This window comes from Dromiciops gliroides, chromosome 4, assembly GCF_019393635.1.
Source record: "Dromiciops gliroides isolate mDroGli1 chromosome 4, mDroGli1.pri, whole genome shotgun sequence".
Taxonomy (NCBI): domain Eukaryota; kingdom Metazoa; phylum Chordata; class Mammalia; order Microbiotheria; family Microbiotheriidae; genus Dromiciops; species Dromiciops gliroides.
Genome location: NC_057864.1, coordinates 188980465 through 189041412, shown reverse-complemented (window position 1 = coordinate 189041412; position 60948 = coordinate 188980465). Strand labels below are relative to the sequence as shown.

The window sequence follows — 60948 nt, the reverse complement described above, 5'->3', positions numbered from 1 at the left end:
TGCTCACCTTCCTTATCCATTTGTCCTGCTAGGATTCAGGTAGGTCACTGTCATTCCCCACCCTTTCCACCCCTAGTGAGGCAGAGAGGTGGAATGCCCATCTCATAGCCAGCCCACCTTGCCAATTCCCCTTTTTGTCTTCCAAGTCTCCCCCATCTGACTGCATCAACACCATCTCTTTGTATATCTCTCACCCAGCACAGGGACCACTGTCAGGCAGCAATCTTGTGCCTAACCTCCCTGTGGAACGCTACATTCTCGGCAGGTTCAGTCTGTGACCGAAAGGGAGAATAGAGGAAACCTTTGAGAAGGGCTATGAAGGAAGTCCTTTTGGAAGGTCAAAGACCTGTCAGTTTCTTCCCCACCTCAAAAGGTTTTCTTTTGCTCCCTGTGAATGGCCAATGGCCTCAGATGGGGCCCGACTTGAGCGGTCGTCATTGCCCCCCAAGAAGAGTCGATCCAGTGGCTGTGGCTCAAAGTAGGTCCAGTGTAAATGTCAAGAGTGATTCTTTCCCCATAAGACTTGGGGATTTTCATTCTTCCTGACCCCAGGGGATCAGGGGGTTCAGCAAGGTTATGGAAGAGGCAGGAAGAGAATGGGGAGAGACATCCAGATGTTGGCACCAGCAAAGACTGGGATGTTCCATACATGGTCACATGTATGCAAGTAAATCCCTCGAACATGTACATGGGATCGCATGTACGCAGGACAAGGGGTAGCGGGAACGCGGCCATAGCTGGTGTCCACAGTCCCTCCTCACCTCAAAGCCAAAACATGAAGCCCAGGGGAGAGGGAGAGAGAGAGAGAGAGAGAGAGAGAGAGAGAGAGAGAGAGAGAGAGAGAGAGAGAGAGAGAGAGAGAGAGAGGGAGAGAGGGATTAAGAGAGAGAGAGAGAGAGAGAGAGAGAGGGAGAGAGGGATTAAGAGAGAGAGAGAGAGAGAGAGAGAGAAAGAGAGAGAGTTGTTGTGTGTGAGTGTGTGTGTATATGTATGTGTGTAAGAGAGAGAAAGTAAGTGTGTGTGTGTGTGTGTGTGTGTGTGTGTGTGTGTGTGTGTGTGTGAGAGAGAGAGAGAGAGAGAGAGAGAGAGAGAGAATGAATGGGGAGAAGCAAGGGATTATGTTTAAGAAGGTAGGGGAAGGCACTTCCCTGGCCATAGTCATAATGGGTGTAGAGATAGGGAAAAGAATCCTGGACTCAAAAGTGCCAAGGACCAAGTGGTACCCCCCTGCAGACAGCAGGAGGCATAACTTATGATAAATAGAATGGAAAAGGGTTGGCATTGTGGGAATGGGTAGTGAAGATAGGCACAGATGGAAGCTTAGGAAAATATCAGTAGTATCGATCCCGATCCTGCCAGTTGGTGACCCAGTGCTTCTTGGGGGGCAGTGTGCCCCCCGGGGGTGGGTACCTCTCCTCCTCCCGTATCCGTACAGCATGGTACTTTGGCATGATCCGGTAATAATGGGTCCTTTTGAAGAAGTCACACTGTACAGGTTGTCAGGGGGAATGGACAGAAAGTAGAGAATCCCCAAGGAGGGAAGAGAGAAAATAAGGAATGTTAGTACCCAGTCATCCAGATGTTTCAAGCAAGCAGGCCAGACGTGCTCCAAAAGAAGTCTGCCCTCCCCCTCCCCCACTCAGTTTTCCACTAGAATTCCCCCTTCTACTTCCCTCTCCCCAAAGAAAATATGGTTTAGTCTTTGGTACCAGCTTTTCCAAGGCCCTTCCAGACAGTTCCCTCTATTCCCTTCACTCATGTCAGCAACTCTTGAAATTCAGGGCCCTCCCTCCCTACCACCCAAAATTGCATACTTCCATTCACCCCATCCCTCCCCCTCCCTTAGCAGGGGATCTTCTGGATAAAGAGGAAGAGGAATTGAAAGATATGGGTAGAATGTAACAGAATGAAAGAAGAGATGGAGGGACAGAAACTGAGGTTCTTGGGCAGGACTGTTACAGGGAGGAAGGAAGGGGTCAGTCAGGAAAGAGATCCTAGCAATTCCAAGCAGGGCAACTGAAGGAAAAGAAAAAAGGGGGGGGGCCAGGGAGGCTCTTTGAAAAGGATAAGCTTATCCAGTATGAAATATATCCAATAATTCTCTGCCTTCTCCAGGGACCCCACCTGGCTTTGGGCCTGGGGGAAAGGGACCAAGATGGGCCTAGAAATCTGCTCCAGAACTGGAGGTTGTTAGGAAACTGCTTCCCAGTGTCTTCTCTAGTTCTAAAAGATGAAGAGATTCTGTCCAGGCTGGAATGGAGCCCGCCAAACCTCAAACCCCTATGGCCTTTCATGTCCAAGGGCCTCCCCCTAATTCCACTTTTCTGGTTTGAAACTTGGAAGGGGGCAAGCCAGCCCCTTTCAGGGACAGGGAAAGCGGGATGGGTATACAGAATAGGGGGAAAGAACCCTTGGTTGGTGTTTTTCTAGTCTTCCACTAGGCCATCAAAATCCTTTCTCTTCCCAAAGTGGATATTTAGGGCCGAGGTGAAGAGGGGAAATCTGAAGACACCTTGGAAGAGTTTGGGATGTGAAGAGGGAATCAGAGGAAGAGAAGACAGGACAGACTCAGCCCCACAAAGACTGTAGGGATCTGAGAGGAAGAGGGTCCTTTTGATTTGGAATTTGTTAGTTTTAAATGGAAGGATTTACCCGGGGTGTGTGTGGGGTGGGGAGGGATGGGTGTCCCCTCAGTAGTCATCGGTCAGCCTCTCCGTCTCAGAAGGCTGGCTCCTCATCTCCGCCTTTTGCCCTTTGGCTTCATACAGGGCCCGAGTGCTAGCTCGTTTGAAGAAGCCACACTGTGGGGGAGGGCGAGGGAGAGTCAAAGGGTGGGGTGGGCCTGGGTGTGGCCTGACCTGAGCGGGTGAGGGGGATTGCAAAGGTGGGGAGGATGGGACACTTCGGTCCCATTCCTTGGGTGAGGAGGGGACCAGGACCCTGGCTCCCATCACTAGGCCTGTGGTGGTCATAGGGATACAGCTGGGGCTAGATTTAGTCTGTGGATCCTTAGATCCTCTTCTCCAGCTCTGAGTTGCATCCCTTGACAAGAGCTTTTATTTTCATTGATGCCACCAAGGTACTGTCTAACGTGGGGACTAGAAAAAAATTGGGAGGGTGGGGAGATGGGGAAGCAGGGAGTTGGAAAGGGGGGGTAAGGAAGCTAAAGTGAGGGTGAAGGGGACTTGAGGGGATGGAATGAGCAGGGGCGGGGGATGGATGTGGAGTGGGGTCCCTACCTTCCAAAGCAAGAGGATGATGAGCCCCAACAGTAAGAGGCCAGCTCCCACAGACACCAGGATCACCCAGAGCTCAATCTCAGTAGGAAGCTCCTCTGTCAGCTCTGAGTCAATGTCCACAGAAAACTGAAGTGGGTGAGTGGGCATGGACAGAAGAAGAGAGAAGGGTCATTTAGCAGGACTCCTTCCCTCCCCCCCCCCAACCCCCACCCATTCCTTTCTTCCCAGACCAGAGCCATGGAGCCCTGCACTTTGGCTGTCTTCCCAGAAGGGGGCGCCTGGAGTCTGAGGAAAAATTCCTGATTGACCTGCAAAGGTCAGTCAGTTCATCCCCCTGATCCCAAAACTGAAGAAAAATCTCTCCCACATACAAGACAATCCCATCTCTTCCTTCCCCCCTCTCCTAATTCCTGCCCCTAGCGCTGTGCACACACAGATGAGAAGATTCCAGTGTTTGACTTGCTGACTGGCTGTTAAAGATAATTCTTACTCCCTTGTCTTAACCATTTGAGTAAGATAGAAAGAAAAGAACTTTAGTCTGGGAGTTAGGCCACTAGGTTCTCATTCTGACCACTGCTACCGAGATTTGTGCTAGCCCCGTTTCTCTGCTGAGCCTCGATTTCTGAATTTGTAAATGGAGAATGATGCCATCTGCCTTGCATTCCTCGACAGGCAGAGACCAGGAGGGGAAAAGCTGAGATTGCCAAGAGAATGGCTATGGGAGGACTTCGGAAAGTACCACAGAAATCAAGCCTTCTGCGAGGGAGCAGACAGGAAGGGAAAGAAAGCAAATCCTTTCATTCCTGTTTGTGACTCACCCATGTCGTCTTGTTCTCCATACTAATGGTCAGGATATCGGTCTGGAGGAAGAGCGTGGCACCACCATTCACCCTGACCCTGTCAAAATCACTGTAATCCTGAAGCCAAAGGCAGGGTAAAGTAAGAGAGACAGCCGGTGCTCCTTGTGACTCTTCTCACCACCTCCTCACCCCAATCAGGACCCTTACTCCCAAGCAGCACTGACAAAAGCCCAGCCTCATGTGCACATACAGGGGAGAAGGTTCTCATCTGCTCAGGTCCGTGACCTATCTCCACAGACCAACCAACAAGCTCTCCTCTGTTCACCCCAATGCTTCCCTAGTCAGTTTTCCCCTCTGCCCACAGACACACTGACTGAATCCAGAAACATCAAAGACATCTCACATACCAGGACAAAATTTTCCAGATCCATGTGAACTACAATTCATATACACTTGCTACACACTATTACACACGGTCACATGGCCTCCACCCAGAGGAAGCTAAATGAAGATATCAGGCTTCCATAATGGTTGGGCCATGGTGACTGGCCCTACTGTGACATGCCTAGATCATTCTTTTCCTCTTGTCTCCCCGCAAAATGCCTGAGATAGGGGAGTGGCACTGGAGAGCTTGGCCTCTCTTACCCCTCCTAAAATGGTCACTAACCTCGATGAAAGTGCTGTTCCACACTCGTGCCTGCACCATCATGGTGGAGGGTACTGAGACATCAGGAATCGGGCACTCAAGCCACACACAGTGAGCTCGACCGTTGGCACAGGACTGAATTGAGCAGAGAATGAATAAGGGAATCTTCTCCAAGTAACTCAGCCCTCCTTTCATAGTCATTCCTTATTCTATCTACGTAGTATATCTGTTATATACACCCAGTATATCTCTAGCCAGACAAGCAGGCCTCCATACCCCCATATCCATTTACTGATTCATCCAGTAGGTATAGATTAAGTGCCTACTATGTGCCAAACACCTAATTAGTCACTTAGAGACATTGAAATGTTGATATACTTGTGGAGAGACTGGAACAGACCGATCCACCACACCCTATGTACTCATTCCAACTTCCCTTCCTCTCTAACCCTGGTCTCCATACTCCATTCCTCAAAGCTTTCCCTGACTCCTCCCAACCGGCCCTGCTCCCGCTATCCAAAACATTCTTAACGTGTTCTGCCCTCACTCGGGCTGCTAGGTGGAACAGTGGATGGAGCAGCTGGACTTGGAATCAGGAAGACCCATCTTGCTGAGTTCTAATTCGACCTCAGACACTAGCCCTGATTCCAGAATTCAAATCTGGTCTCAGACACTTGCTAGCTGTGTGACCCTGGGCAAAACACTTCACCCTGTTTGTCTCAATTTCCTCATCTGTAAAATGAGCTAGAGAAGGAAACGGCTAAAACCGCTCTTGTATCTCTGCCAAGAAAACCCCCAATGGGGTCAGGAAGAGTTGGACACCACTGAAAAATGACTGAACAACAATCACTCTCTCTCCTTTGGATCTAAGGTCCTTTCTCCCCCATCTCCTTCCTCAGATCAGGAGTTTGCTAAAGGCTAGCACAAATACAGAAAGGTCAAGAACAAAAGGAAAGCATGACCCTGCCCCAACTGTGGGAAGGCCCTCTGTCTTCATCCTGAAAGAATGAGGTTGTGGATCACCAGGGGGAGGAGCCTCAGATTACTTCAGGACAAGTAAGAGACAGGGATTACGCAGAGAAGATTAAGTGAGGTAGGTGCCTCTATTAGGAGGAGAAGAATGTTAACCTAAAACTAACCTATTGTGACCTTTAATGTAACCTTTCCCTCATTCTGGATACTTATAAATGTTATATCAAATTACTTTATGTCAGAGACATGATAACAATGGCTAGTATTTATATAGCCCTTTGAGGTTTTCAAAGTGTTTTACAAATATTTCAATTGATCCTCAGAAAAACCCTGGGAGACAGGTGCTTACAATTATTTCCATTTTACAGATGAGGAAACTGAGACAGAAGTAAAAAAAAGAAGTAAAGGGGCTTGCCCAGGCTCACTCACACAGCTAGTAAATGTCTGAGGCTGGATTTGAACTCATGTCTTCCTGACTCCAAGAGCATCCACAGTTCCACCTACTTCAAGATATCCAAGGGCATAGGGGTGGGGTGGGAGTGGTACTATGCCACTCTGGACATTTCTCTTTCTTTCTTTCCTTTTTTTTTTTTAAGTGGGGCAATGAGAGTTAAGTGACTTGCCCAGGGTCACACAGCTAGTACGTGTCAAGTGTCTGAGGCCGGATTTGAACTCAGGTCCTCCTGACTCCAGGGTTGGTGCTTTATCCACTGCACTACCTAGCTGCCCCATAATGTTACATTTAACAAAAAAAATTGGGGGGGGGGTAGACTTGTGGCTAAAAAAAAAAAAAATTAAAGGCTAGGACAAGCAGAAATTCCAGAATTTTAGCACTGGAAGGAAATCTTTGATTCCAGACAGTTACATCTCTGCTTGAATACTTCCATTCCTTTGCTAAGAAGCCCTTCTTTCATTTTCAGATAACTAATTCTTAGGAAGTTTTCCCTATATTAAGCAGTATCTTCTACCCTTGTAGTCCTAAATTGTACCCTCTGAATCCAAGCAGAATGAATCAAATGCCTTTCCCACGTGACAGTATAAATACTTAAACACCTTAAATACTTAAATACTTAAACTTACTTAATACTTTAATAACTTAAATGCTTAAATATAATAACTTAAATACTCAAGCTGCTATTGGATCCTCTCTAAGTCTTCTTTTCCTTAGACTAAACACTCCTGGCTCCTTCGACTGATCTTTCCCTGGCGTAGTTTTCAGCCCTTCTGCTCCACATTATCCTAACCCTAACCCTGGTGGCCTCCCCCATCATCTTCCTGTGGAAAATAGTAGAAGGAATGTCCCATTTGAATCTAGGTCTGCCATTCATTGAACTTGGACAAGTTGCTTAGTTTCTCTTTACTTGTTTCAAATAAAAAATCCACTGTTTGGCTTTTCAAGACCATAACCCATCCCCTTCCTACCTTGCCAGTCTTTTTCTTTTTCTTTCTTTCTTTTTTTGGGGGGCAGGACAATGAGGGTTAAGTGACTTGCCCAGGGTCACACAGCTAGTCAGTGTCATGTGTCTGAGGCCGAATTTGAACTCAGGTCCTCCTGACTCCAGGGCCAGTTCTCTATCCACTGTACCACCTAGCTGTCCCCTTTCCAGTCTTTTTCAACCTTACTCCTCTCCATGTATTCTTCCACTTGCCTCCAAGACACAGCCCCATCTCCAGACTCTAGGCATTTTCTCCATTGTCCTCCATGCTTATAATTCTCTCCCTCCTCATCTCTGCTGCCTGGCTCCCCTGGCTTCCTTCCAATCCCAGCTAAAACCCCACCATCTGCAAGAAGCCTTTCCCAATCCCCCTTAATGTTACCGCCTTTCCTTTGTTAATTATATCCAACTTATCTCATTTCTATCTTGTTTGTACATAGTTATTTACATGTTGTCTCCCCTATTAGAGTCTATGAGGTCTTTCAGACCAGGGATTGGTTTTTTTGGTTTGTTTTTTAGATTTCTTTGCCTCTCCAGTGCTTACCACTGTGTCTGGCACATAGTAGGGGCATAATAAATGTTTGTTGATTTTATTTGACTGGATGTAACTTTCCTTCCCTTTAAAATGTTGGACTGGCTGACCTCCAAGGCCCTTTTCTACTCTAAACTCCATGATGAATTTGATATGAAATGATAAACCCTATGAACTTCAGTCCATCCCCCCATCACAGTTCTGGAGTTGGAGTAGGAGCTCCTACTACTTTGACATCAAATCCACCAAACCTCAGCCTCTTTTCTCTAGACACTCACCAACGTGGTCTCTGACCTTGCCTTCTTGGCAGCAGCCAGGGTGATGGGAGGAGAAGCCTGTGATTCTCTGGGATCCAGCTCCCTTCGCCGTCGTCGTCGTTGGGAAGGGGAGTTGTCCCTAGAAATCTGTCAGAGAAAACAGTAGAGAGAAGAATAAAGAAACAGAGGAAGGGAGGGAAAAAAAGGAAGGAGAAAATGGAGCCCACATAGATGGGGAGAAGAGGATAAAGGAGAAGAAAGGAGAGTCAGTCTGGGCTAAAAGCAAAGAAAGAGGGCAAGTCTCAACAGGAAAAGCTCAATGCCTCGTGTTTCTTTCCAAGCAGGGTTGGCCCTTGGTAATTGACAGAGGTGGTAGCCAGACCCCAGGTGAGCTAGGCTGGGGCTGGGGGATGAGGAAAAAGATTTGCTTACAGTGAGGTGGAGGGGGTTGATAAGGTCCCCAGGTGGCTGGCAATTCCAGGTTCCATTGCCCTGGATGCTGATCTCCGTGGGGTACAGAAGCCACTTGCCATTGCTAACTTCATAGGGCCATTCCAGCCCCAGGACAAGAGTTCCCAAAGCTGCCAGCCCCTCATCCATTGGGCCCACCTATGAGTAAAGAAGACCCCAGGAGGTGTATTAGTATCAAGGCTAGCACTCCAGATTGAGTCCCTCTCCCCTAATAGCAGCCCTGCCATTACTACCCTCAACTAGCCCTTCCATCCTTGAGTCATCATATTTCCCCACCAACCTTTCCTGATGACTACTTCCTTAACCCATGACCTCTCAACCAATCCCAGCTCTTCCAAAAAGACCCATTTCCTCCCTACCACTGTCTTCTGATCCAACAGCTCTCCTTACCTCAGAACTTTCCATACCTGGAATTCCAAGGTGATAGGGCTCCCCACATCAGTGTCATTTTTCATGCCTGCTTCTCCCATCACTGTTCCCCCAAAGTAACTCTGTAGCCGGTGATTCACCCTGTGGAGGGACAGATAGGAGTTTGAGTGTGTGGACTGTGGTGGGGAGGGGAGGGGGAGAAAGGAGTAGCAGGTACAGGTGAACGAGATGATAACTGAGGGAAATGAAGAAAATAGGGAAGGGGGGAGAGGTTATGGGACAGAGAGAACAAAGAGGAGAGGATATAGGCTAGAAGAAACAGGATGGGAAGATAGCATAGGGGCAGGTTTTTGTGTGATTTGGGTCAACTGCAGGATTTGTATGACTTGGGTAAATGGCAGGATTCAGGCTAAGGGAAGAGGTGTAGCCTGTGGAATATGTGGAGATGGGGTCAAAAAAAGGAGTTACCCACATGCTAAGTGAGGCCTGGAGTGTATAATCCACCTGTAGCATCAGGGTCACAGGCTGTAGGTTATCCTGGTGACTGGACCTAGGGAGATATTATAAGGAGGAGAGTAACAGATGAAAGGCTTTATCACCCATGACAGGGGCCAAAAAGTTGGGGTGGGGTGCATCTAAAGGACTCCCTTTATCCCACCCACTCTACCCCAACTCACGTGGAAAGCTGCAACTGAGCCTCGATGTCCCGAGTCTGTAATGTAACACCAATGACCTCGAAGGCAATAAACAGCTCCATCTTTGAGGGGAAGGTGTAATGAGAAAGGGTTAGTGGCCTCTGAATTCCTGTCCCCATGGTCAAAGGCAAGGTATAAATACTGGGAATATATTTATTCCATATCCCCCCTTCCTCCTCTTGTTTCTGAGGGTCTCTCTCCCCTCCTATCTCCACAACTTTCCTTCCTCCTCTTTTACCCTCAACTCTCAATGACTGTGTCTTTCCTCTCCTGTATCATTGTGCAAGCCCCTCATCCTCTGCTGATGTCTGTGTTTTTAAGGTAGGGACTATTTCTTTTCTTTTCTTTTCCTTTCTTTCCTTTCCTTTTCCTTTCTTTCCTTTTCTTTCCTTTTCTTTTCTTTTCTTTTCTTTTCTTTTCCTTTTCCTTTCTTTTCTTTTCTTTTCCTTTCTTTCCTTTTCTTTTCTTTTCTTTTCTTTTCTTTTCTTTTCTTTTCTTTTCTTTTCTTTTCTTTTCTTTTCTTTTCTTTTCTTCTCTCTCTCTCTCTCTCTCTCTCTCTCTCTCTCTCTCTCTCTCTCTCTCTAGCACTTATAGTGTCTACTGTTCTATCTACCAATGTAACATCCATTTCAATGGCTTCTCTCATTGAGACTATAGCTACTGCCTCTTTAAAAGAGAATGGAATATTGGGGAGTTACTATTTAATTGTCATCTGGAGAGAGTTAACTGTCCTGGCCAAGTGAGATTTTGTGAGATCCAGGGAGAAAGACCTAAAGAGAACTTGAGAGACAGTGTGAGTTAACAGTCATAGAGAACCAGAAGAGAATTTTGAAAGAACTGTTTAACTTTTTTACTGCCAAGATGGTATCCTGAGAGAACTGATTTGTATCACTACGGCCATCAGCTTTTGCAGCCCCTACTTTAAGGTTGCCTGGGCTGTGATTTTTTTCTTACAGATGCTACATTGTTGAAATATTTAAGTATGTCTTTGTATTGTTTGTTACAGTGGTAATAAATTACGTAGCCAGTAATATTAATGTTATGTTATTTAAACAAGTCAAGGGGGAGGGAGAGGAGAGGAAGATAGAGGAACTAACAGACAAAGACAGAGAGAGAAGGAGGAGAGAGACAGAGACAAAAAGATGGAGAGAGGGGAGAAGAAAGGAAGAAGGAAAACTGGGATAGAGGAGGGAGGAAGAGAGAAAGGAACAGACAGACATGTGAGAGAGGGAGACAGCTTATGGGAAGTTTTTCCAGTTTATTTATAAATTGGAATGGGGATCAGAGTTAATGAATATTGAGAGCTTGTGTAATCCTATTAATTTGTGAGGAAATATGAGAACATACCCCTTGAGTGCCTCAGAGAATAAATAAGGAAATGAGCCAATAGGTATCAGAGGGAAGTGAGGATTGTCAGCTAATGTAGTGTGTACACCTACACCTCCATGGGCTCTAGGTGGGGATGCTCATCCCTAAATTTGTTCAAGGAATATTTGTTGAACTGAATGCATTTTCCCAGGCCATCATCCTCCGTCCCTCTCATGCTACGTAGCTACATATTTCCTTCTTCACCCTTGTTCCTCTCTGTCTCTCTGGTTCTATGACACTGAAGAAACAGAAAAGGACTAAACAAAATAAAATAAATTCCTGAACCAAGGGAAGAAAGAAGAAGCCAGCTAGGCCAGGATACCTTCCTGAGCTTTAGAGATACCCATGAAGGCTAAGGGAGCTTAGTGCTGAGGAAGAGAGAATAAAGGCAGATGGAAACCAAAGGGATGGAGTCAGATCATCTACTCTCTCATTTTGTCTGGGTATAAGATTTACACCGGGGCCCTGCATCCCTCCCTGAATCTCTCACCTTCTGGTACCTCTTAAAGGGGTTTCCCAGCTCGCACAGGATAGTCTCATTGGCCTGGCAGGCTCCAGCCTTGGGATGGGGAGAAGTTGGGAGAAAGATTTGAGGAACAGGAACTGTTAGTTGGAGTTGGTCCATCCTTTCCCAAAATATTATTTCAGTGGCAGAGTCCACTGACTCACTGATTCCCACCCTTCTTCAACACACACAAACAGGGAGCTGCTGCTTTCTCCCCCTAGTGGATGACTTCAGGAATCCCCATCCCAAGAAATTCTAGGCCTGGAGGTTAAGTGAGGGGAAGGCAGCAAGGATGCTGGGCCAGCTCAGGTAGTGTTCAACCAGTTCTTCCAGCCCAACCACAAAAAGCAACAGGGGGATTGTTTATTAAACTGAGGTGGAGGTGGGGACCAGGGGTGGGGGTGGGGGGGATCAGGGAGAGGCACACACTGAATCCCAGTGCATTCAAACCAACATGCAAATGAACATGGATGGTGATGTCCCTACTCTCTCATTCAGACCTCTGGAGGTTCCAATGAGTAACTAGGGATGGAAACAGGCAGACTCACAGGGCGGACAGAGGAGAAAAGCAAGGCTGGAGGCAAAACTAAGGTGAGCAAAGCCTCGTGAGCATCCTCCCCAGCTCTGTCCCTGCTGGGTATGTTGGTCACATTGATGTTCAGGAACAGCTTCCGGACATCCTTACTGTACTGGAGTCTAGAGGTTGGGATAGAAAGAAGGGTAGGGAATGAGTCACCCTCTTTTGACCCTTAAGATCCCTCTTGGCCAATCAGATTCCTTCTGCCCTTAGCTCTCAATTGGGCCAAGGAGGCCCAGTCTTTCCCCCGATTCCCCAAACAGGCTGTTCAGGGGCCCATCCTGGTCCCTCACCTGTTAATAGGCTGTAGCTGTTCAGACAAGAAGGCAGCCCGAAGCTGTAAGTTACTATCACACTTGTTGTCAGTACCACACTCCTTCTGGAACTGAATCTGGACGTATGAAGAGGGAAAGGGGAAAACAGTAAGGGGGATCAAGGTTTTCAGGAAAATCCTAATGTCAGAGGAATGAATGGTTGTCCTAGAAGGGAAATGGTGCTCCCCTGCCCCCAATTCTAGGTAACATACACCTCCTCCATCCTTAGCCCCTTAGGACCCTGCAGTCTATTTGATTATCCACCCCTTTCTCAGACCCATACCACTGTCAGCCACCTGACTCCCCAGGCCCCAGGATCCTCTGTCCCTCCCCTTGGCCTTTTTCTCCATGCCTTCCTCCTCATAAACTCCCAAATGCCTGCTTAACTGACCTCTGTTTGGTTCTCTCTGGGCTGGGCCTCATTAAGGATAGGAAAAGCATCCAGGGAATGGAGTCCCAGGCGTGGGCGCTTCGGAAGCTTCTCTGGTAAGGAGTAGTTCATGAAGATGGAGATGGGTCGGAGCTTGTCCCGGATATTGTCCTGGGGGTTGGGGAAGGAGTGGGGAGGGAAGCTGAGGACCATTCCCCTCCACCCATACCTCCTTCCCTATTGCAGCTTTCCTCCAGAGAGGCCTCCATATCTAGCCCCTTGAGGACACTACCTCTGGAACCCAGAATCCTCTTACTTTTCCACTCCAAGAAAGTGGCACATCATACTTTATAAAGTAATTAAGTCATCATAGGACTAGCATTTATACTTTGGGGGGGGGCAGGGCAATGAGGGTTAAATGACTTCCCTAGGGTCACACAGCTAGTAAGCATCTGAGGAACTCGGGCCTTCCCAATTCAAGTTTGGTGCTCTGGAGCACAGACCTAGATAGCTCCCTAATATGAGGACCACCCCTTCCTTGGACTCCCTGTAGCCCAGCTCCTCCACCCACCCATCTGTGTCATCAGCTGCTTGGCTCAAATGGTGTCAGCTACTTGAAATAATCTCAGAAGGGAATGTTTTCACATAAACACACAAGAACACCCCACTACCCCCACCCCCTCCCCCTGCCCATTGCTCACCACTAGAAGCAGATCGAGGGTCTGGCAGCGGGTATCAGGCATGGAAAACAATCCATGGTAAGTAGAAGAAAGACTCCTAGCAAAACGGACTCGGGGTGGACGTCGATCTCGATCTGCCTCCAGGGTATATGCCAGGGCTGTCAGAAGGCAGCAAGGAGGTCAACCAGGGTAGGCATGTAATAGAGGAAGAATAATAATTCTAGTTTATCTTTGTATAACGCATAGAGAGGGCTCACAGCTGGTGTTTCCATACTGCTTTACAAAGCACTTTGCATAAGCTACCTCCTCTGATCCCCACAACAACCCCACAGTGCCTAGCTAGAGCTAAGAACTCCTGTTACCTCCATCTTATGGATGGGGAAACTGAGTCTCTGAGGGGTTAAAGTGACTCACCCAAGGTCACGAGGTCTTGAACTCCTCACTGAATTCCAAATCCAGTGGGTATTTTTTTTTTTTTGCATTGTACTCCCAAGCCCCATGCCCAGATCCCCTTAACCAATCCCATTTCAAGACACTCACTGATGTTTCGTCTGTAGCTTGGATTCCCTGCACTTTGGTTGTAGGCGAAGCACACCTCGACCTGAATGCTACAAGTACAGTCAGAAGGAGGTCAAGAGAAAGGGACAACAAGTATCCCTGGGTCCCGCCTCCCCCAGCCACTAGTAAAAGGAAAGGCAAGGCACCAGAAAGAGGTTGGTGGAATCTTGCTGGGAAGACAGAAAGCAGGGTGGCCCTGGGGAAAATTGGGAAGTCAGCAACACCCATCTTTAATGTCTGTCTCTCTTCATTCATTTCAAGAGGGGGGGAGGGGGAGAGGAAGGGAGAAAGGGGGGCAGGGAAGAGGAAGAGGGAGAGAGGGGGGCAGGGAGGGATGGAGGGGGAGAGAGAGAGAGATTGAGAATCTACTATGTGCAGGGCACTTTAGCTAGGTATTAGTGATACAAACACAAAATGACAAACTGTCCCTTCCCTCTAGAAGCTTAGATTCCACAGGGGATGGGGCAGGGAGGAAGATACAAGGTTTAAAGAGTGGGTAAAGCTGTTTGGGGGAAGGGGTTTGGAGGGGAGAGTAGCTTACCAGGAGGTGGAAGTACAGCGGGTAGGATCCAGCATGGTAGGCCTCACCGCCAGAGTCTTGTTGAGGATGTTGATAACTGGACGGGCTCTAGGGGGAGGAAGGGAAGTGTCATCTTGGCAAATATCATTTGGATGTCCGTTTGTACAGTGTGGGCAGACCCCGAGTCCCTGCTCTGTGAAGAGCTCAGAGCATTGGGCGTGGAACTCTAGAGCTAGAAGAGACCTTGAAACCTATCTAATGCACCCCCCACCCCTGGTCACAGATAAGGAGATTGAGTCTAGAAGACAGGGCATAACTTGGAAAAGGTCATATGGCACATTGATCTCCTGTAGGTTCTACCCACTTTGAAGTCTTGGGGTGGAGTGAGAAGAGAGATGGCCCAGATCAGCCTGGGCTCCTCCTCACCCCCATCAGACCTAATCAGACACCCATAGAAATGGTGGCCTCCGAGGAGAAAGGGACACAATTACATTAGATGAGGGCAAACTAGTAATAATAGCTAGAATTTATATAGCTCATTAAGGTTTGCAAAGCACTTTTACCAATATCATCTCATGTGATCCTCACAACAGCCCTGGGGGGTAGATGCAATTTTAATCTCCATTTTACAGATGAGACAACTGAGGCAAACAGAAGTTAAGTGACTCTGCCAGGAAGTATCTGAGGCTGAGTTTGAACTTGGGTCTTCCTTATTTCAGATGCATGGCTCTATTCACTGGACCACCTAGCTGCCTAGTTAATATCAGACCCTATAACAGATCCTATCTCCCAATCAAGGACTCCACTATACCACCCTGCCTCCAACTGGGAGAATGGAGTTGATATGATAGAGAAATAAGGAGGAAGAGACAGAAAGACATAGACAAAGACAGAGCTGGACACAGAAGAGGCATTCGATAGACACTTGCTGAAAGACAGTGAGGGACAGACAAGGAAGGCATGGATTCCTGCCTCTCGATGGGTCCCCCAAGCCAATCCATCCCACTACCCTTGAGGATGCTTCCCATCCTGCTCACCGCAACAGCACGATGCGGTCAGCCAGGCTCCCCACCAGCAGGTCGGGGTACGAGTTCTCATCCACGTCGAGCTGCCCACTCAGCGAGTAACCAAAGGTGGCCAGGCCAGGGGTGCCAAGTTTATCCCCATGAATCACCTGGGAGCAAAGTGGGGGTGTGGTGGTAGTGTGTGTAGGGAGGGATTGTGAAGGAGAAGATGGCAGGGCCTGGGATGAGGGACTGTGGAGCTGAAGGAATTACCGCTTATCCTGCTTTGTTTGTACGTTTGGTGGGGAAGATGGGAATGACAAGTGGAGGAATGGTTTGATAGATAGGTGGGCAGCCAGATGCAAGGCAAAGAGGCAGACAGCCCAAGAGCTAGATGGGTCACTGGAAACCCACTGTGGCTGGCTGTGTAAGCAGTGGGATTGACCAACAGCTGAAGAGTAAACCAACAGACAGAAAGACCAGACGGGTACATGGGACACGAAAGGAGGGATGAACACACCGACCCAGCCCAGCAGCATGCCCCCTCCCTATACCTGCTGAGGTTGGTCCCTGATGCCCGAGGCGCTGCTGTGGTAGATGTAGACTTTGCCCAAACCTTCAAATGGAGCACCCACTGCGACATCTGTAAGATGGGGAGTGATGGGTCAGGGAGGAGAGAACACTTCACCCTGGGATAGATCACTCAGAGAACCCATCCCATTCCTCCCCACCCCTCCCAGGCTGTTTCCAGGCCAGAGAATGACCTCTAAGGAAAGAGGTAGAGGTTGGTGGTAGAAGGGGCAGCAAGGTTTAGGGGATCAAGAAAGGGTCAGACATCCCAGGGTAGGAGGCAAAAAAAAAATGCAAAACTCAAAAAGACCCAACCAAACATAGAAATATAAATTCAGAAGGGCTCTTAGAAACCAACTAATCCAACTCCCTCAAGACACTGAGGTCATCCTGGGACCCCCTGAAGCTTGGGACAGTGCATCCTGGAAGCAGCGCCCCACTTTAACAAGAAGTTAAAAGTCAAGAAATAGGCTGTCAAACTGAGCAGACAGGAAAAGACACAGACCATAGAAAGTTTCTTTCATGACAAGGAAGATTGAAAAATACACCCTCAGAAGAAAAAATGGAGGTCATGAGAGGGGAAGAGATTTGCCTATGGTTACACAGGTAGGTAGAGACAGAGTTAGGATTCTATGGAGTTCTGACTCTGTCTAGAGCTCTGGGTCTATCACCTCTCATCTTCCCTTCAAAATCAGCTCTACCCACACTCATTTCCCTGGTACTATCATCTACATGTCATCTCCATTTCAAACTTTAACTATCACTCGCATTCCTTCCTCACTTTCACCTGCCACCTCATCTGGAAAACATGTAAGTTGATCTCAATGACTTCCAAGGTTCCTTGAACCTATGGGCCTGTGAATTTTTCCCATAATAATTTATTCTTTCCCTGGGACACTGCTCTAGTTCAGGGTCTCTTAATATCTGGACTATTGCAAGAATTGAACTTGCTTCTTCTCCCTGATATCCCCTGATACTCCATTCCTTCCTGGCCAGAGCAGCACCGGACTGATATTACTCACTCCTTAACTCAGAAGTCTTGGGGGCCCCCTTTTGGCCTATGAGATACAGTCCTTCTGTCCTCTGCCCTTCGCTTACCTTTCCAGCCTCACCTGTTCCTGTCTCCCTATCTGAACCCCATTTGTTCTTCCCCACCAATCTACACACTGTTCCCCAAATACATCCCCCACCTAGCATGGCCTCTCTTTTCTCTTTCTAAACCATCTCTATTCTTCAATGCCCATCCTGTCTTACCACTCCTAAGAAGCTTTTCCTGAGGTCCCCAGGCTACACATCTTCCTTCTTCTAAGCCCCAGAGCTTTCTGGGTGTAATCTCATTTGGCATTTAAACAACTGCCTTGCTTTGTTAGCCATCTTTTCTGGTGTGCATATCATTCCTCTGACTGCACTGTAATTTCTGGGAAGAATGAGACTGTATCTAATTCTTCTCTGCACTCACCCCTCCCCCTGCAACTCAGCACAGTGCTCTCACAAGTAGGGATTCTGTAAATATTTGTGGACTTGAAGGAGTAAAGGGGAGGGGGGTGTTGGAAGGTGGCAGGAGAAGGGAGAAATCTCACCCTGGAAGCCATCCTGGTTGATGTCTCCAAGGCTGGCCAAAGAGAAGCCAAAGGTGGAGCCGCTTGGGCCATGGAGGTGTTGGGAAGGGTGAGCGGGGAAGATGCCCCCCTGATTCATAAAAATGTAGACTGCGCCACCGATCTCCTCCTTCCGTTCAAAGTAGTAGGGGGCGCCCACCAGGAGATCTTGCCACCTAGCCCAGTGGAGAGGAGGATGTGAGGGTGGGGGCCCCTGTGACATCCCCCCCTCAAAGTGATCCACGGATACACTGCCCAGAAACAAACCCACATAGTCCTGGGGGGGTGCTGCCTTGATTATGGCCTTCGGTTTTATGTTTAGGGCACAGGAAGAGCATATAAGATGATATAAGTGATGCCTGAGTATGGAAAAGCCATGGAAAATAAGCCGCTTGGCTGTCCTACAAATGACATGCAGGTTTTACACACACAACCCCAGAACCACACATGGCCATCCTCTGCATGAAAACCCAGGCACAGGAAAGACAAATTATTGGCAAATGTTGCTCAAACCCAGAGCCCGCCACAAGTCCTGATCTCAAATCCATGAGGAAATGAGAATGGCTGGAAGCACAATTACACACGTCTCTGCCGAGATGGGTGATGCCTGATTAGTGAGAAGGGCAAGGTCCATCACAGATCTAGAGTTTCACTCACCCGTCATTGTTGAGGTCGGCTAGGGCGATGGCACTGCCAAAGTAGGCACCCACCTGCTTCCCCTCCAACACCTGCTTCAGCTCCATTTCCCCACCTGCCTCTAGGTTCATGAGAAAGACAGCGCCTGCGTGACGGTGCCGAGGAGCACCAGCCACAATGGTGAGACTGTCGGGATGCAGGATACCATTCCCCACCTGTACTGTGTACCCTGGGAAAAGATAAGAAGGAAGAGCTGGGTCACAGGGGACTGCACTGAGCCTGTATATAGTTCTTTTTGGTTTGTTTGTTTAGAATTTTATTTTTCCCAAATTACATGTAAATACAAATTTTGACATCATTTAAAAAAAAAAAAACTTTGTATTCCAGGGGCAGCTAGGTGGTGCAGTGTATAGAGCACTGGCCCTGGATTCAGGAGGACCTGAGTTCAAATTCAGCCTCAGACACTTGACATTTACCTGGGCAAGTCACTTAACCCCAACTGCTTCACCAAAAAAAAACCCCAAACCCCAAAAAACAAAACAACTTTGTGTTCCAAATTCTCTTCCTCCCTCCCCCGCCACCAAGAACTCAAGCAATTCAATATAAGCTATACATGAGCAGTCATGCAAAATATTTCCACATTAGCCAGTTTGTGAAAGAAAACAGACAAAAACAAAAGTTCAGATAAAGGAATTAACAAAAAAAAATATGCTTCAATCTGTATTCAGATACCATCAGTTCTCTCTGTGTAGATGGATTGCATTTTTCCTAAGACCTTTAGAGTTGTTTTGGATCATCTGCATATAGTTCTTTTTTTTTTTGTGGGGCAATGAGGGTTAAATGACTTGCCCAGGGTCACACAGCTAGTAAGTGTCAAGTGTCTGAGGCCGGATTTGAACTCAGGTACTCCTGAATCCAGGGCTGGTGCTTTATCCACTGCACCACCTAGCTGCCCCCATGCATATAGTTCTAATCACCAACCTTGACGTCTCTTGGGAAGTACAACATAGACCGGGGGGTACCTCACCTTTGCTTGTGCTATGGATCCTTTTGGCAGGCTGGTGAAGCCTATGAACCCCTTCTTAGAATCATGTTCTTAAAGGCATAAAATAAAATACTTAGGCTTACAAAGGAAACCTATTATATTGGAATACAGATATTGAAAAAGAGGGTAGCTGTCTCATATACCTAGGCATCCATTCCCTACCACCAGACTTTCTCTTCCACCCACCAGGGCCTTTCTTCTTCATTCCACAGTCAAGGATTCCAGCCCTGGACTCACCAATATAGAGATGCCCCAAGTCCTCTTCATCTGTGTAACTGTGCTCTGAAAAATCCCAATCCTTCCGCTGGATCATGTAGGTGGTGCCTTAAGGGGAAGGAGGAATAATTAGCATGAACTCAGAGCCCATCCCTCCTTCTTCTTCCTGACTTGAAATTGCCATAGAAGCCATTCCTGCCCTCTACCACCATCCTCTCCAAGGACCCTCTCACACTTCCTTAGGGAGGCAAGCACAGTAGCATGGGAAAAGATGCTCCACTTGGAGTCAAAAGGCTTGGGTTCAAATTCTGGCTCTGTCATCTCTTGTGAACCTTGGGTAAAGTACTTGATCTCTCTGGACCTCAGTTTCTTCCTCTGTGAAAAGGGTTGGACTAGATGACTTCTAAGGTCCTTTCCTAAACTCTACTGACTACAACCCAGAAAGCAGCTCTAAGAAGATCCAAGGATTGCAGGGTCTTCGAGTCAGTAGTGACCTGAGAAATCATTTCAGACTAAGCCATTTTATTTTAGAGATGAGGAAACTGAGGCTCAGAAAAGTGAATCAATTAGGTCACACAGGCAGCAAGGAACAGATTGAAGATGCTACTTTAGGTCCTGGGACTCCAAAATCAGGAGCCCTTCTACTCTATTCTGCTACGGCCCCACCACTACAAAGAGACCCTATCTCCAGGGGCTGCATTCAAAGCCTACAGCCACATCTATCCTGCTGCTCCTCTAAACTCTGACTCCTGGGTTGATAGTTCCAGTCCAGGGAAAACCTGGTTCTTGGGCTTCTCCATAATGGCTAGTCACATCCACTTGAGGCTCTCCTTTTGCTCTACTTGGCAGCCATGGTGGTACATGGGGTATGTTTGTGTGGAGAGAGGTAAAAAGGGAGAGGGAGGGAAGGGGAAAGAGAGGTGAGAGGGAGAGGGAGGGAGGGGGAGAGAGAGAGAAGGTGAGAGGGAGAAAAAAGGGGGAAGAAGGAAGGGAAGGGAGAGAGTGGGGAAGGGAAAAATGAAAGGGAGAAGAAGGGGGAGGGAAGGGGAGAGAAAGGGGGGTTAAAGAGAAGGAAGGGGGAAGAATGGAGGGAAGGAAGAGAGGAAGGGCAGAGAAAGAGGGGGAAGAGGGAGGAAGGGGGAGAGAGGGAAAGAGAAGGGAAGGAGGAGAGGTGGGGAGGGAAAGAAGGAGGAAAGAAACAGCAAGTGAGAGAAGGGGGAGAGGGAGAGAGGTGGAGAGGGACAGAGACAGAGAGAGAGAGAGAGAGAGAGGATGGAGGAGAGAGAAAAGGAGGGGGAGGGAAATAAGGGGAAAAGGGAAGGAGGAAGAAGGAGGGAAGAATCTAGGAAGGGAGGAGAAAGAAAGGGAGAAATCTACAACAGAGAAAGAGCCAAGTCGAGCCACTTGGCCTACAGTAGTAGGGAGATGAAGCTCCACACTGACTGTCCCCAGTGAAGGATCTCACCTGTTGTTTCAATCAACAAGAAGAAAAAAGGGAAGCTGGAAGCTCAGCCCCAATTAGAAAAAGGCTGAAGCTACAGCTGGAGCATGTGGAGAATGGATGATGGGTCAGGATGGGAGAGGGGAGGAAGTAGTCATTGACAGCAAGTCCATCTTCCCACCCTGGTTGGTCATGAAAAGGTCTGTCTGATGCTCCTACTGCTGGCCTGGGCTACATGGCATCTACCACTCACCACTTGTTCTTACTCACCTTTCCAGTTGTAGGCACCAGGTGCCCCAAAGTACACAGTGTTCTGGGTGAAGCCCCCACTGGTGCCCAGCTGGCACATGCCTGTGCCCAGGTAGTCTATGTTGCTGTTACACATCTCATTGTGGTAGGTCTGCCAGTCATCGCTGGAGTCCAGTTGTAGATCATTGCCCCGCACGTAACACTTGCCCACCATCCGCCGCTGGTCCTCTGAGCCTGACCACAGTACCTTGGTATAGCGATGGGCACAGACCTGAGGACACCCCCCCCAAAAAAATACCTTTGTCATAAGCCATCCTCTATATCACACTGGAGACCCCACAGCCAGGGACTGAGACAGGCAGTTGTTTGCTTGTCCCTTTGACCTCTCTCACTGGGTCTCCTTTGTTGTTCTGGGAGTGGGAAAGAAGGAAGTCCTGGGTTGGTTTTTTTCATTTCTACCATTAACTCCTTTTTTTTTTTTTTTTTTTGGTGAGGCAATTGGGGTTAAGTGACTTGCCCAGGGTCACACAGCTAGTAAGTGTTAAGTGTCTGAGGCTGGATTTGAACTCAGGTACTCCTGACTCCAGGGTTAGTGCTCTATCCACTGCGCCACCTAGCTGCCCTTCTACCATTAACTCTTGAAACTAAGCATCCTTTCTGCGTGTATTAGATTCCCCCTGGGAGGGAGGAGAGGGAAAGGGAGCATGATTCCTTGGAAAACAAGGGAGTCTGGGGAATTAACACAGAAGGATGAGTTGGGGGCAGTTCTTGGCTCAGAGACCAAAAAGAAACTAGTTACAGAGTAAGTTAGAGATGTCCTGCCTGTCCCCCCCCCCCTACTCTGTCCTCTTAGAGTAAAAACAAACAGAAAACAAAAACAGATGTTGACCTAGAATTAGATAGTTGTGTGTGAGGGCTCTTGATCATGTATGCTTGCTCTACGTTACAAAGTGGAAAGAGTTGGAAGGGACTTGGAGTCAGGATGACATGAGTTCAAATTCTGCCTCAGACTCTTATTAGCTCTGTAACCTTGAGCGTAGCACTTAACAACTCCCAGCCTCAGTTTCCTAATCTGTAAAAAGAAAATAATAATAGTAGCTACTTCACAGGTTGTTATGAGGATCTCATAAAATAACATAAAATGATTTGCTGACTTTAAAGGGCTATATAAAAATTATTATTGTTGTTATTATAATTAATTATTATCATAGGGTTTTTTTTTGGAACCTGCAACATTTAAAAAAAAATAACAGCTTTAGAATAGTTCCAAATGTAATAACTTTTCCAAAAAATACCAAAAAGCACTAAAAAACCCCACTAAAACAAGTAGAGTTGGGGAGAAGTCTGCTAGATGCTATAGTGGTTACTAGTCCTGGAGTCAGGATGGCCTGAGTTCAAATCTGATCACCAATACTCAAAAGCCAAATAATCCTGGGCACTTAACCTTTGTCTGCCTCTGTTTTCTTATCTGTAAAATGGGGGTAATAATAGCACCTACCTCCCAGGGTTATTGTGAGGATCAAAGGAGATCATATTTGCAAAGTGCTGTATAAATGCTAGCTCAGCATCATCATCATTATTGTTCTAGAACTGGACCGATCTAGAAACGGCCAAGTATGAGGGAGTCCAGAAGAGTTCACTGGCAGAATTCTAGACCCGAAGTTATATCTGATAAGAATCTAGAATCAGTCCAAACTGGGTCTCCAGAATTTTGTCCCCCCAGAAGTGATGGGCTGGACATGAGAATAGCTGGCACCGAGGAAGAACTGAGGCCTGAGGGTGGCAGTAGGGAGGGTGATGAAGAGCAGCACTGGGGAGGGGAAGGTGGGCAACAGGCACTAGAAGATTCCAGAGAGTGCTCTAAGGTACACAGGAGCTCCTGAAGCCCAGGCCGGAGGAGCAGGCGAGGTTCCCCAGGAACTGTGCCACTTCTTCCTGGCTCCCATTGCCCCGCCTCCCTCCCAAAGGAAGCAATTAGAGCCAAGTTTGTGCCGCCCGGGGCCCCTTCTGCCCTTTCCTCCCAGAGGCTCGCTCAGCTTGTTCCCACGAAGGGTGGGCACCCTAGGGGCTAGGAAGAGCAGTGAGACATGGTCTAGGGCTGTGCCTCTCCCAGTCTGGCAAGAGCAGCAGAACCCCCTGGGGAGCCCTGGCACACACATATATTGTTCTCCGAGGCCCAGGTACTCATATTCCTGGTTTGTTGCCTGCCATGTCACATTCCCTCCACTCGCCAGGGAGATCTGAATAGTTTGGAAGATACAAGGGAAGCACGGGAGCTGTGGATGACCCAAGTCACATTCACCCACTCACCAACACTCTGCCCGCAGGTCCCTGGCTGGCCACTGTCACCCCAAGCCACATGTCCTCAATAATGTGCTGCCTGGGATCACCTGAGAGCAAAGGCAGGAGTGAGGGGAGGAGAAGGCCAAGGGGGCACAGCCCACAGAAACACACAAGCTCACTTGTACATTTCTAGAACCCCTGAACTACTCAAGGGCTGACAACTGGCAGATCAGACTCTGTATTGCAGTTGAACTGACCTAGCCCTAAAATGTCCCTAACCTAGCCTTCCCTGGCCCTGGGATCTTCCTTTAAGCCATTCCCCACACCCTGGACACTATCCTCCTCTCCCCTGGACTAGTCCTTCCCTTCTGTCTCAGTTCCATGGAATGTTCCCCTCCTCTTCCTCCCAGGGTGATCTATGGCTCTACGCCCCACTCTATCCCCTGCCTAAGGGCAGGGTCTGTGATCTCCCTTTGAGGACGGTGACCTCATCTCCTCTTCCCTCTGAACCACCCCCCCGCCCCCCCCCCCGCCCCCATAATACTTTGGGTGTTGCCCAAAGGGAATACTCAGGGCAAGAGAGTTGAAGCCCCTCCCCCTTACTTTTTTCCTCTATATGCATCCGTTCACAGTCATCTGTCTGAGCGCTGAGGGGGCACAGGTAGACTGCACCTGTCCGGTTGGTGTAGCCATCAGGTATGGCAAGGTCTCGGGGAGCACCGGCAAGGAGTCTAAGGGGGTAGAAAAGAGACTAGAGGTCAGACTAACATTGGGCTCTCAGGAAGGGCACCGTCCAAGGTAGGGGGAAGCCCATTCTCAGAAAAGGGGAGCCATACCAGACAGGATGGGACAGCCGGGTCCTTTCCCTGACCAAACAGCCTGAGGACTGCCTCTGCAAGCCTCAGCTCTCCCCTTCCCTGGGGAGAAGGTTCATCCTCAGAAAGTCCAACACGTCACTGAGAGGTACACGAGCATCCAAGTAAAGCCCAAGGGCCTTCCTCTCCAGCACTGAGGACATGAAGGCTGTTCGCTAGGAGCTCCCCCTTCTCCCCTCCGCTGCACCTACAAGCCCTTTACTGCATCCCCTATCCTTTTCTCCTTTACTCTCTGATGACCATGTGGCCCTCCTTCTCTCCAAGGCTAAACTGTCCAACAAATGCAATCCCATCTCCTCCCGTCTTCTCCTGCAGATGGTCCCCACAATTACCCTCCCTCCTCCTCCCCAGTCTTCAGAATCTTCTCACCTATTTGATCCTTCCCTTCTACCTGCCCAAATCTTTACCATCTTATAAAACCCTCACTAAACCCAAACCTTCTCGAGTCATTGGTCCACATCTCTCCTTGCTTTCTTCAATTGAACCTCTAGAGAAAGCTTTGGGGATGCACATTCAATGCCTCCACTGCCTCTCCTCTCACTTCTCCACTTTTTGGAGTCAACATTTCTGAAAGAGAATTCATTCATTCTTTCCCTAAACCCACCTCTCTTCCGAATGTCCCTATTCCTATGGAAGATGCCACCATCCTTCGAGTCACCCAGGAGTGTCATCTTCTGCTCCTTATTCTCTCTCACCCTGATATTGAATATGCTGTGAAATTGAGGTGTTTCTAGGCCCATGACACAGAGGGCTGTCACCCCCGTTCAGGGAGGCCCTGGTCACTTCTTTTTAATTTTTTTATTTTTTGGTGAGGCAATTGGGGTTAAGTGACTTGCCCAGGGTCACACAGCTAGTAAGTGTTAAGTATCTGAGGCCAGATTTGAACTCAAGTCCTCCTGAATCCAGGGCTGGTGCTCTATCCACTGTGCCACCTAGCTGCCCCGGCCCTGGTCACTTCTTGTCTAACTCTCTAAGGGCATGAAGAGACTTAGTGCTGCTCCAGCAACTGATAGCTAAGGCTGGGGAGTAAGGCTGGCTAGGGTGGGGGCCAGAGTGGGGGGGTACATGACAGACTCCAGAGCTTCCAGGCATTCCTCTGCTCTCCATTTCCCCACCTCAAACCAGAGGAGAGGGTCAACCAGATACATGCTGAGAGACAGTGAGGCCAGAGATGTTCATGGCTGCTTCCCTTGCTCCCCCACAGGCCACACAAGGACTAGGTTCTATCAGGGCTACTGCTCCCTGCCCTATTTCCTAGGTTCTAATCCAATTCTTGGCCCAAGGGGGCCTCATGTTTACTTCTCTCCCTCCATTCCACCTACCCACCCACCGCTGGCTTTTTTTATTCCTCTCTCTTGCCCTTTGACACGTGGCATCGAGGCAGAGCCGAGAGCAACGTCAGGGTGAAATCTCTGCCTCCAGTCAGCGACTCTGAATTGCTGATGAGGAGCAGATGGGAGTGGGAGAAGAGGTGCAAACCCTGGGCATGCAGAGACTTGGAGATCCCTCCCTTCTCACGTCAGGAATGTGGAGCCTGAGGAGCCTAGGAGTGGGGAGCAGGACACAACCTCTATTTCCCTACACACCTCAACAGCAAAAGCTTTGTTCTATAGGAGGAGGGAGGGGGTTTAAGCGGAGTCCCCCTCCCCTTTCCTTGGCAGTACCAACACACACAAGGCTGGCCAGGTGCCAGCCCTGCCCTGTCAGCCCCCTGTTAGTCACTTCCTAATCTGATACAGGAAGGGGCAAGAAAAGCCACACTGATCTTTGGTGACTGATGACCCACTAGAGCCTGCTACCCCACCCCCTCATCACAAGGGCCAGGAGCCAGAGGTGGAGTGGGGTGGGAAAGATGACCCAGGCCACTGGGCCACTTTTTAATTAATTGCCACCCAACTTCCTTATGCATGGGAATGCAACTGATGAAACCAGAAATCCTGAGTCTCATTTCTCCTGGAATTCCCACCCTATCAGCTGCAGTGTGCTGGTAAATGGCTAATTTTCTGAACCCCAGGACACACTTTTATGTTTCATCTGCATTATTATAATCTCCATAACTTTTTAAAATTTAAACGATCAATATGATAATAAACCAAGTCCTAATTTGTGTAGTTTATTGATTTCTGAGATGTCAATGTTCATACTGAAAATTTAACAAATCAGCTCTCCCCGTTTGAGCATGCTCCAGCAGACCCCTGCCTACCAGGTTGGTCAGGCTGAAGAGGGGATCAGAATTGCCCGAGGAGTGTAAAGATGGTCATTAGGAGGGCATAGGTTAACACCAGAGCCGGAGAGGCCAAGGTTCACTAGCCTATAGGCCTTCCCAACTCCAGGGATACCCAAACATGAGTAATGGAATGGGTGGGGGATGTTAAGCACAATAGAGCTGTCTGGACTGGACATGGTTCTGCCTGGAGGCAAGGGGATGGCCAAAATGACCTCAAGATGGTTTTGGTCATTGATGGAATAGGAGGAAGGGGGACCTAGGGAAGGTCCAACCCAGATTCCATCGATGAAATGTAGCTGAGATTTCTCTCCACCCTCTCTGCTTGGATTGGAGAGGCTGCCCCTGCTTCTCAACCCGGGGTAGGGGTTGGGGGAGAGAAAGGAGGGGGAGTGCTAGGGTTCCCTCTTCCCCAGCCCAGACAACATCCTGCCTTGCTGGACAGCTGGCATGCTCTGGCTTGTAAACCAGCCCTCCCCTCTCATTCCCCGAAATAGCCTCCTTCTAGTCTCGAGCAAGCAGAATCTAAGTCAGTCAACTGTCTGCCTACCCCTCACCTCCTCCATCCTCAGTGCAAGCCCTCAGTCTGTGGACACTGAGGAGGGGGCGGGAAAGAAGGGATGCTCAGAAACAAGTCACCCCCCCCCATTCCATCCGGATCCAATCCCCTCCCCCCCTAGAGATTCCACAGGGAACCTTCCCGCAACACCCCCCCCCACCAGCCCCTGGGTATTTTTAGCTCCTGGCTCAGAGGCCCCTCCAGTCCCACTGGCTCCTTGCCCAGGATGGAGCAGATCACGCCTCCAGAGTTCTGTGCTAGGTTGGGGAAAAGGTGGAGGGTAGAGGGATGAAGGCATCAGGGACAGAGGAAGAACAGGTAAGAACAGTGGTAGCATTTGGGGCTGGGGTGACTGACACTAGTGTAACCCAGTTTGGCTGGCTGGGTTTTTTTTCTAGACGATGGTCAATTCAGTTCTCCAGATATTGACTATATGCAAAGCACTGTGTCAGCAGCAAGGAAAGATACAAAATTTAGATTTGGTCTTAGTCTTGTGGCATCTCAGAGTTTGGCGAAGAGACACCAACACAGATATTACAAGCCATCCTGTTGAGCACACAGGAACAACACAAAACAAGGGTGGAGAGGAAGAGGCTAGACTGGAGACATTTCTCTGCAGAAGCACCATTCGAGTTAGGATTATGGGCAGCCAGGTGGCACAGTGGAAAGACTGCTGGGGCCTGGCATTAGGAAGACCTGAGTTCAAATCTGCCCTCAGACACTTACTAGCTGTGTGACCCTGGGCAAGTCACTTCACCCTCTTTGCCTCAGTTTTCTCATTTCTAAAATGAGCTGGAAAGGGAAATGGCAGACCACTCTAGTATCTTTGCCAAGAAAACCTGAAATGGGGTCATGAAGAGTCAGACATGACTGAATTAAAGCAAACAAGCAACAAGGCGGCACATGAAGAGAGCCAGCCAGATGGCATAGTGGATAGAGTGCTGGGCTCAGAGTCAGGAAGACCTGAGTTCAAATCTAACCTCAGAAACTTCCTAGCTGTGTGACTTTGGGCAAGTCACTTTACCTCTGTTTGTCTATTGATTGGTGATCCACTGGAAAGGAAGTGGCCAACCATTCCAGTATCTTTGACAAGAAAGCCCAATGGACAGAGGTCCACAGGGTCAGGAAGAGTTGAACATGACTGAACAACAACAGGCATAAGAAACAGGTGGCAAAGGTACGTCTGGAGCTCATCATGACTGAACTGGGCTTGACACTTACTAGCTGTGTGACCCGGGGCAAGTCACTTAACCCTCATTGCCTCCTGCCCCCCCCAAAAAAAGTTATGGTCGTTGTGGGTAGTCCACTTGACATAGGAGAGAACTGAGTCCAAGTCTTGCCTACAATACCAACTGTGGGCCCATGGGCAAGGTCACTTGCCCTTTGTGTGCCTCAGTTTCCTTCCCTGTAAAATGATGGCAGTTGCACTCAAAGGCTTCCAGAGTCCCTTTCAGCTCTAAATCTGTGATCCTATGTAAGGCTTCAGCATCTCATTCATCCATGGGCCAGGCAATAGGGCAGAGGCAGCACAGGAGAATGTGGAGAGAGGGAGATGGGCATGGATTTTTGTTTCAGAAATAGTCTGTTCCTTCACTCTTTCCTGATCACTCAACTCATCCCCTCCCTCCACCCTACTCCTAGATCCTCAAGTCCCAGGGAAGACGAGTAAAGAAGGCTGTATGGCCCCCATCCTTCCACTCAAGGAAAAACAGGAATATTTGCTCTGGTCCCTGGCTAATTTCTGAGACCCAGGATTCCTCTCTATATCCACGGTCTCTCCGGCTCTGGTATCCAACCTAATGCAGCCTCCCTCCACTCAAATCTATCTAGAAAGGGGTAAGTACCCTGTCAAGAGTCAGAAAGAGAGCCAAAACAATCAGGGAAAGTAGCCAAACTAAAGCCATCAAGGGAAGATGGGAAGGGGTCTCTGCTCCACTGAGCTCCAAGTATTTTCCATTCTGAGGTCCCACTAATTTTCCTCCCACCCCAGAGTACCCTGGAAGGAGCCAGAGAGGTCAGGCAGTGAAAAAAAATCACACAGCCCCATCTCTTTCCCTAAACCCTTCAATGAAAGAAGAAAAACCTGAAGGTGTGAAGTACATTGCACATCCTTCCCTTCCCACCCTAACCCCAACCAGAGGCAGAATAAGGAGCCCTTGTATGCCAAGAACGCGACTTTCCCAAACTATGTTCAGGATTGAGAAGCACAGCACTTGGCACATACTAAGTACTAAATAAATGTTTGTTGAATAGATAATCCCCACCCTTTCAACCAAGGAGGTTTTGGGCAACGTCTAGTGGTGGGGTGGGGGAGGAGCCCTCCTTCCCTCAGCCTGGTATTTTTCTTGGTGCCAGTCTGCCAGATTTTTTTAAAGGACTCTGTCTCTTCTGGTTGGGACACCAAGGCAAATCTTTTTTTTTTTTTTAAGTGAGGCAATTGGGGTTAAGTGACTTGCCCAGGGTCACACAGCTAGTAAGTGTTAAGTGTCTGAGGCTGGATTTGAACTCAGGTACTCCTGACTCCAGGGCCGGTGCTCTATCCACTGTGCTATCTAGCTGCCCCTAAGGCAAATCTTAATATGCTGAAATGGGTTTAAACATCAAAAGGGATGGAGCAGACAAGAATGGGGATTCTCCCTCTTCCCAATAACTCAGCATCAGAGTTCTAGAGCCGAAACCCTGAACTTTCAATTTTGAACTATCTACTCTATCTTTTTACAAATGAGGAAACTGAGGTCCAGGGATAAGGGACTAGCCCAAGATCACAATTCTTTCATGCACAGATGGTACTTCCCCTCTCGTCTCTCTGAGAGGGTTTTTGGGAAAGGGAGGCAAGATGATCGAAGGAACCTTACAAACCCCTGCCAGACAGCAGCTTTTCGCATCCTCTTTCCTATAAGGTAGCTGAGCCCCTCCCAGACTCTGGGGAACAGAAGCACTGGAAAGTGATGCTTCTTCCCCTAGCTCGACTCCCCCGTAGTTCAAAGCTAATGGAGCATCAAAGTAGAGAAAGAGCAGAAGTGATAAAAGCGAGGAAATGGGACTCAGGAGGGTTAGGGGCATCAGCATCCATCACTCCAAAGAAGGCAAAGGCAGGCTGGGGCAAGGCCAAGGGGGAGGGGGAGGGCAGGGTATAGGGTAACAACAGCTTTGAAGCTTTCTTCAAATGCTTCACTTTGGAGAGATTAGTTGGTGGGGGGAAGTTTCAGGTAGATCTCCCTTCTTCCCCTCCTCCCAATAAGAGTGGGCAGGACAAATTCAGTTCCAGAAAGGGCATGGGGCCTCCTAGTGAGCACCCAAGCAAAGTTAGGTCCCAGGAGCCAACACTCAGTGAAGCTGCCTCCGGGAACCACCCTGCTTCTGGATCTGTTGTTTCTGATTTAAGGTCAATCTTCCACAAAGGGATAGGAGCAGTAAGAAGAGGGAAGGAGCATGTTCTGCCTAGGGGCAGCAGCTCCCTGCTGCCTGGATCCCAGCTCGGTGCCAACCCTGTTTCCTGAATTAGACATCTCCCTGGAGGACTCTCCCCTGGTAGCTGCAAAGCTCTACAATGCCCAAGATGGAACAGCAGGCTTCCTCTACCCTCATCCCCCCCGCCCCACATTGCCCTCTCCCCACCAGTGACTCAGCTCCTCAAGCCAGAGTAACCGGATGGATGGGAAAGAGAGGAGAGAAGTGGGGAGAAAGGGAGAGAAGGGGAGAAAGTGATAGGGGAGGAGGGAGAGGAAAAAGAATGATTGGGGCAAAGGGGGAAGAAAGAAATGGGGAGAGAAAGAAATGGGCGGGAAAGAGATGTGGTGGGGGAGAGGTAGGGTAAGAGAGAGGAAGGGAAAGAGATGGGGAAGAAAAAGATGGAGAGAGAAAATGGGGGGAGATGAGGCAGAGAGAGATGGGGAGAAAGTGATGGGGAAGGGGAAAGAGAAAGTAATGGGGAAGAACTAGAAAGGGATAAGGGGGGAAAGTAATGGAGGAGAGAAAGAGATAAAGAAGAGAAAGACAGGGCTAGGGGAAAGCACTCAGTGTAGGCTTAAAGGATGTGTCAAGGCCAGCTTTGCTAGCTCCTCTACCTATGGACTAGCTAACACTTCATTATGACCTGAAAGAGGAAGGGATGATTGGATACCTTTTCCCTCACTTCCCACTTTTTTTTTTTTTTGGTGGAACAAGGGTTAAGTGACTTGCCCAGGGTCACACAGCTAGTAAGTGTCAAATGTCTGAGGTCAGATTTGAACTCAGGTCCTCCTGAATCCAGGGCCAGTGCTTTATCCACTGTACCACCTAACTGCCTCTCACTTCCTACTTTCTGTATGTCTTCCTCCCTTCTGGATCCTGAGAAATGTCCACTTGCAAGCCCACTTGATGAAAAAAAGACCCCACCCCCACCAACCTTTTCCTCCTTGCCAGAAGAAGCTGGCATACAAGTCCATTTCTTCCAAGGTGAAAGACTCTCTCACTGGCTTCTGAAGCAGAGATAGGACAAAGGAGGTTCACCCTCTGTTATGGGTGCCTAAGGCCTTGGCTGCTGCCCTCCTCTACCTGGCACTACGCCCAGGAAGTGCTAGCTAGCTCAGCCTACCCTACAGGGAGCATATTTCCAGAGATCACAGTAGCCACTACTGCCTGCCTCTAGACCCACAGCCTTCTCTTCCCATAGTGCTCTCCGGTGCCAGTCCAGGGGAAAGGGAAGAGCTAGGCCCTAGTAGGGTCATGTCTGCTCCAGCTGGAACTCTTGCCCCTGAAATCAACTAAATTGGGCTTCCTGAAACCTAGTATTCTTAGGCAGCACAGTGGGCAGAGTGTTGTACTTGGACTCTGGGAGGCACTGGACCTGTCTCAGCCTCAGTTTCCTCATCTGTAAAATGGGGATAATAATAGCACCTACCTCTCAGGGTTGTTGAGAGGATCAAACACACACAAATGACATGTGACACGCAACACAGGAATATGTGTGTGCATGCAAGCACACACATACATATACATACACATGCATGTGTACATGCATGCATGGTATTATAGCACTACATAAATACTAGGCTCTTGTTAGGTAAAAAAGTGACAGGCCCTGGAATACATTATCTTCAAGAAACAGTATCGGCTTCTCCCTTTGCTCATTCCAAGGAGGCATGCTCTGCATCTTCTCTTCACCTGAGGATCTCAAAGCACCGCTGTTCAGAATCGTAGAATTTGAGAGTTATAAGGGACTTTCTGGTCTGCTGCCTCCTTCCCCTTGCCCCCAAATGAAGGCTTCAGGGTTTTTTGAGCTCAGAGATTCTGGGTCTCTCTGTGTCAACTGGGTATGGTCCTAGAATTAACTGAACCTGGAAATCTAGGTCACATATGTGTGTGTGTTGGGGGGGGGGATGGACCACCATCCTGAAGGGAGATCAGTACATCAGCCTGAGAAGACACCCACCTGCTCACTGCATACCACCTGGCACACAGAAGGTGCTATGTTGGCATTTGTTAGCTGAATTGCAAGGTGTCCATCAGGGACCAGAATGCTAGTTCATCTACATCTTTGATTCTCTCCTTTCCCCAGAGGAACCTAGGTGTCTTGGTCCAATAGCTCAAGGCCCCGACCAGAAGGTTTCAGTTCACAGCTTGACTTTTCAGGCAGCTGTTCACATCTGGATACGCAGCTGATCGTCTCTATCCAAGCCCATCTGGCCCTGCTGAGGGGTCTCTGGCCAAACAAGAGACTGAAAACATCCCCAAGGGACCTAGAAATCACAATTTCTTCACCCTTCTTATACATACCCCTCCCCTCCCCACACATGACCTACATTTCCAGGGTCAGGTAGGTCTAGGATCCTATCCAGTTGTCACAGAGCGATCCAGAATCTCTGCACACACACACAAAAAAACCCGAAAAGGACATTTCAGGGCAAGAGGAAGGAGTCCTTTATAGGTCTCAAATTCTGTGATTCTGAGCAGTGGTGCTTTGAGATGTCCTGAAGACGATGCTTGGGGCAAAGTGGAGAGGGAGACTCAGGTACCCAAAGCTTTAGCTCATTTGCCACAGGGGAGCTGAGCCCTCATCCCACTATGATAATTCCCACTCAGGGAAGCAGGGGAAGGTTTGTGGAATTACAGACCATCAGAGCCTTGGGGCAGGAACCTCAGAGATCACATGATTCTAGAGCTGAAAGGGCCCCCCAGAGCCCACTGAATTCAATCCCCTCATTTAACAGATGAGAAAACTGAGACCCAGGGATGTTAAGTGATTTGCCTAAGGTCATAAAGTGGTATTAGCAAAGTCAGTATTTGAACCCAGATCCTCGGACAAGCACCACTGCCCTTTTCACTGGATCACACCATCTCAAATCTTTTGTTTTACAGGAGGCAATTGAAAAGAGGGGAATTGACTTGCCCAAGGTCACACAGCCACACTCTTGGGAATTGGAGAGTGCCACTGAACTACACTGCCTCAAGCTGAAGAATCACTGCCATACCAAAAACCAAGGAAGAAGCTTTATCTGGGGTCTCCAAAGAGAGTCCCCTTGGAAAACAGAGAAAAAATGGCTCTATCACTTTGGGTTTTTTTTGCTTTTGGGGGTCTTTTTTGGGGTTTTTTGCAGGGCAATGGGGGTTAAGTGACTTGCCCAGGGTCACACAGCTAGTAAGTGTCAAGTGTCTGAGGCTAGATCTGAACTCAGGTACTCCTGAATCCAGGGCTGGTGTTTTATTCACTTCGCCACCTAGCTGCCCCCAGCTCTATCACTTTTCAGGCCAAGAGTCATGGGGAGAATTCAGTGGCCCAGACTCCCTAGTCTTTACTCAGGCTTTCCCAAGTTAGGGCAGAGTGGGGAATCTACCAGCCAGGGGTCAAAGGTCAAGGCTGCTAGGACAGTTTGGACTTTAGCCACTTCCCAAGTTTCTCAGGAAGGCACAGGCCTAGGACTAGGCAGGGCGGGTCCATGTGCTCTGCCGCAGTTCTACCACTTCACTACTTCCTGGGAGTACAGGTTGAGGGCTCTCTCCATTGAGGTCACCCAGCTTTGAGAAAGTTGAACCCCTTCCACCCCTCTAACCTCAGTCCCCACTTCCTTCCCCTGCCTTAACAATGATGATGATGGCCCTGACACACCCATCATCGAAGTCTGTCATGAAGATCTTTCTGCCCAAGCCCACCTCTACCAAAAGAAAATAAAACAATAAAATAAATGCCCAGCTTGTACCCCATCTGAGGCAGCTAGGTGGGGCAGTGAATAGAGCATCAGGCTTGGAGCCAGGAAGATCTGAGTTCAAATTTGACCACAGACACTAGTTGTGTGACCCTGCACAAGTCATTTCACCATTTGCCTCAGTTTCCTCATCTGTAAAGCAAGCTGAATAAGGAAATAGCAAACCACTCCAGTATCTTTGCCAAGAAAACCCTCAAAAGGGGTCATGAAGAGTCAGAATAACCAAACAAGTACCCTGCTTAAGATCCCAAAGCACTAAACTTTCAGTAACAAACATGTCAACTAGAAAACCACATGTCCAACAAGGGACTCGGGACAGCTGGATACTATCACCTTCCCCCTCCAGAAGCTTGACCTCCCTGCCCCCTTCCTTTTTCTCAGCAGCTGTTGGTGGGGTGGGGAATAGAGAGGAGAGAAAGGAGGAAAAAAAATACCATTTTCCTCTTCAAACCAAAACAAACACACTCAGGGCTGAAGATCCAGCATGAATGTGTGGAATGTGGAGAAGATGCTGAGGAGAAGGGAGTTGGGGGGGGGGCTCCCAACTGTTGGAGGAAGGAAAAGCATGGGGAAGGTATGCCCTCTTCCTACCACTGCAACCTCAAGGGGGCGCCCATGGGTTAGGTCAAGGTAGCACTAGCCCTCCTGACCTCAATCTACAAAACAGCCTCCATCTAACCAGCCCATTCATCCTGAATCAGTGGGAAAAGCCCTCGACTCCGAATCAGAGGATCTGAATTCGAATCCATATCCAGGCACTGTACTAGCTGCGTGTTGGGGGGGGGGGAATCACTTCACCTCATCTGTTAAGTGAACACCTAGTGTATGCTCTCTTCATAGGGTGACGATAGTAGGGGCACCTGCTTTGTAAACCAAGAAGGTTCTGTGTACACCTGAGGAATCAACGACTTACTTCTTGTGTAATCTTAGTCAAGTCATTCTTCCGTCTCTGGGACTCAGTTTACTCCTCTGTAAAAGGGGTGGGGTTAAACCAGATTTCCCCTTTGGTCCCCATTCAGTTCTAGATCTTAGGATGCTATTATCCCTAGACATGCCGAGGACATGGCTAATGCAGTCAGGAATGTAAGTACAAAGTGGAGAGTAGGCAACGTAGAGGGTCAACAAACTGAAGATTTCTTTCTGACAGGGGCTGTTCCCTTAGGCCTTTTCCCGTTCCCCACGACTGGGAACTCGAATCTCAAGGGCTCAAAACCGGAGCAAGGGGGCTAGGTGCCCAGGATTAGGGGGAAAGAAGAAGGGGGAGTGTTCAGGCATCCAGTCACTCTTAGGCATGTCTCCAGGGTCTCCAAGCACAAAAGGGACCCCACCCCCAGCCAGCGCCTCAAGACTGGGAATTTTTCTAGAGGGGAGAGGCAGGTTGTAGCAGCTCTCGCACGTGTTAGGGATTATCTATTCTCCTCCCACCACAGATTCCGCCGCCGAACCCCCCTTCCCCCGCTCAATTCTTCCTCTCTCCGCAAAGCTACCCCGCTCCCGGGCCCATAAATCCTTAAACCCCAGGGGCGTTCTAAAGCGCTCAAAGGAAGCTGGCTGGGTAGGGGAATGTTGGAGGTCCCTCTTTGATGTCCCGGTCTCCCGCCACCCCCAGCCCCTGCCCCCGCCCCCACTCACAGGTAACGCTGCTGCCGCTCAGTCTGCCGGTGGAGGGCGACCGAGTAGCCGAAGAGGCTCCCGGGGTTCGAGGCCTCCTTCACCACCAGGAACCGGGTGTCCAGGTTGAAGGCGGAGGCTACGCGACAGCCAGCAGCTGCCAGGGCCAGCGCCAAGGCGCAGAGGGGCAGGCGCTGGGCACAGGGGGCCCGGCGGCCACGGGGGCCCGGGTCCATGGCTGCAGCCGACCCGGTGGGGCGGATGGGTGTATCTTGGGGGCGCGGGGGAGGTGTAGGGGGTCAGATTCACCTGTTTTCCCCGCGGCCGCCTGCAGCGTAGGCGACCGTCCCTCGGCCAACCCTGTCAGGTGGCCCCACTTAGTCCAGTCAGGTGCCCCTGGTCAGTTTCACACCCTGTCCTAGCCGGGTCTCCTACCCTGCTGGGGTCAGTATCACCCCCCTCTCCCCTTCCCTTCCTCCCCTCTCCTCTTTGGACTGTGTCACTGCAGCCCGCACGGATGGACCCTCCGGCCTCCTGCGTCTTCGGCCCTACCCTCCTGCCACTTTCTACCCCCTTAGGTTCTGCTCTAACTGCACCCTCCTAGCCTTCTGCCGGCGCTGGCTATCCGATCCGGGCTCCGGGCTGCGGGGGCCGGATCGCTGCTGGGAGGGAGCGAAGGAGGGCGGGAGGGAGGGGTCCCGCGGCCCCGCCTCCCCCACGCCCAGCTCTGCACCTCCCCACCTAGCACGCCTCGGCCTTGGCTCCGCTTTTCTTCCGGGGAAAGGGTGGAGAAGGGCTCGGCTCTGCAGCCACCTCTTAAAGGGGCAGCTGCGCCCCTCCCTCATCGCCCTCCCTGCCAACTCCTGCGCCCTCCCCTAAACACCTGTTCAGGGCCCCCCAAGACCCGACTTCTCTGTCTCCCGGGAGTCTGCTCCCAGACTGACGGGTGGGGAGATCAGGGCGGCGGCAGCGGGGAAGGTGTCCTGCTGTTTGTCCTCGCTGCCGCCGTTGCGGCTATCGGTGCTGCGGCAGCGATCGCGTCCCGGCTCCGCGCCCTCCGGGAGGGGTCAGCAGACGGCTGGAGCCTCTCGGGGTTATCTCTCCTCTCTGGCTAGGAATGTCCGGTTTTAGGGCTGGTTCGGATCCCAGCCTCGCCTGTCTCCTGGCTCTTCGTCCAGGGTAAGGTCGCTGACTATCTCCGAGCCATTCTCTTTTCTAGGAGCTGTGTGCGGACAGTTGCCCCAAGCCTTGTTCCTTTCTGGGAGTGAACGGGGCAGAACGCGCCAGTTAATTGGCAATAGGAACACCGTAATTAGTAAAGATATAGCCTGAAGGACTCTAACAAAGCATCTTCCAGGATCTCAAAGTACCAGGCATTCCACACTCTGCCCTTTAAACAGAGGGAAACCAAGTCACATCTAAGCCCCACTTCCCTTTTGTGATATGCTGTCTAATGAGCTGGGAACTGGGTGGAATACCAGAGTCTGTACCCCTCAGCCTCCTTTGATGATGATAAACATTTAAGCAATTTCACATATTATATCATTTGATCCTCATAAATTTCCAGGTAGGAAATATTATCACACCATTTTGCAGATGAGGAAACTGAGAGGTGAAGTGGCTTGCCCAAGTTGTTCTTCAGTTGTGTCCTGCTCTTCGTGACACCATTGGGGTTTTCTTGGTAAAGATACTGGAGTGGCTTGCCATTCTCCTCTCCAGTTCATTTTACAGATAAGGAAATCGAGACAAAAGGATGAAGTGACTTGCCCAGGGTCACACAGCTAGTAAGTGTCTGAGGTCAGATTTGAACAGAAGTCCTCCTGACTCCAGTGCCACTGCTCTATCCATTTAGCCATCTAGCTGCCCTGGGTCACACAGCTAAGAAGTGTCTGTGGCAGGATTTGAACCTCAAAATCCAGGGTGCTATCCATTGCACCACCATCCTGGAGACCTCTAACCTAATGGATGGGGCAGCTAGGTGCCACAGTGGAAAGAGCAATGGCCCTGGAGTCAGGAGGACCTGAGTTTAAATCTGACCTCAGATACTTACTAGCTGTGTGGCCCTGGGCAAGTCACTTAACCCCAATTGCCTTAAACATCCAGGGTCAATTTCAGTCGTCCTGATGTATATCTTGCCACTGGACCCATATAGCTCTGGAAGAGAGAGTGAAATTGGTGACCTTGCACAACCCTCCTTCCCTTAAATCCAATTCAACGTAAGTCGTGACATTACCCCAATTCGAGGAACAAACAACAACCTAATGGATAATTCCCAAATCCTGTTGGAAGTAATTTCTTCCATTCAACTGCCATCAGGTAGCACTACACTGAATCCAGCCTAGCTGGTTTATCCTCTCCTCTCATCACAGCTTACAGAGCCCCTCTTAAAGAGAGTAATCGAATTACCTTCTCCCCTCCCATACTCCATTATCTTTTGGGGGCAGCCGCACCCTGGACTTTCTCTGAATCCTGTAGGGTTCTGACCTTTAGTCAAACCTCTGAGGACTGGATGGGGGAGGCTGAGCCAGTGAGCACTGTTGACACTGGGAGGTGGTTCATATGCAGGTGGGTGGGTCTCTTAAGAAATCATCAACCACAGACCATGATAGCTAGAAAGGACCCTGATGATATCTCATCTGTTACCCTGCCTAGGAGAAGGGTGATGCTCAATCTTTCACCATCTCTTCTTTTTTAAACCCCTCCTAACTAGTCCATTCTCCTAACCGGAAATTCTCCCTTAGTTCCATTCTCTTACATTCTATTCCCCACACCCCTTCCCTTACAGTCTAAAGAGGACCCAACAAGCTTGGGAGTCAGGAAGATCTGAGTTCAAGTATGACCTTAGATATTTACTAGCTGTATGACTCTGGGTAAATCACTTAGCCTCTGTTTGCTTTAGTTTCTTCATCTGTAAAATGGAAATAATAATAGCATCTACCTCCCAGGGTTTTTGTGATGATCAAACAAGCTGATAGTTGTAAAGCACTTAGCACAGTGCCTGGCAGGTAGCAGAAGCTATATCAGCTATTATTATTCATTCATGGAGACATCTCGATGTACCTCCAAATGGTGGGAGAAATGGAGAGATGGTGAGACAGAATGAGAGGTAACTGGCTGTGTGACCCTGGAAAATCACTTAATCTCTTTCTTTTTTTTTTTTAATTCATAAAAGTATTTTATTATTTTCCAGTTACATGTAAAAATAGTTTTCAACATTTGTTTTCATAGGATTTTTAGTTTCAAATTTTTCTCCCACCCTCCCTTCCCTCCCCTCTCCCCCAAGATGGAAAGCAATCTGATATAGATTATATATGTACAATCACATTAAACATATGTCTGCATCATGTTGTGAAAGAAGAATCAGAACACAAGGGGAAAACTTCAAAAAAGAGAGAAAAAACAGCCAAAAAGTAGAAACAGTATGGTTCAATCTGCGTTCATAATCCACAGTTCTTTTTTGTTTTTGTTTTTTAGTGAGGCAATTGGGGTTAAGTAACTTGCCCAGGGTCACACAGCTAGTAAGTGTTAAGTGTCTGAGGCCGGATTTGAACTCAGGTCCTCCTGAATCCAGGGCAGATGCTTTATCCACTGCACCACCTAGCTGCCCCCTGCACATTCTTTCTTACAGCACAATAGTATTCCATTACATTCATATACCACAACTTGTTTAGCCAATCCCAATTGATGGGCATTCTCTCGATTTCCAATTCTTTGCCATCACAAAGAGAGATGCTATAAATATTTTTGTACATGTGGGTCCTTTTCTCTCTTCTATGATTTCTTTGGGATACAGACCTAGTAGTGGTACCACTTAATCTCTTTCTACCTCAGTTTTATGATCTGTAAAATTGAGACAATAGTAACACTTACCTCACGGGGTCATTGTGAGGATGAATGAGATAACATGTAAAGTGCTTTGTAAACCTTAAAGTGTCAAATGCTAGCTATTATTACTACTACTGTATTTAAAGGTATATAAATAACAAGGAGGACAGCATACCTTCATCAATTAGAAAGATACACTCAATTAACTATGTCCAAATTGAAGGAGGGACAGCTAGGTTTGAAGTGGAAGCACCTGGCCTGGAGGCAGGAAGACTCATCTTCCTGAGTTCAAATCTGGCCACAGACACTTATTAGCTGTGTGACCCTGGGCAAGTCACTTAACCCTGTTTGCCTCAGTTTCCTCATCTGTCAAATGAACTGGAGAAGGAAATGGCAAAACGACCCCAGTATCTTTGCCAAGAAAACCCTAAATGGGGTCACAAAGAATCAGACAAGACTGAATAAAACGACTGAACAACAACAACAGATTAAAGGAGATTGGAATGATGAGGGCTATAGATGGAAAAGGGTCTACAGAAAGGGTTTTTTATTTTATTTTGTGTTTCCTTGTGGAACAGAAGGAGAAAATTGTATGTGAAACTGTGAGTCTTTATTATGTAGATCTTGCTTTTATTTTTAAGTAAATAAAAAATTCAACATGTAATATTCAAAGCTGTCTTTCTTGTCTGTGATTCCTTCTGGCTTTCCTTCTGTTCTCTTCTGTTCACTTCTTCTTCTTCTTCTTCTTCTTCTTCTTCTTCTTCTTCTTCTTCTTCTTCTTCCTCTTCTTCTTCCTCCTCCTCTTCTTCCTCTTCTTACCCCCTCTCTCTCTGTCACAAAACCCTACCCCAACCCTTCTCTCCTTTCCCCTTCCCCCCATTAAAAAAAAAACCTCAGACAAAACCTTTGGAACAATGATGTATCGTCAATCAAAACTAATCCCCACATTATCCATGTTAAAAAATGTAGGTCTCATTATGCATTTTCAGTCTATCACCTTCTTCTCTGTCAGGAAGGAGGTAGCATAGAGCAGGGCTTCTTAAACTTTTTCTACTCTGGGCCCCTTTTCACTTGAGAAATTTTTCCTTGACGCTGGATATTGTTGCCAAATTTTTTGAAACCCCCACATTCAGTTAGGAGACCCCATATTGTGTTGTGACCCATAGTTTAAGAAGCTAGGGCAAAGATCATAGGTCCACTGGAATGGTAGTTGATTATTGCACTGATCAGAATTTTGGGGGGGGTGGGGCAATGAGGGTTAAGTGACTTGCCCAGGGTCACACAGCTAGTAAGTGTCAAGTGTCTGAGGTTAGATTTGAACTCAGGTCCTCCTAAATCCAGGGTCAGTGCTTTATCTACTGCACCACCTAGCTGCCCTCCATTGATCAGAATGTTGAAGTTTTTCTAAATGGTTTGTTTCTACAGTGTTGTTGAAAAGAGATGTTTATGGAAGATGAGGTAGTTAAAATGAAAAGCATAGCGTGGTGAATAGAGTCCTGGACCAGAGAGTCAGGAAGACCTAGGTTTAGATACCACCTCAGAAACTTACTATGTAGGGGCAGCTAGGTGATGCAGTGGATAAAGCACTGGCCCCTGGATTCAGGAGGACCTGAGTTCAAATCCGGCCTCAGACACTTAACATTTACTAGCTGTGTGACCCTGAGCAAATCACTTAACCCCAATTGCCTCACCAAGAAAGAAAGAAAGAAAGAAAAGAAACTTACTATGTAGGTGAACTTGGGCAAGTAAATACTCTCTCTAGGCCTCAATTTCCTCATCTGTAAAATGGGGATAATCATTGCACACCTTCTTAAAGGGTTGTTTTGAAGCTCAGATGAGATAATGTACACAGCTTGCTTTGCAAACCTTGAAATGCTCTAAAGTCTGTTATCATTATGACCCTGGTCCCAGTTCCCCATAGTGACCAGGGTGCAGACCGTGTCCAGGAAACAGAGCAAAGCTGCCTGTTTTCGACAGACTAAGCCCACAGCCTTGGGCCCTCTTTGCCCTTTTGCTGCAACCATGCACTTGGCTAACCCAGGTAGTAGGAAATGATATTCAGATGTAATCTGTAATCTGAGATAGGGTCCCAACATGAAGAGTGATTAAGGGGTTGAGGATGACACTCTTACCTGAAAAATGCTTTGAGATCCGTCAGGGTACATGTCAATTAGTATCTTCCCTACTGTCCCAAACAGGAATGACTGGCATGTCCGATCCTAAGGCATGGGAAATAGGAAAAGGGTGAGGATTTTTTTTCCCATTTCAGGGGAGGGAATAGTAGCTGTAAAGTTAGGGTGGAGGCTAGGACAGGGGAGAACTAGTCAAGGATAGGAAGGCCAGGAGTTAGATGGAGGTCGAGTGATGAAGCCGTGGAAAAGGCAGGAGAGCCAAGGAATGTGGGGGAGATCCCAGATTCCAATGGCTGATGGGAGGAGAGGAGCAGCAGGGAAAGGCAGAGGGAAGGAGCAGGGACTGCAAATGAAGAGAAATCCTGAGTTCCTAAAGCAGTCACCTCTTAGTTGACAATTGTTTCTCCATCCTCTTCAGTTGGCTGGATCACTTGATTTTCGAACTCCTCACATGTGGTCTCTTGTGGACTTCTGTCACAGGGCAGATGGGGTGCTCTACCTAGACACAGACAGGGACCAGCAGACAAAGGCCTATGAACAAATTTACCCCTATGGACTTGGGAGGGGGGAATAAGGGAGGACTTCTCCAAGGAGGGAAATAGAGAGAAGGGTTGGAATGAAGGGGCTGGGGAGTTGGAAAGGAAAACAGACTTTCAATCTGGAAGGTTCAAGGGTATGAGAAGTTGAGGTGTGGACTAGTTTAGTGCATGCCTCACTCAGTAGTTGGAGAAGAGAATATGAGCTGGGAAATTCTGAGGGATTAGGAGATTAGAAGAGGCTAATTTGCACAGAACACAGCCTCTCCACTCAGTGCCTAAAATAGCCAAGAGGGCCTGAGTTCAGACACTTACTAGCTGTGTTGCTGTGTGACCCTGGGCAAGTCACTTAACCCCAATTACCTTAAAACATCTGGGGCCATTTCCAGTCGTCCTAATATATATCTTGCCACTGGATCCAGATGGCTCTGGAGGAAAGAGTAGGAGCACAACCCTCCCTCACTTAAATCCAATTCAGTGCAAGTCATGACATCGCCCTGATTGTCAGATGGTCCTCTTTCAGAATGAAGGACAAACAAGAATGCTCTCTCCTCTCTTCTGTTTCCAGGCTTGTCTGGCTTTCTTTAAGACTCAATTCAGGGGCAGCTAGCTGGCGCAGTGGATAGAGCACTGGCTCTGGATTCAGGAGGACCTGAATTCAAATCCAGCCTCAGACAATTAACAGTTACTAGCTGTATGACCCTGGGCAAGTCACTTAACCCCAATTGCCTTACCAAAAAAAAGACTCAATTCAAATCCCATCTTTTGTCTTTTCCCCTTGCCCTATCACTGGCCCCCAGTGTGCCTTCCCTCTGAGATTGTCTCCCTATTTATACATATAGACATCTTATTCATATGTATTATATTTGATATCTATTTGTATGTATTATAGCCATTTTTATAGACATATATTATGTCGACTTTTTTGTCGACATTTTTAGTATGGAAACTAGAGGACCAGAAGGGTGTTTTTTGTCTTTGTGTGCCCAGAGTTTAGCACAATGGAAAGTGCTTAATAAATGCTTGTTGACTGTATGAGGGGAGGTGGTGACTCAGGTCTGGGGTGGGAAGATAAGAAAGTCCTACTGGTGTCTCTTAAGCTACCGATTCTCGCCCCCTTCCTAGAGCTGGCCAACAGGAATTCGTATTTGCAGAAGGTTTGAAAGTTGCACCCCCTAGAGGATGTCATTCATGGAAAGCTCTGTGCTTTCGCTTTCATTCACTGCAATGAATGGTTTTATGTGGGGTTATAAGACCATAGAGGAACATTAGAGGCTCTATAGTCAAACCCTCTAGTTTTGCAGATTAATTGAGGCCCAGAGGTGAAGTAACTTGTCCTAAATCCCACAGGTAGCAACTTGACAAAATAATGCCCATAGGCTGTGGAGAGAGGAATCTTCTGGCATTAGATGTATGTTTATGTTCAGAAGTTCTCTTGCTGTACTCTCTCTTCCCATGATGCCCAAGGTGGCTACCTACCTTGCCAACCCATCGTCACAGTTCTTTGTCTTGTTCTCAAATACACTTCCCCTCTCCCAAATGGATTTTGTTAAAGTTTATTTTTAGCCATTTTCTCCTCAAACCACCTGATTGTTAAAATATTGGGGGCAGGGGTAGGATTTTTCAAATACCAACTTTTTTTTTTTCACCAAAGGAATCCCTTGCATCTTCCCGCCCCCACCTACTACCAGGCTCCTGTATCAGGTTTCTCTGGATAGGTAATATTGGGGGTGGGCACTGGTGTCTGTCTTTCCTCATATATTCGCCTTGCAACATGATACACAGGGGACTTTACTCCTTCCTTCCTTCCTTCCTTCCTTCCTTCCTTCCTTCCTTCCTTCCTTCCTTCCTTCCTTCCTTCCTTCCTTCCTTCCTTCCTTCCTTCCTTCCTTCCTTCCTTCCTTCCTTCCTCCCTTCCTCTATGGGACATGTGAGCTTAATTGACCAGACAGCATCCAAGGTAACAGCCAAGACTGTGGCTTTGATCCACATCCAGACCAGTCCCCTTTACACGATGTTTCTGGGCCACAGATGGTTGTCCTAACCTGCCACCACTATCACCAATGAATGTGGTTGGCTGCCAGGAATGTCCAGAGCCCAGGGCCTCCCATCACAGACTTTGTAACGCAACAGCCAAAAAAGTTACCAGGAGCTGAGCCTGAGTAAACAACACGACAGGCTCAGAACTAGAAGAAACCCCACAAGGCAACTAGTAGAACTGATACCAGAATAAAAACCTCTTCTATAATAACCCCAGCAAGTGATCATTTAATCTCTGTTTAAAGACTGCCAGTGAAAAGGAACCCACTACCTCCCTCCCTCAATTAATCAATCAACAAACCTTTATAAAGTGCCTACTGTGTGCTAGGCCCTGTGCTAAGAGCTAGGCACACAAAAAGGCAAAAGATAGTTCCTGTCCTCAAGGAGCCTACAATCTAGCGGGGGAGCCGACATGAAAACAAATATAAACTATATACAGGATAAATAGGAAATAATTGAAAGAGAAAAGGTACAAAGGGGGCAGCTAGGTGGCACCATAGTGCACAGAGCACCTGGCCTGAAGTCAGGAAGATACATCTTCCTGGGTTCAAATCTGACCTCAGACACTTACTGACTCTGTGACCCTGGGCAAGTCACTTCACTCCCTTTGCCTTGGTTTCCTCATTTGTAATATGAGCTGGGAAAGGAAATGGAAAACCACTCCAGTATCTTTGCCAAGGAAACCCCAAAATGGGATCACGAAGAGTAGGACATGACTGAGCAACAACAATGAAGAGGGGTTGGGGAAGCGAAAGATGGAATTTTAGTTGAGCCTTATTGGAAGCCAGGGACCAAATTCCACTTTTGCAATGCACAGCTTCATGGGAAGCTTTTCTTTACTTTAAGCCTAAATTTGCCTCCTCTACAACTTCCCCCCATTGTTCCCAGTTCTTCCCTCTTGGGCCAAAAAGAACATGTCTAATACCTCTTCCATGTGACAGCCCTTGAAATATTTGAAGACAACTATCAAGAGAAGACCTCTTCTGCCCCTGTCCTCTACCTTATCTTCTCTAGACTAAACATCCGCATTTCCTTCAGATGATCTTCCTCCAACATGGTCTCTAGGCCTCTCCCCTTTCTGGCCACCCTTTTCTGGCCTACTATACCCTAGCTTGTCTATGTCTTTCCTGAAACGTATCCAGAACTGAATATGGCATTTCAGAGGTCGCCCGACCTGGGCAACTGTCGCCTCCCTCATTTATTATACACGGTACAGCTCTTAAAGAAACTCACCAGGTCATCTCAGGACCCAGCACGTCCCCCATCTTGTGAAGATTTTTTTTTAAACCCAAATATAGGGCTTTATTTTTGTTCCCATTCAACTTCGTCTTTTTAGACTCAACCCATTGTTCTAACTTGTTGACATATTTTTGGATCCTGCCTCTGTCGTTCTGGGTATTAACTGTTTCTCTTACTTTTATGTCCTCTTCAGACTTAATAACCTTTACTATCTATGCCTCCTCCAGCTCGTTTGTAAATATGTTTGATCAGCACACAGACAAAGCTAGAGAACTGGGACCCTACACAAGAGACATCCCTCCAAGTTGACATCGGCTTATTAATGAATCCTTTTGGGGTTCGGTCATTCAAGCATTTTTGAATCCACCTAATTGTACCTTGCATGGTAGATAGAGAATTGGGGCCTGGAGTCAGGAAGACCTGAGTTCAAAGCTGGCCTCAGACATTTACTAGCTTCGTGACCCTGGACTAGTTACTTAACCCTGCTTACTTCAGTTTCCTTATTTGTCAAATGAGCTGGAGAAGGAAATGGCAAACCACTCCAGCATTTTGGCCAAGAAAACCCCAAAATGGGGTCACTAAGAGAAGGACATGACTGAAAAAATGACTTGACAACAACAATTGAACCACAAGAACAGCAGGAGAGACTCTGCTAACTAACGAATTACTAACTATAATAACCAATAATAGAGCATTCTAAGGTTTTCAAAGCACTTTAAAATGTCATCTCATTTTATCCTCATAACAACACTGGGAGGTGGGTGCTGTTATTATCCTCACTTTACATATGAGGAAACTGAGGCAGGCAAAGGTTTAAGTGACTTGCAAAGGGTCCCACAGCTAGTAAGTGTCTGAGGATGGATTTGAACTCAGGTCTTCCAGGTAACACCACCAGACTGTAAATATACTAGGTCTATAGCATTTCCCTGATCCGGTGACCATGTAGTTCACCTGGAATAACCTGCTCTCAATGAAGCCGTGCTACCTTCTCTTTCTACGTGTTTGCAGCTCATCTCTTTAAAAATGTGTTCTAGAATTTTGCCAGGAAAACAAGTCAAGCTCCTTAGCCTATAGTTCTAAGACTCCATGTTTTTGAACATCTGGGAAGTTCTCCTTCTCTACTTCTACAATGGGCAGCTAAGTGGCACAGAATAGAAGAGTGAGGGGCATGGAGTTAGGAAGACTCATCTTCTTGAGTTCAAATCTGGCCTCAGACAGATTTACATCTGAGCTGTGTGACCCTGGGCAAGTCACTTAATCCTGTTTGCCTCACTCTCCTCACCTGTAAAATGAGCTGGAGAAGGAAATGGCAAACCACTGAAGTATTTTTGCCAAGAAAACTCCAAATAGGGTCACAAAAAGTTAGATACAACCGAACAACAACAGTTCTCCAATGCCTCTCCTCTTCCCTAAGATATTTTTATCTTAAAGCTCAGCAACCACATCTGCCAATTCTTTTAACAACTCAGGATATAGGTCGTCTGGGCCTGGCAACCTGAAACCACTGAATGCAGCCAGATAAGTTTCCATTCCCTGCTTAGCATTTTCATTCTAGTTGTCCTATTCCTAAGACTTGGATTTCTATTCTCCTTGGAAGAGAAAACAGTATCCAAAAAAAGGTTTGGGGGCAGCTAGGTGGTGCAGTGGATAGAGCACCGGCCCTGGAGTCAGGAGTACCTGAGTTCAAATCTGGCCTCAGACACTTAACACTTACTAGCTGTGTGACCCTGGGCAAGTCACTTAACCCCAATTGCCTCACTAAAAAAAAAAAAAAAAAAAAGTTGAGTAGTCCAACCTCCTTGGCATTTTATATTAACACCATTTTATCCACCCTGAGCAGGGATCACAAGTACCTTTTTTTTTTTTCCAGTGTGGCTGTTGGGGTTAAGTGACTTGCCCAGGGTCACACAGCTAGTAAGTGTTAAGTGTCTGAGACCTGATTTGAACTCAGGTACTCCTGACTCCAGGGCTGGTGCTCTATCCACTGCTCCACCTAACTGCCCCCACAAGTACCTTTTTAAAAAAAATTTCTTCTTTCTCACAGCATAATGAAACACACACACATACACACAACTCCCTTTTATAATAACATTTTTGGTTTTTTTTGGTTTTGTTGGGGCAATGAGGGTTAAGTGACTTGCCCAGGGTCACACAGCTAGTAAGTGTCAAGTGTCTGAGACTGGATTTGAACTCAGGTACTCCTGAATCCAGAGCTGGTGCTTTATCCACTGCGCCACCTAGCTGCTCACAGCTCCCTTTTTATTTAACATCCAAGAATATTAACCTCACCTCATTATGGGTTTGGGTTCTTCTGACATCCTGCCATTCTTTTGAATTCATCTCCAGTTCCCATCTTCTATAAAGAACTATTAAAGATCTGAGCTGGTAGAGATGTTTCTTCAAGCATCTTCCCCCTCTCTGCACTTCAACTTGTGTCTTCATTTCATTTTTGAGAACTTCACTTTGTTCCTTTGTCAGCTTCTCTAAATCAATCAATAGATCAGCAAGCACTTATTAGGCACCTATGGTATTCCAGGCACAATGCTAGGCACCATGGATACAAAGACAACACTGTCTGCTGCCAAGGAGCTCCCAGGGAAGCATAGGGAGACAACACATACATATCTATAAGAGTTTAGTGTGTGCCACAGGTATGATGTGCTGGTAAATATTTACCAGTTTAACAACTCTTCTCCCCAAAAATGTCTGCACAGCACATCTTTACATTTAATCTGCATTGTTAGCATTTTCTGCATCACTTTCTTAGGTCTAAACAATGAACAAATCAGGCTCTGATTTGGAGCTTTGCCCATTTTCAAGGCGTAAATGCTCATGGTGAAAATGTGACAGCAGGGTTAGAGTAGGCTCCAGCACACTCCTGTCAGGGAACAATTTAAACCCAAGCCACAGGGACCTGGGGTGGCCAAACTTGTGGGCTTGAGGGGAAAGAAAATTAGTTCTGTTTTGGATATGTTGAGATGCCTGGAACAGGGCATTGAATGTTCAATAGGCAGTTGGTGCTGTGGGCCTAGAGTTCAGGAGAGAGATTGGAGCCAGATATATATAGAGTCACTTGGATAGAGGTGATAATAGAGCCCATGAGAGCTAATGAGATGATCAGATTATAGAATGTAGAGAGAGGAAAAGAGCCCATAATAGAGCCTTGGATCCAGGTAGGTAGCATTATAAGTAATGTGGAGCCCAGCCAGGGAGTCTGAGGAGGAACACTCAGACAAGTAGTAGGAGAACTGAGAGAGGAAACCCAGAGAACAGATCTAGGAGGGAGCGGGCACAAGTGTCAAATACTCCAGAGAGTCCAAAAAGGACAAGGATAGATGTGGGGAAAATCAAATCTGGCAATTAAGAGATCACTGATAACTTTAGAGAGAGCAGTTTCAGTTGAGTGATAAGGCTAGGAGCCAGATTTTTGCGTGGCACTGAGGAGTGAATGAAAGAGGAGAAATCAGAAGTGATGAGAGTACAGTCGGCCTCTTTTTCAATAAATTTTGCTGAGAAATGGAGAAGATATGGAAGATGATGGCTTGAAGGATGATAGGGTGTACTGAAGGGTTTTTTAATACCAGGCCATTGGATTCCACCTATATTAATCCTCTGACACCCACTGTTCCAGATCAGACTATGATTGGTAGCTAATTATTATGGCCCCAAATGAGCTTGGAGATCTGATCATAGCTGCCTGGATATGGCCCCAAGAAGTATAACCTTTATCTGGGAGATTTCAAGTAGAGATAGAGATGTTTGTATTAAGCACCATATATACATTTGATTGCTGACTTTGTGTTTAATAGTATATGCATGCTATATATAAAAATGTAAATATATATAATATATATTTATATAAAACAATTTTATATTTTATATATAAAATTATATATATTTTATATATATAAAATAAGCACATGCACACAATCCACTGAAGAGCTAGGTACAAGGCACCATGCTGGGTGCTGGGAGGTATACAAAGACAAAATGAAAATAAAACCCAAAACAACCAATCTTAGTCTTTTAGAAGCTGATCTCCTGTCCAGCCCTCCCAACTTACTAAAATTAAGATCATGGCTTCCTGAAAGGACATGTAATATAAGTGGGAGCCCCCATTTGGATGCTTGTGAAACCAGCCAAGCCAGTGCCATTTTTCAACTCCTACCCCAAAGTAATGCTACCAACCCCAGAGGCATGAATAAATGGATGAATTCAGGTATAAATGAAGGAATGGACAAGAAAAAAATTTAAACCCTTCCTATGTGTAAAGGGATCTAGTGGATAGAGTGCTGGGCCTGGCGTCAGGAAGACCTCTGTGTGACCCGGGGCAAGTCACTTCACCCTGTTTGCATCAGTTTCCTCATCTGTCAAATGAACTGGAGAAGGAAAGGGCAAACCACTCCAGTATCTTCGCTAAGAAAACCCCAAATGGGCTCATGAAGAGCCAAATATAACTGAAAAATAGCGACAACAACAAATACAACAACGTGTAAAGCACTATGCTGAGTGTTGGGGATAAAAATAGGAAAGTGACAGAGTCCCTGATATCAAGGAGCTCATATTCTAATGGGGGAGACACCTAGAGAAGGTTTTAGCTATGAGTCAGGTGATCTTTAAGGTACAACAGCAAAGCAGATGACAGCATTTTCTATAATAGCATTTCCACTATGATAAAATCACTTCAGTTTCTGAAATTGAACCATCTGACAGCGCCAAGGACTCTGATGGTGATAACATTCTTTTCTGAGCTCCTTCAGGAAGACTTGCCAGGCCACACCTCCACGGAAGCTATTTCTTCATGCGGTGGCTTTGGGGGCTAGCCTAGAAATAGGATCAGTGGTATGTGCGGTGGGAGGGGGTGCTGCCACTCACAGGGCTCTTGTGCCTATCTGCACATCAGTAGTAGTTGGTTAGTAGTTGGTGTTAGTGATAGTAAGGAAGGTAGACCCCTTCTCTTCAGTGATTACTCCTATCCACGATGGCTTTGGGGCCCAGGCTGGAAGCAGGGTTTACAGCATAAAAGACACTGCCCGTCCTTGAAGTGTTCTAGAGTTCAGGGTCCCAGGATGTCTCTATCAAGATCTGAGTAGAGTAGTGGTGGGGATGGTGGTTTAACTTACCTGGCACATGCCACCTCCTTTCTTTAATTTCAGGCCTAGAATTTAAAGCACGAAGGATGAAAATAATAATCCAGAAGCAAGACCTCTTCACCTAATGGTGGTACACCAAAGCCTAAAGCACAGATCTCTAAGTGAGGAGTAAAAGATAATATTTCTCCCCAAGAAGCAAATGCATCTAAAATGTAAGAGTACAAAAGATGAAGTATCATGCATATTGTTTTATTCAGAGATGCTTCTAGCTTTGTGCATGGATGGCATAGGACTGAGAAATGCATCCTCGGGGAGAATAGGATTAACCACTGTGGGTGTGTATCCTTAATAGGACTCTGAATTTGACCAGTGACAGGTAAGAGTATGTGTATGTGCACTGCTTTAATTTCCACCGTGAAAGAGAAGGCAGCATTTTCCCCTGAGGTACAGAATTCAGAGATGAGAAGGGATTTATCACCCCACCCTTTTTTGGCAAAAACTGAGCTTGGCGCCTGCCTGTAACTGACAAGTATGATACTTTCTTGCCCTCCTGATCCTTAAGAACCTGACAAACTTGCCTGTTTTTCTCTATCATAGACTCTACCCAAATCCATGTTCATGTCCATGTCCATGTTTATATCTATATCTATTTTTTTTTGTATTTTTTGGAGGGGAGCAGGGCAATGAGGGTTAAGTGACTTGCTCAGGGTCACACAGCTAGTAAATGTCAAGTGTCTGAGGCAGAATTTGAACTCAGGTCCTCCTGAATCCAAGGTCAGTGCTTTATCCACTGCACCACCTAGCTGCCCCCCCCATATCTATTTCTATGTCGATGTCTATATCCATCTTTTTAATATTCAGTGCTACTAAGCCCTCGTTCTTTATTTGGTTTCTTTTAAACATGTCCTTCCAGAGCCATATTGCAGTTATCACATCCTATTGCTGTTCTTTGCCTTCCATTCTCTAAGAGGACCATGACATTGGGAGGTGATGTCATGATTTGCAGTGAATTGGATTTAAATGAGGAAGGGCTGTGCAAAGTCACCAACCTTACTCTCTTCTCCAGAGCCATCTGGATCCAGTGGCAAGATATATATCAGGATGACTGGAGATGACTCTGGATGTTTAAAGCAATTGGGGTTAAGTGACTTGCCCAGGGTCACACAGCCAGTAAGTGTCTGAGGTGATGAGTTGGTGAATTTTGAAAGGTTGGAAGATCTGATATTCCCAGTATTGTCCACTCCATGAAGAGAGAAAAGAATTCCTGGTAGCCAGGAGTTCTATGAGTTTACCCTCTGGCCACGTGTGCTCTCTTAAGTTGGACTTCACTTTCCCCCAGGACTTTTTTGTACAAGGGGAGATTGTACCACACCCTCCTCCCAATTTGGGGGGATATTTCTGTGAAAACCATCCTCAATATACATGTTTAGTAAATATCCTTTCTAAAAGCTCATCAAGTCTAGCAGATAATCAATGGAGAGGACACTGTGGCATCACATGAACAATTGTTACAGAAAATTTCATCACCCTCCAGGCTATCTTTAGAATTCTGCCAGGAAGAGTAGCTGGTAGCCCTCCCGGAGATCCAGATCGTAAATGAGAGTTAGGAGGGTCAAGGAGGTGGGAGGGAGAGAAGGTGGGGTTTTTTTTGCTATCTAAAAAAAATGATTTAAAAAAAACGGTACAGGTAGGAATGTGCATGGTATATTCAAAGATATGGAGAGCAGTTTAACAAGTGCAGAGGATTGCTATTGGGTAACTGTGGGTGATCTTGTGCAAATCATAATATCTCTTAATTCCTTCATTTCTAAAATGAGAGGCTTGTACTAGGCCAAAGATTTTTTTTTAAAGTGAGGCAATTGGGGTTAAGTGACTTGCCCAGGGTCACACAGCTAGTAAGTGTCAAGTGTCTGAAGCCGGATTTGAACTCACGTATTCCTGACTCCAGGGCCGGTGCTCTATCCACTGCACCACCTAGCTGCCCCCAAAGATTCTTTATTTGGTGTCATGGAACCCTCTGGAAGTCTGGTGAAATCCATGAACCCCTTCTCAAAAGAATGTTTAAATATATAATATGGGGGGAGAAAAGGAAAAAAGAAATTGATATGATAACTTTATTATGTATTTAAAAGGAATAACAAATAGTACATAATAGATTTGCAGTTTTGTGGGCAATCATCTTTTTGATTATACTATGTTGTGGAAATGCTTGTTTTAGTCCATAAATTAAATATAAAAATTTAAAAATTAAAAATAAATACATGATATAAAATACAAAATAGTACAAAAGAAACCAATTTTATTGAAACATAGAGCTATCTATATCTATCTCTATATCTGTTTATGTGTGTATATGTATATGTGTATGTGTATTTGTGTATATATATTCATATATGTATATCTATCTGTGTGTTTTTATATATGTATATATATATATACATATATATATATATATATATATATAGAGAGAGAGAGAGAGAGAGAGAGAGAAAGAGAGAGCAAGAACTTCAGGTTAAGAGACACTGTACTATAGGGTAAACATCCATATTTATATCTATATTTCCCTAGAGGAAAAGGAGGGTACCATAACCATGATTTCATTAGTATAAGGAACTCCTAGTAAGGAAAATTTCTCTACCAATACAGATCCGTATCTGTTCTTGTAATTTATAGTCTTTTAAAAAAATTTTTTTGCAGGGCAATGAGGGTTAAGTGACTTGCCCAGGTGACTTACACAGCTAGTAAATGTCAAGTGTTTAAGGCTGGATTTGAACTCAGGTCCTCCTGAATCCAGGGCTGGTGCTTTATCCACTGCGCCACCTCACTGCCCCTTGTAATTTATTGTCTTGACTGGGACTTAAGTGACTTGCCCAGGGTCATACAACCAGTATATGTCAGAGTCGGGACTTACTCAGATCTTCCTGACTCCAGGGTCAGTTATACATTACCTAGATAGATATTTATTATTAATGTTGGAGAAATAGGGGGCAGCTAGGTGGTATAGTAGACAGCACACTGGCCCTGGAGTCAGTAAGACCTGAGTTTAAATCCAGCCTCAGATACTTACTAGCTGTATGACCTTGGGCAAATCACTTAACTCTGATTGCCTCAAAAAAAAAAAAAAGATGGAGAAATATGTAAAAGAATGATTGGGGGGCAGCTAGGTGGCACAGTGGATAGAGCACCGGCCCTGGAGTCAGGAGGACCTGAGTTCATATCCAGCCTCAAACACTTAACACTTACTAGCTGTGTGACCCTGGGTAAGTCACTTAATCCCAATTGCCTCACCCCCCCCCCAAAAAAAAAGAAAAAGTAGAATGATTGGAGAGCACCTTGAATGACAGCCTAAGGACTTGAGGCTACAACTCCATTCTAGGTTCTGAAATAAATGATCCCTAAGATCCCTTATCTGTTCTGAGTATTATTTTATCTGGTAGGGAACGATTTATGAATATTGAGCTGTACTCATCAAATGGGGGTTGGTGGTGAAGGGTGGAGGTGAGAGGTGGGGGCATCGTTCTGTGCAAACCTGTGGATTAGGAAAATTAATTTGGAAGTAGTGTTCGGCCTGGAGAAGGGAGCAAGCTGAGGGAGGAAATTACAGAAAACCAGCTAAGAATTACAGTAGTGGCTTTGGAAATGAAGAAGAGATATTACTCCTCTCCAAATGGGGTCACATAGAGTCAGACATCACTGACTCTTTCTTTGCCCTGACTGGCTCCCATGCCTAGAATGCTCACTCTCCTCACCTCTGGTGTCCTAGCTATCTTAGAACCAACTCAAATCCCACCTTCTACACGTTTCCTTTCCCTGCCTTCCTCACTGCTAGTGCCTTACCTCTGCAATTATCTTTAATCCGCTCAGTATATTTCACGTAGGTACCTGGTTATTTTCTTGTTTGACTCCTGTCCCCCAATCCCTCTCTTCCCCCTTAAAATATAACCTTCTTGAGAGCAGGGACTGTTTTTTGCCTTTCATTATATCCTCAGCTGTTTAGTCACATCTGACTGTGACCCTATTTGGAGTTTTCTTGGCAAAAATACTGAAGTGGTTTGCCATTTCCTTCTCCAGCTCATTTTACAGATGAGGAAATTGAGGCAAACAAAATTAAATGACTCGCTCACACACCAGTAAGGGTCTGAGACCAGATTTCAACAAAGGTCGTCCGGACTCTGGGCCAGGAACTCTATCTATTGCACCAAGTAAGCGCTTAATTGAGCTTTGTTGTTAAAAGAGCTTGTTGACCAACCAATTGCTTACTCTATAGTTTTCCAGAAGGAAGGTGGGGTAGGTAGCTGTCCAGGGGACTCAAGAGGGTTTTGAGAAAGGTTGAGTAGTTACCGGGGCCACAGGTGAGATGGGTTTCCTGGGCAACATGGATTTCTCTACTGTAGTGTCTCTGAGGAAGGAGGGAGAGCCCCGAGCCTTCCCTGTGTCCCTCTGTCCTGAGGTCAGCACATACACTCCTCCCAATAGATTCTAGGGGAAGTCCCCTGGCCTTGACCCCCAGAGAGTGGCACAAGCATTTGATCCCTCCTGGAGGATCTCCCAGGGGCTGCTCTCCCAGTCCCTAGCCCAACCTAATTTCTTCTTATTACCTGGGCTGGGGAACCAAAACACCAAGGTTGTTTTCCAGGTTCCTTACCATTCTGGGAATCTGTTTCTCTTTTCAATTCAGGTCAATGCAAGGAAATATGAGTCAAGTCAAGACCATTCACATCAAGTCAAGTCAAGTCAAGTCAATTTAACAGCATCTATCACATGCCTGCTACGTGCCAGGCTTTAGAGATAGAAAGACAAAACCAAACAATCCCTGCCCTCAAGGAACTTACATTCTGTGCATGTGTGTGTGTGTTGGGAGGACAGAACATTTTCATATATAAATAGATAAAAGATACATACAAACAAATTTCCTTCTGCCATGCCTGGAACACTCTCCCTCCTCCCCGCTGCCTCTTAGCTTCCCTGTCCTCCTTCAAAACTCCGCTCAAACTCTCCATTCTATGAGAGACCTTTCCCAGCCATCTTCCTCTTCCTTCTCTCCACCACCCAGTGCTTTTCCTAGGAGATTACCTCCCATTTTTCCTATGTCTTTCATACATATACATAGTTTTTTTTTATGTTGTCTCTCTGTTGGACTGAAGCTCCTTGTACATTTCTTTGTACCCTGCCACTTAGCATAGTGCCAGCACATAGTAGGTCCTGAATAAATACTTGTTGACTGATTAGGGGCAGGGGCACAGGTAGGGAAAAGGGGGTATAGATCTCATATGAAGGGCAGTTAATTGATAATAGAATGAGAGTTCTGGAGGGTAGAGTGGAAGGGAAGCAGCAAAGTAGGAAGGATGGCATTGGCATCGATGGGTGAGACCAAACAAGGGAAGTGCTAGTCAGTGAAGAGGGTTTTAGAGCAAGGGGCCGTGCCATGGGTCAGTAGATTTACATAGCCTTCACAGAAACAATGGCAAGGATGATTTAACTCTCAATTTCAGAGAAATAGATGGAAGTGTGGGTCAGGGTTGGGGTAAAGGGTACCCAGTATATGGAATAGCAGATGTTCAGCCCCTATGGGCTCCTGGGTGGTGGGGCAGCTAGGTGGTGCAGTGGATAGGGCACTGGCCCTGGAGTTAGGAAGATGTGAGTTCAAATCTGGCCTCAGATACTTGACTACTAGCTTTGTGACCCTGGGCAAGTCACTTAACTCCAATTGCCTCAAACATCCAGGGCCATCTCCAGTCATCCTAATGAATATCTTGCCACTGGCTCTGGAGGAAAGAGTGAGGCTGGTGACTTTGCACAGCCTTCCCTTACTTAAATCCAATTCAGGGCAAGTCATGACATCACCTCCCAATGTCATGGCCCTCTTCAAGAATGCAGGACAAACAACAACAACTAGGTGTCGTGGTGGATAGAGTGCCAGGCCTGGAGTCAGGAGGACCTGAGTTCAAAACTGGCCTCAGGCACTAGCTGTATGACCCTGGGCATGCCACTTAACCTTGTTTACCTCAATTTCCTCATCTGTAAAATGAGCTGGAGAAGAAAATGTCAAAACCATTTCAGTATCTTTGCCAAGAAAACCCCAATGGGGACACGAAGAGTTGAACGTGAATAAGTGACAAAAAACAATAACTGGTCCTGCCTGATGGTCAAGGCAGTAACTGGTGGACTGCTGGGGCCAAAAAGGTTACAGAGGTCAGATTTGAGACACTTCAGACAGGTTGAGTATACTTCAGTCAAGGCGTACTATCTCCCCCTCCCCCCAAAACTTTTTAAAGCAACCTTAAGAATAGTTCTGGGAGGGGGCAGATAGGTGGTGCAGTGAATAAAGCCCCAGCCCTGGATTCAGGAGGACCTGAGTTGAAATCTGGATTCAGACACTTGATACTGACTAGCTGTGTGACCCTGGGCAAGTCACTTAACCCTCACTGCCCAGCAAAAAAAAAAAAAAAAAAAAAAAAAGGGAATGGTTCTGGGAAATAGAAAATGAAACACAGCTCCTCCACAGTGGAGGTAGGGGCATACATTGTCAAGTATGTTCACTCTATCAGTTGGGCTTTGTTTTTGTTTTTTAATACAAGGGAGGGTTTCATTAGAATTAGCAGTCAGGGCTATACCCAAGAATAGCTGTGATGTATAAACAATAGACATCGATAAATCGGATTTTTAAAATTAAATTTACGATATTCAATGGACATGTTCCATTTGATTTCTTAAAAGTATATGTCCAGGGGGGCGGCTAGGTGGCGCAGTAGATAAAGCACCGGCCCTGGATTCAGGAGTACCTGAGTTCAAATCCGGCCTCAGACACTTGACACTTACTAGCTGTGTGACCCTGGGCAAGTCACTTAACCCCCCATTGCCCTGCAAAAAAAAAAACACAAAACAAAAGTATATGTCCACAATGCAATGGTACAGAAGAGTTCCAGGGAACTCATGATAGAAGAGGATCTCCAAATCCAAGAAAAAAAAAGAAAGAAAGAACTGTGGAGTATAGATGCTGATTGAACCATATTATTTCTTTTGTTTTGGGTGCTGTTGTTTTTTTTTTCTATTTTGAGGTTTTGCATCACTGCTCTGATTCTTTCTCTTGTAACAGGATTAATGCAGAAATAGGATTAATGTTATTATGTGTATATATATGTGTGTGTATATATATATCTATATGTATATGTATAGATATATATAGATATAACCTATATCAGATTACCTGCTATCTAGGGGAGGGGGGAGGGAGGGGAGGGAGGGAGGGAGAAAAATCTGAAATTGTAAAGCATGTATAAACAAAAGTTGAGAACTATCTTTACATGTAACGGAAAAAAATAAAATATCTCAAAAAAAAAAAAAAAAGTATATGTCCAGGGAAACACAAGCATGACTGGGAAATCAGATAGGATGGGATGACGTCGATGGAGCCAACTGATGAATGAGTCCCTTCCCACCGAACCTTATCAGTCTACTGGGGAAGTGTCCTCCAGGGTGAGAGACCAGATGTGATCAGGGTCAGAAAGAAATCACCATTGACAGAATTGGCCCCCATCCATGAATCAGAGTCCCCCATTCCTAGCACTGAGATTCCTGCCTTGACACCGACTTGCCCCAATCCTTACACTGAGTCCCTAATACATGACGCCTCCCATCCTACCACTGAGCTTCCCCAGTAACACTGAGCATCCAACTCTGTCATTGAACTCTCCATCTCTGATGCTGGGCTCCCATTCTGACATTAAGCCCCTCACTCTTGACCCCAGCCCTTCCATCGATAATGCTGAGTGCCCCTTTCCAGTGGTGACACTGAGACCCTAACCCTGACAATTAGTCAGCCAATTGGCACATATTAAACCCCTTCTATGTGCTAAGTGCTGGAGATACAAGAAGACAAGAGATGGTCTTTTCTCTCAAGGAGAATGGGGGAGACAACTCCAAATAACTATGTACAAACAGGATATAGACAGGATAAATGGGGGGGCAGTCTCAAGAGAAGGCACTAAAACTTCTTGCAGAATGTAGGACTTTAGGTGAGACCTGAAGGAAGGCAGAGAAGCTACCCTAAACCCCATTCTAACAGAGAGTTTCCATCCCTGATACTGAGCCCCCCATCCCTGACAAGGACTTCCAACCCCCAAGGCTCAGATCCCCAGCCCAGGCCTGGGAGTATCTGATGCTGGTCTCCAAAGAGCCAATAAGACTGTGACTCTTAAAAATTATGTTTTAGTTTTTTTATGATAAAAAAAATTAATTCTCCTTCCCACACCTGACTTTTTTTTTTTTTTTTGCAGAGCAATGAGGGTTAAGTGACTTGCCCAGGGTCACACAGCTAGTAAGTGTCAAGTGTCTGAGGCCGGATTTGAACTCAGGTCCTCCTGAATCCAGGGTCAGTGCTTTATCTACTGTGCCACCTAGCTGCCCCACTGAGGCTCTTTTTAAAATTACATTTTAGTTTTTCCAATGACCAAAATTAATTAATTCTTTCTCCTTCCCACCCCCTGACTTTTTAAAAAAATTTTTTTTTTTTGCAGGGCAATGGGGGTTAAGTGACTTGCCCAAGGTCACACAGCTAGTAAGTGTCAAGTGTCTGAGGCTGGATTTGAACTCAGGAACTCCTGAATCCAGGGCCGGTGCTTTATCCACTGCACCACCTAACCGCCCCCTCTACCCCCTGACTTTTAAGAGGAAAAAAAGAAAAACAAGTTTAGACACTTTTCAGTCATGTCCGGGTTTTCTTGGCAAAGCTACTGAAGCAGTTTGCCATTTCCTTTTCCAGCTCATTTGGCAGATGAGGAAACTGAGGCAGACAAGGTTAAGTGACTTGCCCAGGGGCACATAGTTGGTAAGCGTCTAAGGATAGATTTGAATTCAGGAAGACAAGTCTTCCTGACTCCAGGCCTAGCATGCTCTCTCCACCGCTAGCTTGCAATAAATATGCATAATTAAACAAAATAATCTTCTATGTTGTTGATGTCATATTTATGTGTGTGTACTAGTGTCTATATATAGTATATATACATATACATATGAGCACATATACATGTATACATCTATGTTTTATATTTGTGTATAAACATGTATCTATATGTATATATTCTTCATCCTGAGACTATGATAGGGCAGGTGTTCTTGAAGTGGTACCCACGGACACAGATCAATTTCAGAGAGAAAAAAAATTATAACTTTATTTTTACTAACTTCTAACTGAAATTCAGCATTTCCTTCAATTATGAATTTTTTAAAACTTTACTCTGTGTGCCAGACTGCCCATGGCACAAACCCCATTAAGAATCCCTTTCAAAGGGATCAAAAGAAATTCTTACCCCCATCTGAAAAGCCCCCAGTTCTGAGACTCAGTTCCTTCCATTTCCCGCCCCCCCCCCCAGAATGTTAAACCTTTAGCTCGGGCCTCACTGGTCATACTCTCCTTAGGCCCTAGACACAAAACCTTGCTGAAAGCCAAGAAAGAATTATAGGCTCTATCCCTTTAATATCCTGCCTTCTTCCTCCTCCCTTCCCCCACCTCCCTTAGATCCTGTTGGGACAAATGTCTTGGCTCATTGGGTTGAAAAGGCAAGTCAGTCCTCTGAAGCATGAATTGCCTACAAGGACTGAGTCACTTCCTCCACCCCACCCCACCGGGAAGGGCCGGGTCCATGAGTAATTGAGGTTACACACACTACCACCATCACCACCCCAGCCCCCCCCCGATCCTGCTCCTCACTGCTGACCTCACTGCACCCCTTCCCCTGAAGGTGCCCAGTGGATGCAGGGGGTACCAAATAGAACTGTCAGAGTGCAGGAGCGGGTGGGGCAGAGGAAAGAGGGGCTGCCCATCTTGGTTAAAATGGGGTGTGGTGGATTCTGGGTTTTAGAAGGTAGAATGCAGTGTTTCCAGTTACGTGGGGAGCAGGCAGGATGAAGTTAAAAATTGATCAGCCCCCCTCTACAATGGCGGGGGGGTTCTCCCTGTCACCATAGGCCTGTGCCCTCAGAAAGAAGGCTGGGGGAAGGACACTCTATACAGGGAAAATGAACAGAGAGGCTTCATTTGCTGCCTTGAACACAGGAAAGTAACAACCTCTCTGTGCCTTAATCTCCTCATTTGTAAAATTAGGTTGATCCCAGTGACCTCCAAGGATTCAGAAAACAGGGCAGTTAACATGATAATAAAACTTTATATTAAGAGAAATCTACATTCTGCCCTGGTGGTAGGAGCTCCCACATTTGGAGTTCTTTTACCCTAGTGAAATCACAATAATAACAATAGCGGCTCCCATTTCTTTGAAGTTTT

General features: G+C 46.9%; 1 protein-coding gene across 3 annotated transcripts; it reads right to left on the bottom strand.

Moving 5' to 3' along the window:
* Window positions 1-1025: 1025 nt before the first annotated feature.
* On the bottom strand, window positions 1026-36484 carry ITGA3 (integrin subunit alpha 3). 3 transcript variants are annotated; one of them, XM_043963703.1, is made up of 26 exons: window positions 35826-36484; window positions 23955-24082; window positions 23379-23458; window positions 21090-21339; window positions 19400-19486; window positions 18139-18346; window positions 17464-17657; window positions 15868-15956; window positions 15347-15483; window positions 14331-14417; window positions 13772-13839; window positions 13253-13389; window positions 12573-12722; window positions 12161-12258; window positions 11839-11986; window positions 11276-11344; window positions 9400-9479; window positions 9195-9272; window positions 8761-8863; window positions 8315-8491; window positions 7904-8029; window positions 4707-4820; window positions 4058-4156; window positions 3240-3365; window positions 2653-2801; window positions 1355-1487 (listed from the first exon to the last, which is right to left on the bottom strand). In XM_043963703.1, exons 1-25 carry the CDS (start codon window positions 36038-36040, stop codon window positions 2691-2693), a joined length of 3159 nt encoding a protein of 1052 aa, XP_043819638.1. In that variant the 5' UTR covers window positions 36041-36484; the 3' UTR covers window positions 1355-1487; window positions 2653-2690. The 3 variants fall into 3 exon arrangements, with proteins under 3 accessions (XP_043819637.1, XP_043819639.1, XP_043819638.1); XM_043963702.1 differs by lacking the exon at window positions 2653-2801 and having other exon boundaries at window positions 1026-1487; XM_043963704.1 differs by lacking the exons at window positions 2653-2801; window positions 4707-4820 and having other exon boundaries at window positions 1026-1487.
* Window positions 36485-60948: the final 24464 nt, after the last annotated feature.

Coding starts and splice junctions, on each gene's coding strand:
- ITGA3 (XM_043963702.1), bottom strand. CDS start 36,040: ATGGACCCGGGCCCCCGTGGCCGCCGGGCCCCCTGTGCCCAGCGCCTG. Junction 13,390..13,771: donor AAGCTACAGACGAAACATCA/GTGAGTGTCTTG, acceptor GCCTTCTGACAG/CCCTGGCATATACCCTGGAG. Junction 11,987..12,160: donor CAGCTACAGCCTATTAACAG/GTGAGGGACCAG, acceptor CCCAACCTCTAG/ACTCCAGTACAGTAAGGATG.